The sequence below is a fragment of the Xyrauchen texanus genome, chromosome 17 (assembly GCF_025860055.1).
Source record: "Xyrauchen texanus isolate HMW12.3.18 chromosome 17, RBS_HiC_50CHRs, whole genome shotgun sequence".
Classification (NCBI taxonomy): domain Eukaryota; kingdom Metazoa; phylum Chordata; class Actinopteri; order Cypriniformes; family Catostomidae; genus Xyrauchen; species Xyrauchen texanus.
In genome coordinates, this window is record NC_068292.1 from 22,471,438 (window position 1) to 22,532,385 (window position 60,948).

At 37.3% G+C, this 60,948-nt stretch overlaps 1 protein-coding gene and 1 long non-coding RNA gene across 2 annotated transcripts; one reads left to right on the forward strand and one right to left on the reverse strand.

Annotated features, from left to right (window-relative positions):
* The first annotated feature begins 38,055 nt into the window (after nt 1-38,055).
* LOC127658471 (uncharacterized) lies at nt 38,056-43,813 on the forward strand. The gene is made up of 9 exons (XM_052147794.1): nt 38,056-38,181; nt 38,321-38,644; nt 38,755-39,048; nt 39,606-39,644; nt 40,178-40,279; nt 41,767-41,850; nt 42,136-42,179; nt 42,454-42,470; nt 43,251-43,813. Exons 1-9 carry the CDS (start codon nt 38,121-38,123, stop codon nt 43,270-43,272), a joined length of 987 nt encoding a protein of 328 aa, XP_052003754.1. The 5' UTR covers nt 38,056-38,120; the 3' UTR covers nt 43,273-43,813.
* Nucleotides 43,814-47,804: 3,991 nt separating this feature from the next.
* Nucleotides 47,805-60,563, reverse strand: LOC127658474 (uncharacterized). Its single transcript, XR_007972386.1, has 4 exons — nt 60,508-60,563; nt 55,570-55,660; nt 48,463-48,753; nt 47,805-48,027 (listed from the first exon to the last, which is right to left on the reverse strand). It is a non-coding gene; the product is annotated as an uncharacterized LOC127658474 (long non-coding RNA).
* Between the last annotated feature and the right edge of the window lie 385 nt (nt 60,564-60,948).

Sequence of the window (60,948 nt, forward strand, 5' to 3'; positions counted from 1 at the left end):
CAGTGCAGATTAGATGCTGGTTCACTTGCCGGTATTGTAAGGGCCAGCATGATAAATATATAACGTTATGTATATTAACTGAAAGGTAAACTTCTAAGAACGTGAGGCTGAAACACGGGCTAGTGAGAGATTTCCTGTTTGTCATGATGACGTCTAAAGTCCCCGCCAAAGGATGTAGTCCCTTTTAGCAACTTGTTAGCAATCACCATTTTTAAGACACAATAAAGTTTAAAAAACCACAAGCAGGTTATAACTGGTGTGTTTTAATTCATAGATCAAAACGTGAAAATATTTAGAGGCTTTGTTAACCACAGACCTTATTTCAGGCGATTTAGCAAAAACCCATTCAAAAAACCCATAGACTTTAGGGCGAGGGAACCGGAAGTGCTAAAATGCTAACTCACTTCCGCGTTTTGGCCTACAAAGTGACGTCATAACTTCGGCACTCTATGGCGGCTCGTGGAGCCTCTCAATAGTTCTCGGAAGTAGCAGCAAACACCGTAGAGATGCAGCAGAACAAACCGTTTGCGACGCACTTTTAAAAGGTGAGACGTTTTAAGAATAATATTATCTTATTCTGTATATTATTAGTACATCTAAATAAAAATAACTTGTAAATTAAAACTTTTATAGTTGAGTATTACTCATTAAATTAGGAGATAAGGGATGTTATCGGATAACTAACAGATTAGGCAAGGATTGGAGCTGGATAACGTTAAAATCTTTGCAAATACCTCACACATTTTTTTGTTGTTGTAATTTTTATTTATATTTAGATTGCTCCTGCTGACTTGAGCCAACCATTTTTTTCTCCTCTCCATGTCAGTGGGGAAGCCATACATTCCCACACCTTTCTCTGAGCGATTGGAGCATCCCCATGCAGCACAGCAAACCATGGTGAAGACTATGCAACGACAACATGAAAAAAAGGACACATACAAAATGCTTGGCATGCTATTTAATTTATTAGAAATGTATTCATGAATTGCTGTAAATAGTTATTGCATTTATTTGAATAAAAATACAAAAAAAAAAAAGTAATATCGTAATATGTTATTACAATTTAAAATAACTGTTTTCTATTTTAATGTATTTTAAAATGTAATTTACTCCTGTGATGCCAAGCTGAATTTTCAGCCTCATTACTTTTGAACGGCAGTTTATATACGAGTATGCTTAAGTTGTTTTAAAGCTGAATGTATTGTGTATATGAATAAGTATTGTAAGAATTATACATTAGATATATCATATTTATAATACATAAATAATTATATTACAGAATTGTAAGAATTGTAAACAATAAGCTTCATTTCACTAAATTTTACATTTACGTAACTGCTGCTAATAGTTAATAGTTCATTGACCCATTGTGCGGTGCGAGCTGGAAATCACCTGTCACCAGCCTGTCTCTGTACTATCTGAAAATCATTAGTTACCATGAGATTAGTGAAAACAATGAACATGAGGTAACATAAAAAGGCAACAGAAACCCTAGCCTGAAATAAGTTGAGGCAAATAACGGTAAGCGAACACTAATCCTCAAATATTAGCTGATTTGATCTTTAAAAAAACAACATCGCTGTAACAACATACTCATGCTACATACATATGTCGGTGTGTTACATAAATATATAAAATATATGCATTTATTGACTACTAATTACCAGAAATCGCAGTTCTGTCACTCTACTCTAACAGTTTAGAATGACCGCAAAAGCACTTCCTGGAACTATCTGAAGTCTACGTGAATCACGTGACGATCAAGCATTTAGAACTTCCGTTGTCGCAACTCTCTCTATATGGCTCTGGTCGCTCCAAGCTGAAGTTCTCTCAACTTTGTCACGTCGCTGGACACGCCCACATCTAGCGCCAACGGTCGCGACAGCTCGTGTCGCCGGAAGTCGCTGTGCTCGCATTGAAAATGAATGGTATTGAGTCGCTGTTGCGCGCGATGCCGCTGGCAGTGTGTACGCACCTTTATGTGTATTGCTGTCACATATTCCCTGTTGTCTTTTGTTTTTGTGCTTTTATATTGAAGTTCTTGTTTAGTTCCTGTTTCCTGTTAAGTTTTTGTAGTCCTTTGTAGTTTCATTTTATGATTGGTTTCCCCCTGATTGTTTCTCATTCCCTGATAGTTTCCCTAGGTGTTCCTTGTTTTCCCTTGTGTATTTAAGCCCTTGTTTCCCCCAGTTAATTTGTTTTCTAGGATTGTGGTTTGACTCGAAAATTACATGGAGTACTCACATAAATAAGATAGAAGAGAGATGTAAGAAGATTTTAAATGTAATGAGGTGTGTTTCAGGTCGTGAATGGGGGGGCTGACAGAATGGTGCAGAAAACCATTTATTCTGCAATGATAAGAGCAATAATAGACTATGGATGTATGGCTTTTTGGTCAGCATCTAAATCACAGTTAGGAAAACTAGAGAGAATCCAGTCACAAGCATTAAGAATTTGTTGTGGAGCTTATCCTTCTTCTCCGGTAGCAGCATTAAAGGTGGAGATGGGAGAGATGCCAATCCACTTAAGGAAGCAACTGATATTGACATACTGGGCAAACGTAAAAGGTCAGAAGGATAATCACCCTTCAAAAAAGGTACTAGAGGCATGTTGGGAACATGGGAAAGTGAAAATTAATAGTTTTGGCTGGATTATTAAGGATTTTGTGCAGGATATGAAATTAAACGAGTACAATGTTACCCCAGTGGTAATTTTACAATCAATACCTCTATGGATCTTACCACAGCCAAATGTTGATTTATTCCTATTGGAAGCAAGACAAGATAAGGATCAAAATGCATTAGAGGCAGAATCAACAAGGGAGTATATATGGACTAAGTGTGAAAGTTATATACAGGTTTTTACAGATGCATCTAAAGATCCAGGGAACAGTCAGGTGGGGATAGCATACATCCAGGCACGTGCACACATAGACATCAAAAGGGGCTTGAGCACCTGCCCCTTTTATTCCTGGAGAGAAAGTGCCCTTTTTTCTGGGGTGCTTTTTTTTTTTTTTTTTTTAAATAATATATATTCCTGTTTGCGCAGAATGCGCTCAGCTTCCCTGTCAAGCAAATATATTTATTGAATAGTGTATATAAATGGGCAATTCTTAGACTATGGGCACTTTCATGTCCTTTGATCATATTTTATAAAAAACATTTAATTTTGAAAAATTCACACTTTCATAGTTAACTTTACAATGAAAGTACGTTAGGAACTTTTTATCGGTAGTCTACGATGATTTTTTCACCTTTTTAAACATCATTATAGATGCAAATATTGCTGTTTTGTGCTTGTCCCACACCCAGACTTCTGATCTTCAATAATGAAAAGAAGTGTAAAAAATTATTTATCTATTTTTTAAAATATGACTGAATAAAGTATCAGTAAAATAATCCAAACATAATTGTGGTATTTAAGCTCAGACAACTATTAATGTGATTTTATATACAAAATGTAGTTGTCCCACAGTATTGCCGTCATTTCCACCACAACGCTGTAATGTCCCTTTAAAAGTTTTTTTGAAAGATTGTTTGGGTAGTTTCTATGGAGATGAACAATGACATCACAGCACATGTCTGACATGGAGGAGATTTTGAATTTCTTCACCAAATTGAAGAAGAAAACTCAAGGTAAATATTGCTTGAAATGAAAATATTTTTATTGTATGTCATTTCCAAACATGGCGTAACATCAACTGAGTTTGTAAATAAATAGATTTTTTAACATAAATAGATGTATTTTGCATGCATGCAATGCTAGCTATCAATTCATAGCTAATCTGTAATACTAGCTTGGATTTTTTACAAAATACTGCAGGATTGTCATTTCCACCACCGTCATTTCCAACACATTACCTTCTTGGGTGGAAATGACAAAGGTGAGGTGGAAATGACATTTATGCTTACAAGCTGCAATTCATAGATTGTGTGGCTACATATTTATATTTTATTTATTGAAATTTACAATGCTAATGTATTTATTCAAATATATATTTGTTGAAATGCCTTTTCATCTATTTTTAAGATGCCGTGGAAGTCAATTGCTGAAAGGTCTCAGTCCTATAGGGACAGACTAAAAGAGGACCCTGTCAAATATGAAGAGCGACTGAAGAGAGACAGGGAGAGATACATGAGGAAAAAAGAAAGAGGGGTTGTAAAGCCAATTGCAGATTTGTCAAAGCGAGAACAACGCAAAAGAAGGAGACAATGGAGAACAAATCAAAGGAATTATCGGGAGAAGATGAACAAAGCTCATAAGGTACAGGCCTACCTTTCTACCACTACACCACCAAACTCTCCAGATTTTGTGCAGCCAGAACATGATGTTGATCCACCTGCCACACCACCTTCACCCCAACGTTTAAGTCAGAAACAAAGGGGAAGGAAAAAGGTTCTAAGAAACCGTTCAAAAGTTTATGCAGCATTGTATAAAAGCAATGCTAAGCTTGGGAAGGCTCTGCAGAAGGTCGAGAGGTACCGCAAACGGTATGACCGATTAATGAAGAAAGTGAAGCAGGCTGACTCCCCAAATGCCAAGTCAAAAAAGCAAATGACAACACCACCACACACTCTAAGAAGAACTTTGGTTTTCCATAATGCTCTTCTTGCTGAGCTGAGAGACAGATATGAAAACCAATTTTGGACTTGCATGAGGGTTTTATCGGTCAGTGGTGTGCAGTGGTGTATGATGGAGATGTGTACCCAGGTATTATTCAGGATGTTGAGTTATACAGTGGTGCTCAAGCGAAAACAATGAACGGTATTGGGATCAATCGCTTTTATTGGCCACTGAGAGATGATGTCATCTGGTACCAACCCATGGATATAATAGGCCTCATCCCTGAGCCCGTACCAGTGACAAAACGGCACAAGGAGATTAAGACGGAAGTTTGGAAAGAAATCTGCAAGATTTGGCCTTGAATCACATTGCCACTCTCTCTCTTCTCTCTCTCTCTCTCTCTCTCTCTCTCTCACACACACACTCACTCCCTCTCTCATAAACTGTCTCTCTCTCACACACACACACACACACACTACCTCACTTTCATGCACATTATCTCTCACACACATATCGTCTGGTCACCATAATTGCCCTCTGGACAAACCTCCATGCTTACCTCTCTCTCTCTCTCTCTTTCTCTCTCTCTCTCTCTCAATCTCTCATGCACACACAGCCCTTGTGATCAAGATGCTTTACAGTTCATGTTATGGTATAGTTTAAGGTGTCTTTTAAATGTTCTCTTCAGAACAGTGTTCATCTAAGAGACTGATTAGAATTTTACAATACCAAACTCACTCACACACAGTGTGTGCATGCTCAAGATGCTTTATAGTTCATGTTACAATGCATTGGCATGACTAAAGTTTAGTTTTTTTTTTTTAAGAATTCCAAAATTCAAAACTGTTCATCTAACCAATTAGAATGTTACAATGTTACAATTTTACAATCACAAGTTATGTGTAACTTACATTTTTCATGTGACTATTTGTGGTTAAAGTTGTTTACAGTAAGACTGTAAATGTTCATCTGGTTATGGAACCAAACAGACTAATGAGACTAAAGATTTGTTGGAATTGTCTGCTTCAGAAGGTTTCAAATAAATGTCTTTCTGTTTTTCTACATGGACGTCCATTCATTGTCATTTCCACACCACCCAGTCATTTCCACCACCTTGTATGTTTTTTGAAAATATTTACAAAACTCTAATCACTCATTAAAAACTTCTGCATAGTTTATGGGCTAATGGTCCACTTAATGTAATAACACAAATAGTTATTTTTCTGAAATGTATCTAACCAATCCAATATTATATTTCAGGTTGTGGTGGATGTAAGCTTTGTGTTTGGGCCTCATGACAATTAATTTACTTAATCCACAAATCTATGGTAATTGCAATATAGGTATAAACTGGTAAAACTATGTGTGAAAGTGGTCTTACACTGTTAAGAAATTATGTATATCATAATATTTGTAAATAATAATCAAATATTTACATGTGATGGAAATGACATTTGTTCAGTGCGGATCGGAAAACATGTCAAAAAACACCAATTTGTCTTATAATGTAAGTGTGTTCTCTTATGGATCATTAAACTAGACTAGTCATATTTAACTGTTAGATTGTGAAAATTTTAATTTGAACACTTTTTTCCCCCTCAAGTTCACAAGGCTAAAAGTGCCTGTAGTTGAAGAACCACCCAAATATCGGGTCAGGAGTTCTGAAGCGCTTCTCCCCCCTCCCCCGCGCAGCGGCGCACATCACACACACACACACACACACACACACACACACACACACACACACACACACACACACACACACACACACACACACACACACACACACACACACACACACACGCGCACACGAGGCAGCAGCGGCCCCTCTCAGCAGTGTTTTTCTTGGCTTGTGTTGAGGTGAGTGGCGATGAACAAAAGATTAAACTACCAGTGCCTCGAATTTACTGCTGATTAGCCAAAGACAAATATAGTTAACCTGTGTCTTGCTAGCATGCATGCCTCATGAGCTACTAGCTAATGTAATAAGTTAGCTCCAGTTTAGCTAAGGAAAATATGTCATGGCCATACAGTGCTACTGTACTAAATGGGGACCCTACAGTTGAATACAGTGTGTGTCTAATAACATCATCACAATCGATAAACTGATATGCAAATTAGGCGTCAACTAGTTAAAATGCGCATATTTGCATCTAATTGACGGGGCAATGCTAGTGTTGCCACCTGTCCCGGTTTTACCGGGATTGTCCTTCTTTTTAATAACCTGTCCCGGGAAATTTATCCACTCTCCCGGGACACTAAATGTCCCGGTTTTCGAAAGGCTACGTGAATATGTATATTCAACTATCTATTTTCTCTCCACTTGAAATAGCCTATGCGTTGTGCACAGAGTGGTCCGTGTCTCTTGTGTGTAGAATCCGCTATCATTGGCTCTGGGACGTGTGACGTGACGGGACGTGTTGTCTTCTTGGAAGCTAGCCAGTTACTACTATGAGGTGTGATTTGTGCACTTACTTTGCAAACTAAGCAATCATCGTGTCGATCGTCACGTACATTGCCGTGACCAATGACGTGTGATAACGTACGTGTGGATAAGCGCGTGGATAACGTACGCGTGGATAACGTACGCGTGGATAACGTACGCGTGGATAAGCGCGTGGATAACGTACGCGTGGATAAGCGCGTGGATTAATACTTAGGCAAATATCTATTATCTTCACTATTGTACCTTTTTAATTTGGGATGTAATCATAACACACACGTTTTCATGTTTTTTTGTGGGTTGTACAACAGTGTAGACACTATTAGTAATCAGTATAATTAGTATATTTATATGTAGGCCTACGGAAGATTTATAGTAGAACTGCAAAAACTGTTATCTTACTTAAGGCTGCCAGTTAGTAAAAGGTAAATCAATTAATTCAAATTTGCAGTTGATATTTGACAGATTTTACTGCAGCCTACAGCAATTTTATAAAACTATACATTTAGTAAGGCTAACACTTACCAAAATTGTTCTATTACTTCTTTTCAACTAAAAAATAAGTATACTTTCAGTCTACATTTTATATACTTCTCAAAAATATACTTTATGTACCTCTCAGAAATATACTTAAAATTACATTAGGTATAGGCCCTACTTGATTTATACTGAGAGAAAAGTCCAAGTATATTTGGCCTGCACTTGTACGCAATCTTTTGATCAAGATACTTAAAAGTAGTATTCAAAGCTTGGCTGGTAGTGGGTTAACTCTTTTGATCGAGTTGCCTATTTTATATATTTATATATGTTAACGAAAAACTATGTTAAAAAATTATATATATATATATATATAATTTTTTTACATAGTTTTTCGTATACAGTCTTATAATTTCTATAATTATATATATTTTATAATTATAACTTATAACGTATGAAAATATTGATTAAAATATTGATATAAAACTGTCACAGTGTCTGGTTTGTGTTTCCCCGGGTGTCCACTAGAGGTCTCTTCCCCATACTGTCACCATTCACTCTGGAACTGCATTCCCCACAATCCTTGTCTGTACCAATCACTGTTCATTGCACTCAGCTGTTCCCCGTCATCTTTGTACCCAGCTGTTCCCTGTTATTCATTGTTAGTATCTGTGTATTTATACCCTGTCTGTTCAGTCATTGTCACGGAGTCCTTGTTATATGTCACACCACTTCTGAGTTCTGTTTCTAGCTTGTTTTAGTTCTTGTGTTTGGTTTGATTATTTGGATTTTGACCCCTGCCTGGAAGACTACGATTTTGGATTACCCCATTAAAAACTACTGCTATTGGATTACTGTTTCCTGTGTGTGTTATGTGACAAAAACAGATAATTTTCTAATTCTGCGTTTCTGTGTAGGCTAGTCCATTGCTAGTGTACATAGGAATTTACTTTAATTCTACTTTAATCTTTCCTGCCATTGACTAAATTTTCCAGACGTTTATCCACACGTACGTTATCCAGACGTTTATCCACACGTTTATCCACACGTACGTTATCCAGACGTTTATCCACACGTTTACCCACGCGTACGTTATTCAGACGCAAAGTAAATACAATCCTTTTTCAGCTACGTCGCCGCCACGCCGCCGCGGACTTTGAGCGCAGCTCCAACACGTGACCGTGACGTGTGACGTCTCAAATCTTACATCTGACGCCTGAATACTATGGGATTTTGGCCAGACGGCTCGCGAGCGTATACACGTTAGTTCACCTCTCAGTTTGCTTAGCGATCGCCAAAAAGTGCATAAATCACACCTCATACACTACAGGCGGCAATTTGAGAAGCAGTGTGAAGAAGATTGTACGTCAACGTCGTTCGTTAGCGTTAACATGGGTGGCGAGACGGAAGACGAAGATGACAGTGTGTTCACAAAGACGGACAGGCCAGTAAAAAAGAAAATTAAACGTTCGACATACTTTAATAATGACTGGTTGAAAAATGACAATTACTCCACAACACCAGGCGACCCACTTTATGCTACCTGCTCCGTATGCTCAGTTAAAATTCTGGTTAAACATGAAGGCAAAACTGCTTTGGATGACCATGCTAAAACAAAGAAACATCAGAGTCGCGTTCAAGTAACCAGACAAGCCAAGGCAATTTCATCATTCATGATTACAAAAAACTCAGAGGACAAGATTACTGTCGCCGAATTAACAGCTACCTATCACGGTGTGCGACATGGCCATAGCTACCTGTCAACTGACTGTGGGAACAAGGTCAGTGCAAAAATATTCAGTGACTCTGATATTGCAACTAAGATGTCTTGTGGCAGAACTAAAAGTGAGGCCTTAGTGGAAAATGTGTTGGCACCATTTAGTCAGCAAAGATTAGCTGCAGAGTTGCAGAAAGCGCACTATTTTGCGGTATGTTCTGATGCGTCCAATTCTGGGCACACGAAATTGTTTCCCTACACGGTCCAGTATTTCTGTGCATCCGAGGGAGTGAAGTATGGATTGTTAGACTTTTACGACGACTCCAACGAATCCAGTGAAGCCATATTCAAACAAATAGTGTCTATTACTGAGAACAATGGACTTTCAGTCAGCCAGATCAGTGCCTATGGTGCAGATAACGCATCCGTTAATTATGGTTGGCACAACTCAGTTTTTCAGAAACTCAATGAAGCTAACCCACAAATTGTGAAGGGCAATTGCAAGTGTCACATCATAAACAACACTGTCAAAGTAGCTAATCGTGTCTTTAGTGCTGGAGGGTGTAACGTGGAGGCCTTTGTGCTGAAGGTGTATAGTGAATTCAGTTGTTCTGCTAAAAAGTGGAATTGCTTAAGGACTTCTGTGAATTTACTAATACAAAATACAGGGAGATTCTGAGGCATGTCCCCACACACTGGCTGTCTTTGCTGCCAGCGATACAGAGGATTTTAGAGTGTTGGCCAGCTTTAAAGTCTTATTTTGTATCCCTGGGAAAGGAGGACTGCCCAAGTATCATCTGGACATTTGTGTGTGGTGCAAGTGATGCAGAAAATGTGGACTGTACTGTAGCTGAATGCATCCTGGCATTCATGCACAATGTGATGCAAGAATTTGATTCATCTATTAGGGTGCTTGAGAGTGACAGTGCTACTGTGATTGACGTTTACTCTGTGATGAACCGATTGCACAGTCAGCTTATCGCAAAGCGCACAGACAAATTCTATGGCAGCAAAGCAAAACAAATACTGAGGAGCCTTTTACCCCAGCAACAGGAACAGTTCAGGAGCCTGGTAGACAGATTTTTTGAGAAGGCAGTGCTGTATCTTGAGGATAAATTTGACTTCAATGACCAGGTTCTTGCACACATTGGCTGTCTCAGCCTTCACGGAGGACAATCACTCCAGTGGTCAGAGTTGGAAGTTTTAGTGGAAAAACTGGCCTTGGATGTTGAAGAAGACAAGCTGTATGGTGATGTAATCATTCTGAATGAGGCATTACACACCATTCCAACAGACCTTACCCCAGACAGAAAGTGGGCCTATTTTTTTAGCAAGGCAACTGAATCCACTGAGCTGTTGAAAGTAGTTGCTTTTGTTTTTTCCATACCAGTCAGTAATGCCTATGCAGAAAGAGTGTTCAGTCATATGGAGGATGTTTGGTCTGATAAAAGAAACAGACTGTCATTTGCAATGGTGAAGTCTGAGCTTCAGGTCAGATTGAATTTCAAATTGTCATGCACTGAATTCAAGACATTCATTGAAGAACAGAAACCACTGATAGCTGCAGCAAAGGGAAACGCCAAGTATAGATGGAAGACTACTAGTACATAGTCTTACATAGTCTTAGACTAGGTAAGCTAAGGCCCATTTATGTATGATTTTGTTATTCCAATGTCTGATTGAGACATACTAAATAAAAGTGGCTATAGATGTGGCTAAGGTATGGTAAATGCAAATCTAATGTCATCCCTCTACTTATTTCTTTAGCAAAGCAAAAGCAAGCAGGTAAGCTATAAGTTAAGTAAGATAAGTGAGAATACTTGAGATGTTTAAAATATTCACGACTATGCACAATCTTACTGCACAACGACCAATTGTGTCTTCTGAGTCTAATGTCTAATGGACATTTTCACTTGTGAGCAAAGCTGTGGCCGGGTCATTGATTTGTCCAGGTTTTTTATCAGACATAGGTGGCAACCCTAGGCAATGCAGGTAAATAGGATAAACAAAATAATTAAAGCATATCACCACAGAACGTCCCCAGTTAATGACTTACATACATCAAGAGTCTTTCCCCCTGAAATTTAGAAATCTAAATTTGTGAATTTAGAAGAAATCTACAGATGCAAACAGATGGAGGATAGTAGGTTTAAAACAAACTCCATCTAAATGTGGATTTTGAAGGTTTTATTTGATGATGATACAGTCCTCCCTCAAATGTGAAACTAAGTCCATGTCACCATCAGTTATTGTGTATGTGTGTGTGTGTACATGCATAGCAATGATAATATTATATTTTTTGTATAATATATTATGTACATATTATGTATTTGATTAAAACATTCAGGCAATTCAGTATTCTGATGCTTGGTTGTGTGAAGCTAAAAAGTTATTTTGCTTGTGAAACAAAAAGTATTTAAACAATTAATTTTAATCATGCCTGCAGGCAGCATAATGCCAAAAAAAAAAAAAGAAAGGATACAGAAAAGGAAGGAGAAGGAGCGCCAGGAAACAGTAAAATTAACAAAATAGCAGCAACAGCCCTCTTCAGTTTAGAGTGAATATTTGTGTTGATTTTTGTCAAAGTGTTATGTATTCTGATAACACCAAAATAATTAAAATGATGTAGTGCCTTGTGCAAAAATAAACAAATTATTAGTAAAACATGCCCCTCTGCTTGATGCCGTTATTTAGGTTATTCTAAATATATACTTGAAACTAGTAGCATAGAAAACATGCACATTGTGGCATGGTTTCCTTTGCTGCTCTATACACCTAGTGAATACTAAGGAGACCATGGTTTCTGTGTGAACTGATTATTTTGTAGACATCTTTTGAAAATGAAACAATTGCGTGAGTTTGAGGAAGATAAAATTAATTAACTTTTTTTTAAAAAAAATTTAAAAAGGAAGTCAGAGTTGTTAATATATATATAATTTTTTTGTTTAAAAAAAGTAAAAAAAAAAAAAAAACGTAATTATGAGAAGTGCCCTTTTTTCACTTGAGCCCCTGCCCCTCAAAATGTCTGTGCACGTCCCTGCATACATCATCCCAAGATTGAAAGTGGCAGAAGGAAAAAGGGTATCAGATAAAGTTTCGGTGTTTACAGGAGAATTACTAGCAATATTGCTAGCAATTAACAAAATAAAAGATATGGGATTAAACAAAACTCTCATATGTTCAGACTCAAGCTCTGCCCTGTTATGCCTGGAAGCTCAACAGTCTGAAACTAGACAAGACATATCGATAGAGATTCTTCAGATATTACATATAATGCAGCAGACAAATAAGACAGTTCAGTTTTTATGGGTTCCAGTGCATATTGGAGTATCAGGGAATGAGGAAGCAGATAAATTAGCAAAACAAGTAATGGCAAAGGAAAATATAGATATGCATATAATGTATAGTAAATCAGAAATCAATAATAAAAAAGGAGTTAAATCAAATATGGCAATTGTTTGGGGATAATGAACAAAAGGGTAGACATCTACATTTAATACAACCATTAGTAGGAAGAGGAAGGAATTCAGGCGGGAGGAGGAAAGAATAATGTGTTTTTTCTAGACACAGACTGGGACATACAGGACTTAACTCAACAATGTATATAATAGGAAAACATCTTACAGGATTGTGTGATTGGTGTGGAGTTAGAGAAACAGTCAAACAGATATAAAGAGGAAAGAAATAAACTAGCAGATGAATTACAGAAGAAAGGAGAACAACAATTAACCTTAAAGAAGCTTTTAAATCCAGTAAGAGGGGATTGTCTATTAATACAATTTCTGAATAGAACACGGTTAATTGAAAGAGTATAGCTAGGCCATAATAGTTTTTTTTTTCTCTCTCTCTCTCCCTCCTCCTCTCCATGGACAGCGATGGACTTGGGGCTGAAGTGGAGGAGCTGAACACGCAGCGCCATTGGAAGCACGAGTCCTAAAAGATCTGTGGAGAGAAGAGAAAGAGTCTCTGATCTGTAACCCACAGTAGATGGCGGTAATGCTCTATTTTAGAATGCGAGCTGCCAATAAAAAGAAAGAAGTTAATTTGTCAGTTCATGCATGTTTTGTTATGCTCTGTGCTCGGTTCCCTGTGTTTTTCTTTATTCTGAGTTTTCTTGTTTATTTTAATAAAGCTGCACTTAGATCCTCATTCTTTGCCTGCCTCGTCACAATTACGGTTTGGATAAAAGAGGAAAATAGCACACATCAGTTCTGTATGATTTTATTGCTTTGGCTTCCAGTTATTCTGAGTATATAGCCTATTTTAAGATCTTAATATTAAGTCATGTACTTTCCCCCAGGATTTATAATTGATATGCTGCCATAATATGTTTCTTGTAGAGCCCTTGGATCCACAAACTTGCTGATCACAGTGACAACACTGTGAACACACCTACTGCATAACTCTTTAATACAATCTCCTTTTGCATAATCCGTAATAAGTCAATATTACGCTTGTCCAGCTCAATTCTAAACTAAATATAATAGAATTGAATATTAATATTCAATATTACGCTTTTATATTCCAGAATGTTATATATTCTCAGCTTTGTCCTGTTATTTGGCAGTTGTTTGTGCTCTATTGTAAGTCACTTCTACTTGACACATACAGTAGGTATGTGAGGTATTATTAATGCCTCTTGTAAAATAAATATTTATGTAAACACAGCACAAATAGCTTTTCACCTTTTTTATAGAAACTGCACTGAAATATCTTGAAAATGGTGGTATGACTGAAGTTTTGTTTGCATTGTCACACAATGATAGATCCCCATAGTCCTCCAAGACCTACAGAGGGTGCTGATAGTGATCTATCAGACCATTGGCTGAGGTGTTTGTGTATTTGGATTGAGAGAATAGTCACAAATTGAATACAGTGGTGAATAAATGTATCTGGTCTGTTTATGGTCAAGGAAATGATAAAACAAGATTGTAGCTTGGGCTCTTTCCTCTTTGGCTCTTCTTTTCTCTGGCTCTTCTCCTCTCTCTCTCTCTCTCTCTCTCTCTCTCTCCCTCTCTCTCCCTCTTTGTGCGCAGGCGTGAGTGTCTGTTGAGCGAGTGGAGTGTGAGTGATAGCCGTCTGTGGCTGGTGAGAGTGCTCTATTTTTTCACACTTTCTTTTACTTTGTTCTTTGTGTATGTTTTGAGTTGAGTTTTGTGTATGTTTTTTTTTAGTTATTTAGTTAGATCATTTGGAAAGTCCATAATGAGCTTTGAAGAGTTAACGTGACGTCACGAAGGAAAGATAGAATCTAATGTCAGTATAAAGCAGGGGTCGGGAACATATGGCTCGTGAGCCACTAGTTGCCCCTTTGTTAAAAGTGTTTCGACATTCACCAACACATGATCGTTTAAAGCTTTCTAGAGAGAAGTTTTCTAAAAGAAAGTTTGGGTACGATTGCAAAGCTTGAAGTCAATAAAACAGTTTTGATTTCCTTTCTCTAATTTGTCGTACAGCCTACTCCTGGTGAACAAGGTTTGAAATTAATTTTCATGCGGAGTATTTTGCTGATGTACCAGCCACTGTGGAAGGTGACCTGTAAGACTTCTCAGAGTGATATATTACAAGAAATTAGACACAAAGACACGCATTTGACGAAACGTGATTTATATTTTGAAGAACAGGAAAGAAAAGCAGCTGATGCGTGTCTGATTTGATATGTGTTATGATTGTGGGATGCAGGAGAAGGCAGACGGGAGGTTTGGATCCAAACGCGGGTTTTTATTAACAAGTTTAAACAAACAAAATAAACACAGGAACAAACGAAAAGTCCACAATGGGAAAAAGTCAAATTCAAACACAAAATAACATCAGAAGAACTCAGGTTGAAAAACATCCACGAAGGGCAAAAGAACATCAGGGTGAACATTAACAGCGAACATGAAATGATAACGATTGACCAGACACGATGATGACAAAATAACAATCAGGTGTGGACAATAATGCAGTGCTGGCTGTGAGGGCCGGGAATGATGGGAAATGTAGTTTTTACAAGGACAGTGAAACACGGGGAGGACAACAAGGAAAACGTGACATGGAACTTGATCAGTGACGAGTGAAACGGAAAACACAGGGCAGACAACAAGGCAACATAACGATATGTATGCGCAGTGAACTCTGCTCATGAGTGCAATGAAAGTGCTTCTCCAAGACAGGCACTTGCATAGATTCAGTTTTGGTGAGTAGCTAACTACATGTAGTGACGCTACTAACTTAACTCAATTTTTCAGTATCTTGACAGTAGCTCAGCTGCTTTTATGGTATATGTGGTAATCTGTTGGACATCACTGGACTTCCTGTTGCTGACGGCATGCTGCATGAGTGTTTGTTTGTAGCCTGCACAGGCTGCTTAGCATTGCTTATTCTTATTCTCATACGTTCATTGTTACGTTATATCCTGTCATTTTACCGCATTTCAGGTTTTTCCGCTTTTCTACTGTTTCATCTGCGTGTATTTTACCTGTTGCTGCTAGCGCCTAACTAGAGTCTGTGTTTGTAGCCCCTCGTTTTTTTTTGCATCGCTTATGTATTTGTTTTCAGCCTTCAATCCTTAACATCTGCCATTTTTAAGCACTCATCGGGTTTTCCCTCGCATTATTCTCTTATCACGATTCAACTGCTCGCATATTATACCTGCATCCGCTTTCTATTTTATCGTGATTAAACTGCGTGAATTTTTCAGGGCGCACCCGTTTTTCTCCTGTTATTTCTTCCTGCATTGCATGTCACATGTTTACAATAGCCTCCTCCATCAGCAGTGAGAGATTCACATGTGATAAATGCACTGACGTGCGGTCTGGGTAGGCAAACTAGGCACTGCCTACCCTGCCAAAATTAAAAAATAAAATGTTTATTAAATAATAAACTTGTATTTGTATTTTTACTTTTTATTCTTGTGATTTATATATGCAATATGTGTGTTATTCCAATTGTTTAGACGTTATGATGACAAATGTAGCAGTTACGCATAATCAACTAAAAACAAATGGTAGAATAAGCAGTGCTTTTACGGTCCATTCATTGCAGACGACACGCGGAAAACCCATGTTGCGCATGCGCACTTCGATCCTGTATTCTTTAACATGTACGGCAAAAAGCACAAATCTCCTGTGCCTTTTGACGTAAATATGTTATGCCCGTAATCATCTCCGTTACGTATCAGACATGGACCAATTAAAATCGAGATATTCCTGGACATTTGCGTAGCTAACGTCATTACACCACAGCTAGCGTACATGCCTAATCCCCGCCAAATTCAAAATCAAAATGACAGCACCGGCCGTAATCACGGAATTAAGAATTTTTCCAACTTCCAAGCTCGATTTTAATTCCAAATATGAGTTAATTGCAAGAGGGAGGTCTACGCCAGCCTTAGATGGACTATTACAGCAAAAGGGCCCAAAAATTATCCGATCATTTCAAACTGATTGGTATGTAAGAAAAGATTGGCTATGTGGCTCTGCTAACAATCAGCATCCCTGCCTGCTTTTTTCAACCAGTCAAGACTGTTTGGACTTCAGCGGGATATTGTGATTTGAACAACCTGCCCGCAGCTTTAACCAAGCATGAAAAGTCGTCAGCTCACATCCAGTGTCAAATTACACTGAAAATCTTTGGAAAATCTCGGATCGACCTTGCACTTGACGAGCAAAGGAAGCTGAATATAACCTACCACAATGAAAAGGTAAAGGATTGTTGTATTGTATCTTCTGTTATAAAGATGAAGATTGCACATAAAAAAATAAGCACATAATGTTGTAAAAAATAAACAACTTATGTTCTGTTATATGTTCTGTGTTTTGACTACTGAATTTTGTATAATAATATCTAATGAAGATATATTAACAAAATCGTATATATTACATATAAAACATATATAAAATACATAATAATTTAATTAATAATTTAAACAATAAATCAGGTAATCTGGCTTTCATAACTCAGTGCCTAGCCTCTTTAAGACATCATCGCACATCACTGGATAAATGTAAGGAATTAGTCAGGCTGACGGAGCAGTTTAATGAGTTAGAGACACGCATCCGAATGCTAGTGGAGGTCAGTGAGAAAGAGAATCCGGTAGATACTGTTTCGGATGCGGGCAGTACAGAGAGCAACACACACACTTTGGTTCCGGCTGTAGAGCCCCTGCAGCAGGGCATTTGGGTGACGTCTCAGTGGCATACTCACTCAGCAAAGAGACACTACTCTCCAGTTCCTGTTAGGGTTTCCAATCGATTCTCCCCACTCAGTGATGCACCCACTGGGAATCATGTTGTTATTGGTGATTCTATTGTAAGGAATGTGGAAATAGAGACTCCAGCCACTATTGTTAATTGTATTTTGGGTGCCAGAGCGTCTGACATCAAATCAAATTTACAAGTGGTGGCTAATGCTAAATGTAGATTTTCTAAAATTGTTATCCATGTCTGCACTAATGATCACTAAAGATAATGTTAAAGAGGTGTGTGAATTTGCAAAAACTATGTCAGACACTGTAATATACTCTGGTCCCCTCCCTGCTTATTGTGGTGATGAGGTTTATAGTAGATTAGTGTCACTGAATGGCTGGATGTCTGAGTGGTGTCTGAAGAATAAAATAGGATTTATAGACAATTGGAAGAGTTTTTGGGGTAGACGTGACCTGCTAAAGAGAGACGGACTCCATCCCTCAAGGGAAGGTGCTGCTCTCCTCTCTATTAATTTGGCTCATAGTCTTAATAATGATAGTATTTCACTAACTGGGGCCCAGGTCAGGAATTAGACAAACTGGTCAATCCGAATGTCTGCTAGCTGCCTTGAGACGTCACACAGGTCACATAAACTACAACATATAGAGACAGTATCTCATAGATATCTCAAAGAGACTGTGTCTGTTCCCTGAACTACCAACCACAAAACACTTATTAAATCATTTAGAAAAAATAGGCTAGAGAATTAATTGTTGGTGACTTTAAAATGATACATTGGGATTAGCATTTATCAATATTCTCAACTCTCTTGGAGTCAGACAAAACTCATCACCATAATCATATGCTAGATTTAATTCTGTCATATGGAGTTTATGTTGATAATATAGAAATTCTGCAGCAGAGTGATGACATCTCAGATCATTACCTTGTCTCTTGTATACGGCGATTAGCTAATGTTACTTAATCTACACCACACTATCATTCAGGTAGAAGTATTCTTACAACCACTAAAGATAGCTTCACTAATAATCTTCCAGATCTATCTCATACACTCAATAAACCCCATAGCCCAGAAGAACTTGATGAAATAACAAAAAAGCGAATGTGGAAGAATACAAAATTAGAAGTATTTCGTGGTGCATGGAAGGATAGTGTCTGTAGCTACAGACAGGCACTAAAAGCTGCCAGGTCAGCATATTTTAGCAAATCATAGAAAATAACCACAACAATCCAAGGTGTTTATTCAGTACTGTGGCTAAATTGGTTAGGAATAAAGCCTTAACAGAACCAGATATTACGTCGTAGTACAAGAGTAATGACTTCATAAATCTCTTTACAGATAAAATTGAAATAATACGAAATAAAATTGGAATTATGCAATCATCTGTCATAGCACCTCAGAAAACAGTGTCTAATAATTTTCCTCACATGCAACTTCAATCCTTCACTGTCATAGGTCATGAAGAGCTAACAAAAGTTATCGAAACATCAAAAGTCACAACATGTTTGTTAGATCCGATATCAACTAAGCTCTTAAAAGATGTATCTCCTGTAATTTCAGATTAAATATTATTAACCCCTCGCTATGCTTTTAAAATGGTAGTTATCAAACCGCTTATTAAGAAGCCACAAATTGATCCTGTAGAACTGGCTAATTATAGACCTCCCGTTTATGTCAAATACTAGAAAATTTAGTATTCTCCCAAATATGTTCATTTCTACAGAGAAATAGTATATACGAAGAATTTCAGTCAGGATTTAGGCCTCATCACAGTACAGAGACTGCACTTATCAGAGTTACAAATTATTTGCTCTTATCATCTGATTGCAGCTGCATTTCTCTTCTAGTGCTTTTAGATCTTTGTGCTGCCTTCAACGCGATTGATCACGACATTCTCTTGAATAGGCTAGAGAATTATGTTGGCATTTGTGGAGTTGCATTAGCATGGTTTAGGTCCTATTTAGCAGACCACTACCACTTTGTCTGTGTAAATGAGGAATTGCCAAATCAAACAAAAGTAAAAATATGTTGTTGTTTTTTTACTGTTTTTTTTACACTTATCAGAGTTACAAATTACTTGCTCTTATCATCTGATTGCGGCTGCATTTCTCTTCTAGTGCTTTTAGATCTTTGCGCTGTCTTCAACGCGATAGATCACGACATTCTCTTGAATAGGCTAGAGAATTATGCTGGCCTCTGCTTTTCTCCATGTATATGCTTCCCCTAGGAGATATTATCAGGAATCATGGAATAAGTTTCCACTGCTATGCCGCCGATACACAACTTTATATTTCTTCAAAACCTGATGAGATTTCACAATTCTCCAAATTAGCAGAGAGTATCAATGTAACAATTTCTTGGATGGCCAGAAATTTCCTTCTACTCAATTCTGACAAAACAGAGGTAAAAATGATCGGATGAAAAAACTCTAAAAATAAGCTACTTAAATATAATTTGACTCTCGATGGATGTACTGTTACATCATCTTCAACAGCGAAGAACTTAGGTGTATGTTTGATACCAATCTGTCCTTTGAAAATCTAATTACCAGTGTTTGTAGAACAGCATTCTTCCACCTAAGAAATATTGCTTAATTACGGCACATGCTCTCTGTTGCTGATGCTGAAAAACGAATTCATGCGTTCATGACCTCAAGACTAGATTATTGTAATGCATTATGGGAGGATGTCCAGCAAGATCAATAAATAATCTTCAATTGGTTCAAAATACAGCAGCCAGAGTGCTAACGAGAACCAAGAAATATGACCTTATTAGCCCCATTTTATTATCATTACATTGGCTACCTGTTAAATTTCATATTAATTAAAAAATTCTGTTAACTACGTACAAAGCTTTGAATAGTCTAGCTCCGCAGTACTTAAGTGACCTTCTACCATGCTATATTCCATCACGTTCATTAAGATCGCAAAATTCTGGCCAGATAATAGTTTCTAGAATATCAAAATCCACAAAAGGAGGTAGATCCTTTTCATATTTGGCTCCTAAACTATGGAATTGTCTTCCTAACATTGTTCGAGATGTAGACACACTCCCTCACTTTAAGTATAGACTTAAGACTCATTTATTTAGCCAGGCATACACCTAATTTATCCTCCAACCCACAATTAGGCTGCTTTAGTTTAGTCTGCCGGAACCAGAAACCAGAAACCTTGATCATGATCTATAACTCTGCAATAAATGTAATGGGATATATGCTTATATTATTTTATTTGTTTCCCTGTCTCAACCTCGGGACTCCTATCCTGAGGTCACCAGAACTGGCTGGATCCAGGTTAATTCCTGCTTGTTGTCAGACTCCACTGCTCCGTGTAGCTGTGTGATGATGACTAAATGCAGCTAGTGCCAGCTAAACATCACTTCAATCTATTATGATGGACTTCAGAGCATAGGCATCGATTTATGTTTCTGCCGGTGGGTGCTCTAAACAATTGAATTTGTTTGAATTTGCCTCTACGTTTCTTCATGCTATACAGATTTGGAGTAAGTATTCAAAGCACGCATTTCAGCACCATACGAAAATAACAGCAGCGACCCGACACACTCACACACAAAACAAACATTCACAGGGATTTGATCACAAATGTAACTATCGATACACACCATGAAATGCACGGAAAGTAATAATAAATTCCACCAAAATTATTTTGTAAAAAATGCTCACACATGAACAAAATCGTAGGCCAAGTGTACAATCCAAGACAAATCCGACATCGTGGCTGACACACTACAATAAGGGGCCCACATTAACAAGCCAAACAAGTTATAACATTGTTCCACACACAGTAAAATACATAAAACAAAATTCCATCAACACATACAGTATGCCCACACACAGCTACTAAATATAAAAATTGGATTTGTTGTCACTCACCATTGACGTTACTTTGTTATGAGGAAAGTGTTACTCCTTGCAGCCGTGCGTTTGATGAATTCATCTGCGATTACATCCAGTTTCCTATTCCGTGATATATTCTTATGATAATTCAGTACAGCAACATGGTCAGTCTTGTTTGTCCCATTGTGGGACTGCAGATAGGTTTTAAGTCGCCACAGGCCTAAAAATGACCTTTCTGAACTGCAGGCTGTTACAGGGTCAGTCAGTGTGAGTTTTACTAGTTTGGTGACCTCTGGCATCATGGTTCTCAAGTGCTCTCCTTGATTCCCTTTTATAAAGTCCACAACATCTTGAAAAGTAACTAGGCAGACTCCTCGTCGTTTTGCTATGTCCATGCGCATATCACGATGCAGTGTGAGCCTGGTCTCATCCAAATCATCCCCATGGAACTGCATGATGTTTTTGCAGTCGCTCTTTCCAGTTACAAAATCCTCAACATCTTGCATGTGTTTAAATGCAGAAGAACTAAATCTGCAGTCCAGGGATGCTGATGCTGTATCCATGATCTGGAAATATTGTTGTCAGTACATTGCTTCTGGTGTTTGAAAGCTGTGTGGCGGCGCACCTCCATCTTCGAGTCGGCGGGGTATTTTTCTTGGTCTGGGCACAATTGGGCTCTCCAAGTTCAGGTCATGTGCTGCTGCAGTAGTGTTTTCCCAAAATTCTTTGAATCCTTCTTCACGAAGACACTTTATGTCTTCTCTCAGCATGTCAATCATCTGTCTAGCTTTCTGTAGGTGCAACTGGCTCTTTTGGAGTGCAGCACTGACTGTTTCCATTCAAGAGAAGAATTTCAGCATGAATTTCAGGGAGAATTTCTGCAGATGCAAAAGTAGACCGTTGGCTTTACCGCCTGCATCACCTCTGTCATTTAAACACAGGTCCTCGAAATTCCACTAGCGCGCTATAGTTGGAGACTATGGACTGTAAGGAGGCCGTTGTCATGTTCAGTGCGTCGGGCACTGAAACTATACATAATAATATTTACATTATATTCATGATGTTAACCAGAGGGGAACTGGCCCCCACAGTGAGTTTAGTTTCTCCCAAGGTTATTTTTCTCCATTAACCAACATCTTGTGGAGTTTTGTGTTTCTTGCCACAGTCGCCTTCAGCTTGCTCACTGGGGTTATTAATACAATTATTATTTAATTACTTATTTTTAAACATGATTAACAATCATATTTTATCTAATTACACAATGATGATTCATCAGCATTATAAAGAAAGCTTAAGATTTCTACTTTTAAATAAAACAATTCAAATTTAAAACAAATATTCTCCTGCAATGTAATCTGTATGAAACAAAGCGCTGTGCATTTTTTACAGGCTTAGCTCATTATAGGTAATGTGATCACACCCACCAGCAGAGCGCGCCATTCATACACTAATGTGCTGAGACGATCAAGGCAAATGGTACTTGCCCCCGACAGTGTTCAGAGGTTTCATGTAAACAATTCATTCATTTTACTGCATGTTTGTAATGATACACATGCGATAGTAAGGAGGAGTTATCATTTTCCTCAGAAGAAGAGCGGGACTCCGATGAGCGTTTGTATTTTGAAGAGAGACTTGATCCAGCCGAGGATAACATTTTGGACGAGTAAGTCATTTAGTTTTCATTAGTTGACATGCTATTTTATATAAACATGTACATATTTTACTAGTGGGACTGTTTCCAGACATGACAGCCAGGATTCAGAGTATTGACATTTGAAATATGTCCTAATAAGCAAGTTTTAGTTACATTTAAATGCTGTTTCGGCTAAAGCAGGTATTTAAATTGTATGCTGTATGATATAAATATGATATGTAATATGATATAAAATTATATGAATGTTTAAAATATATTTGATCTAGTGTTTATGCTGCCTCATTATCATCAATGCTTGTGCTTGCAAATATGTGTTCAGGTTAAATGAGTAAAATACACTTTAAATATGCCCATATTACAAAATCTGCATCTTGTAATATTTTCTGAAGGATCATGTGACACTGAAGACTGCAGTAATGATGCTGAAAATTCAGCTTTGATCACAAATTGCATTTTACAATATATTCAAATAGAAAACTGTTCTTTTAAATTGTAAAAATAGTTCAAAATATCAATGTTTTTACTGTCTTTTGGATCAAATAAATGCAGTCTTGGTGAGCTGAAGAGACTTCTTCTAAAACTTTAAAATGGTAGTGTAGGTCTAAAATTAAGAAATCTTTTGCAAAGATATAACTTTTATGTAACTTCTTTTAACTTAAAACTTGATTTTGATCATTAAGTCTCCTCACATTCATTCTCTTTCTGTCACATTCCTCATCGATAGGCCCAGGGGAGGGACTTTGTGTCCTCTGGTGTGAATCACCTCAATATTCATGATCGTTCACGCCTCCTCGAATATTAGCTTTCAACACGAAAAGTGTCTTGCAAAAGTTAAAGTACTATATTGTTTTGTATGAATGAGTGATCAATATGGTTTTCACATCATTTTGTAGCAAAAATTATAGGCTACAAGATCCAGTTCTCAAAAGTCTTGTGGACAGATGTTTAGTATGTGTTATATGGCCTTATTTCAATGACTTAAAACAATTGTTTTTTCAAAAACCACGCATAAACGTTATTTTCACAAAAATACAAACATGTACACAAGTTGCTCACATATTATTGTAGCCCAGTTTGTGCTGAATACAGTGTTATCAGACTTTAGCCATTAATATGTTTTTTAAGCAACTGAAAAAAGCACAAATGTCAAGGCATGTCAAAACTTCTCCAGGGCCCAAAACACCGTCAGACAGCAGAGGGTTAATGCCTGATCTTCTGTAAAGCTGCTTTGAAACGATGTGTGTTGTGAACGGCGCTATACAAATAAAATTTGCTTGACTTTTAAAACAGAGTAGCTTTTCCTGTAGCAAACTACTTTTTCCAGCAAGCAGAGGTGTATAGTAACGAAGTACAAATACTTGTTTAATATTTGTACTTTGAGTATAACTATTTCTTTGGACTTTTACATTCACTTAACTAAATTTTTAAGAGAAAATGTATATTTTTACTCTGTTAAATTTCTTCAGACCCTTACTGAACACCAAAAAAATTAAATAAAAAAATACGTGCAAAAAATGCATGCAGATCAGCTATAGTAATGTGTGATTCGATGAAAGAATCATTTGAGTCGAATCTTTTAAATTTGATTCTATTGAACTGTTCAAATAGATTCAAAAATTTGTCTGAATTATTCGTTTTGAGAATCACGAATTTGAATCAAAATCACAAGCGAAGCGCGCCAGATTACGTGCTCTGTTGTCTGTCTCCACTAGGGAAGACAATAAACTGCTCATGTGAGTTAATATTTTTTTCTTTCCAACTGTAATAGCCAAATAGGAATTAGTTCATCTGAAGAAATAGTTTAATTTAAAAACCGTTAAGTGGTAAAAAAGGGAAACTATTTCTTGAAAATTCATTGGAAATGTATTGGTTTAAAATGCATAATTTAGTAATGTTTAGGTACGATAACATTTCAGTGTTTGAGCTTCCAATCAGATAGTATTACATCATAGGGTATTATGGGATGTAGTTTTTAGTTTGAAGTTAGAGATGTTGGAAGCAACACAGTTTTTTGACCGTGCGTACCATGTCTATGTAATTTTATGTTAAATAAGTAAACATTTAAAAAGAAGACTGTTTGGTTTGTTCGTGTTTCAAATACTGGTTGTATTAAGACTGACTTCAAAAGGTGGCAGAAGAATTAGAAGCAACGAGACGCCACTACACCGACTAATTAAATGTATAAGTTTAGGCTTAAACTTTATGAAAGCGTAAGTGAAATAATGAAGTTATGTGCGATCAGTCTCCTGCCTTTCCAGGAGACCTGTTCATATAAGTCAATATAAGTCAATCACATTCGTTTGCATTTTACATTTAAACAATTTCTGATGTGTATGAATAATTTCCATTGTCAAGAAAATGTCCAACAATATTTATTTAGATATTTTATGAAGATGTGAATGGTATTTGTTGAAGCAAATCTAGTTTTCTTGAGGTTACTCAAGTGTTATATTTGCTTTGTAGCACATTTATGCTACAGTTTGTGGTAACTAGGGTTCCCCGTCTGGCGCTCACTTCGACGTTGTGTCGAAGAAGCGACACCAGGGGTCTCTCTTGAGCGCCGAATATACCTCTGATCTATGAAAAAAGGCCAATGAGAAGTTGGCGGACAGAATTAGCATGTCCCGCCCCCGGACATACGGGTATAAAGGCGGGGAAATACGTCTGTTTCATTCAGAAATTTTCAACTGTTCCTCTACCTCTACGGTGGATCTACAACTCACTTCAGCGGCTTTCTCCTTCTCTGCACGGCAGTGCAGTTTGCCCCTGGGCGCTTCGACAGTGCAAAACTTAAAAGAGTGTTACATAAAAGAGTAATTCCTGGATGCGGTAGAGTGCTGTCCGCTTCAGACGGCCACAGCGCTGTCTCGTGCGCTGTCTCGTGTGTCGCAAGTAGCAGTGTAGCGTGACCAAACTATAACAAATAGCCATCCTTATTGCGTAGAAGCCAAACTTTTCTGCTCATCAGAATCAGGCAGCCTCATTTTCTTCTTTTGTAATGGCAAATCACAAACAAAAATAGTGAATTACTGCCATCTACTGAGAGCTTATTACAGCTCACTTGGATAAAAAGAGATTGTCTGATGTTATGTAAAGCGAGCAACCACAGTTTGTTTAACCTTTTGATACACAATTCCCCCGCACGTGGTAGTGACGTCACTCTGCTTACGTTTAATATATACTTTTCCATCTATAAATGTAATTAATGATAGCAAATTATACATCTTTTCAAAGGTCGAAGAGTTCAACATCTGATCTGTTTCTGATCAATATCAAAACAGGACTTCATACATTTGTTATGAAAACGCGATCGTCCAGTTCGCCACATTTGGGTCAGTTGCCCATGACAAGCGTTCATTGCAAAACATCCAATGGCACTTTTTGTCCATAAAAGTGATAAATCTGAGAAATATTGATTCTCTATTGTTTACATGAGATCTTGTCTGGAAGAATTACCCTTCGTCATCGTTCTTCAACAAACTATGCAATCTGAGCAGCATTCATATTGTAAAACTGTATATGATCTTCTATATTAGAGTCTCATAAACAAAATGAGTCTCCAAATTCTATTTTTAAAAATGTGGCGTAGTTTTATTCATAATAGCCAAGCAGTGCAGTCAGATTTTGTGTCGTCTTGAAAGGCGGAGCCTTAATTTTACTCTGTAGGCTTCCAGCGATTTTCAGCAGGAACCTCAGTTTTTGTTAGATCATCTTCAAATTTGAAGCATAACATCTTTAGACTTGTGGCTTTGAGAACATTGTATTTCTGGGGTGTCTTGGCACATTTATTATTGTTTTTTTTAGATTATGAAAACATGTTCAGCACAAAATATTTCCATTACTATAAACCTCAGCTTCTCTAACTTTTACAAAATAACAACATATATTAGTTCTGAAACTTGGTAAATAAAGCCCAAAGTTTCTTCTTTCAAAAGATACAAAAAAAGGGTCCAGTAAATACAACCATTTAAGTTCAGGTATGTCATTTTCATGGTTTGTGCTCAAAAAGGGGGTGCGTATCAACAGGTTAACTTTACAAGACGCACAGGGGCAGGTTAATCTGAAAATTTTAAAATAACACCATTTTATTCTTCTGAATTCTTTTATTCATCTATATGTTTCAGACACTTTGTTCTTAATAGATCATACAACAACAATAATAAAAAATGTTATTATTGCCTTTTGAGGGATTTTGTTTCTGTTCTAAATATTTTTTATTTCGCTTATCATCTGTGCGTTATTGGGAGCAGCGAGTGAATTATTATTGTAATATTTATAAATATACAGTATATAATATTAAAATAATTACTATCATACAGAACTATTTGATTTCTCCATTTCTTAGCATTTCATTAACTTTTATTTCCTTGTAAAATAAATAAAATGATTGATAAAATAAATAATTTATGGCATGTATTATTATGCAACATCCATCCGTTATTATTATGACCATCCGTCCTGAACAAAGCGAACAAATATTTGTAGAGCAACCTCTGTTTGTGACCTGGATAGCAGGCACTTGCATGTCAATGGCAAAAAAGTCAGAAAATACAATGAGCATGAACCCAGGTGAGGGGAGAAACAAGCCCTGAGTTATTACCCATATTATCTACACTAAATATTATGTGACAAGAACAGAAAATGCCAGCCCAAGCAGAGTTTGTCATAAAACTTTGATCTTTAGGGAAGTAGCCTACACCTGGCCACAGCAGGACTGAAAAGTGTGCAGTATATTATAAAAATAATTTTATAATGATGTCTAATCTTTTTGTCTTCATTTTATACTGTTATATTTTATTTTATGGCCATTATTAACTGTATTAATGTTACTGTTCATTAAATGTATTAAATACTTTTAATATATTTAAACACATTAAATATATTTAATTAATACATTAATTAATAAACGTCATTAGTGTAATTTTTGTTATTAATATTATTGGTTTGATAGTAACATAAAAGAAAACAATATTGCCTTTAAGTAACTTTTAGTGTAGCTAACTACTTTTTCAAAAGAGTAGCTTGACTAGCTTAACTACTTAACATTATAAGTATAGCTTGTTGCTTGTCAAACAACAGTTTCAAAGTAGCTTCCCCAACACTGGGCAAAACTGGTCATCTTATTCTTGTCTGAAAAAAACAAAGTAAATAAAAATACAGAACAGACTGATAGAGATGAGGCGGGGTGCGCAGCAGACAGGTGGCGTATGACCCCGCCTCCAGGACCCCCTCTAGGGCCCCTAAAACCCCTAAGCGTTCCTGAGGTGGTACACACAGGAAGCCAGACGTTTGCTCCGGAGCTGGTAGCAAGACCACTCCGTCCCCCGGTGGAGGGCCGGGAGGAGAATCCTCAGTTCTCCCTTTTTTTTCGCCGCACCCCTCTTCGGGCTGCGGTACCCAAATTGTCAAAGAGCAATTCCCTCACTTCCTGAGTCATCAGACTGGTGCGCGCCGTTCTCATGGCACCCCGGCACCAAAACCTTGGAGTCCCGGCTCCCCAGACACGACCATCTTGCCTCCGGACCCACGACTGCCCAGCCCTGGCAGTCCAGTGCGCGGAGGTAGGTAAGTGCTTTTGAGTTTTTTTTTCAGCACTCAAGCCTCGGGGCACGCCTTTGCCTCCTGACACAAAATTAACTGCACCCCCGCCATGAGGCCCCACCTGGTATGTCTAAACGATTGTCCCATTAGTGCCCCTTGCACAGAGCTTAGACGCATGGCTTTCCAGCCCGTCGCGATGGCTGGCCAGGACCATCCGACTCGGGTACGAGATTCAATTCGCCAGGCTCCCGCCTCGTTGCAGCGGTATTCGCTCCACCAATGGGCGGCACAACCCAGCACCTTACGAGCAGAGATTTCCACTCTGCTACTCAGGGACACGATAGAGCCTGTCCCTCCAGCCGAGATGAAGAAGGGTTTCTACAGCCCTTACTTCATCGTACCCATAAAAGGCGGTAGGTTGCAGCTAATCTTGGACTTGCGAGTTCTCAACCGGACTTTACTCAGACTCCTGTTCAGAATGCTCACGCAGAAGTGAATTCTAACCTGCGTTCGGCATCAAGATTGGTTCGCGCCAGTACACCTGAAGGACGCGTACTTCCATGTCTCCATTCTGCCTCGACACTGAGCCTTCTTACGGTTGGCGTTCGACGGCCAGGCATATCAGTACAAGGTCCTCCCGTTCGACCTGTCCCTGTCCGCTCGCGTCTTCACCAAGGTTGCAGAGGCAGCCCTTGCCCCGCTCCTGGAAGTGGGCATCTGCATACTCAATTACCTCAACGACTGACTCATCCTAGCGCACTCTCGTGAGTTACTATGCACCCACTGGGACCAGGTGCTCACACACCTCAGCCGCTTAGAGCTTAAGGTCAACTGAGAAAGAAGCAAGCTCTCTCCGGTTCAGAGCATCTCTTTTCTCGGTTTGGAATTAGACTCAGTCTCAATGTCAGCATGCCTCAAGCCAGGCACAGCGGTTCCTCTCAAACAGTTCCAGAGGCTCCTGGTGCATATGGCATCCTCGGCCACAGTCGCGCCACTCGGGTTGATGCATATGAGATTGCTCCAGCACTGGCTTCAGACTCCAGTCCTGAGATGGGTATGGTGCCACGGCACATACCGTGTGTTTATCACCCCTTCCTGCCATCAGACTTTCACCCCTTGGACAGACCTCTGTTTTCTGCGGACAGGAGTCCCCCTACAGCAGGTGTCCAGATGTGTCGTGGTTGCCACAGACACCTCTCAACAGGGTTGGTGCGCTGTGTGCCATGGGCAAGCAGCCGCTGGCTCCTGGACAGGGCCCCGCCTGCGTTGGCACATCAACTGCCTCGAGTTGTTGGCTGTACTCCTTGCCCTGTGGAGGTTTCTCCCGCTGATTCAGGGCATCCGTTCAGACAGAACCACCATGGTAGCGTACATAAATCGCCACGGTGGCGTACGCTCCCGTCACATGTCAAAACTCACCCGCAATCTCCTCCTTTGGAGTCAGCCGCAACTCAGGTCGCTGCTCGACCACTCATACCCCTTGCGACCGCAACACAATGGCGGATGCGCTGTCACGACAGGTCACGCTCAGCGGAGAGTGGAGGCTCCACCCCCAGGTGGTCCAGCTGATTTGGGGCCACTTCGTCAGGGCACAGATAGACCTCTTTGCCTCCCAAGACAACTCCCACTGCCTGCTCTGGTACAGCCAGTCCGACAGGAAATGCCCGTCGCTGTGAGCATAAACAAAGACGGGGTAAGCGGGGCAGCCAGCGGGCTAAGCTAAAGCTAAACCCACATCGCCCAACGCTACAGAGCATCTTTCTCGCAAATGTACGGTCTCTGGCAAATAAGATCGACAAACTGTGGCTTCGGATTACTCAGCAAATGTTTTTGGACTGCAACGTTATGGTTTTCACAGAAACTTGGCTTAATAGCACCATTCCAACCAGCACGATTGAGCTAGAGGGGCACAGTGTCCATAGAGCTGACAGAACGGCTGTGGACTCCGGTAAATACAAAGGTGGGGGTGTTTGCATCTATATAAACAGAACGTGGTTCACCGTTGCTGTTATTACAAAATCCCACTGTTCTGCTGATATTGCGCACCTCTTTATCAAGTACAGACCTTTTACCTGCCCGTGAATTTACATCTAACATAATCACTGCAGTATATGTACTCCCAGATGCTAATGCTAAGCTAGCCATGAAGGAACTCTCTTCTGTTGTTAGTAAACTGCAAACAACACATCCTGACTGAGCTTTTGTCTTTGCTGGCAATTTTAATCACGCCAATTTGAGGACAGCACTCCCCAAATTTTATCAAAAAGTTTTTGGCCCTACAAGAGGAGACAACACTCGTGATCATGTATTACATCTCTGATGCCTACAAAGCCACCCCCCTCCCCATGTTGGACAATCCGATCACTTATCCCTGTTCCTATTCCCCAAATACACCCCCATCATCAAACGTGTGAAACCCACAGTGAGGACTGTAAAAGTGTAGCTGGAAGGAGCAGACTCTTCACTACAGCATGAGTTCCAGAACACAGACTGGAATGTGTTTGCTTTTCAGGCCAACCTGGTGTGTTGACATGGTAACCACCCATAAAACAATTAAAACATACCCCTATCAGAAACCCTGGTTGAACAAGTAAGTCCTACTCCTGCTAAAGGCACGGGATGTTGCTTTCAGAACTGGTGACCGGGAAGCCTACACTTTATCCAGGGCCAATCTGAAGAGGGGAATTAAAGCAGCCAAATCCAACTAAAAACTGCGGATTGAGGACAATTTTACGAACAATGACCCCTGATGTATGTGGACAGGCATCCATGACCTCATAAACTACAAACCAGCGAACATTTTATGCTCTCTTTGATCGTGGAAACACAGAACAACCCATAAAAGCTGAGCTCCCACCTGATGATCTGCCACTAACTTTTTCCTCCAGTGATGTGTCCTCCACCCTGAGCAGAGTGAATGCACATAAAGCTGCTGGCACTGTCTTCACCAACATTTTCAACCTCTCCTTGGCCCAGGCCATTGTCCCCACCTGCTTCAGAACAGCCACCATTGTACCAGTACCAAAACATGCTGCTGCAGTGGCCCTCAACGACTTCCGCCCCGTTGCTCTTACTCCTATAATAGAAAAGTGTTTTGAGAGGATGGTCCTCTCCCACCTTAAAACTGCCCCCAACACTGGACCCATATCACTTCGCCTACAAACATAACAGGTCAACTTAGGATGCCATCACCTTAGCACTTCACCCCGCTCTGACTCACTTGGACAAAAATAGCACTTATGTCAGGATGCTATTCATTGATTTCAATTCTGCCTTCAATACTGTGATCCCATCCAAGCTGATCTCCAAGCTCACTGATCTTGTTATCAGCCCCTCCCTCTGCAACTGGACCTTGGACGTTCTCACTAACAGACCACAGTCTGTTAGGATCAGCAACCACAAATCCAGTCTACTTGTGCTCATTAGCTGAAGCAGCCTTTAAAAAATAAACTATATATATATATATATATATATATATATATATATATATATATATATATATATATATATCAAAAACATATTTCAAATCAGCTACTTCTTTATAACAGATCACGCAAAAATATATATATTGTTTGTTTTTTTGCGTGATCTGTCCTAAAGAAGTAGATTTTTATGATACAATAATAGCTGATTTGAAATATGTTGTTTGATTGTAATCTTGACCAACTATTTTTGAGATTCCAATCTTTGTCCATTCAAGTAGATAGGAGCTGTAATATTTATGCCACTTGTATTCATAGAAAGTAGCTGCCTGGGATTGTTCCAAAGATGTCCACTGAGTGGACTGACTTGCATTTAAAGGGACTTAGATAAATTTCACATGTTTCAACACACTCTTACTGCATCATTTATTAGAAGGTAATACTAATACACCTGCACAAGAATCTCTGATCCACTTTTCTGCACATTGTGGTTTAATCTGTCCTGTGCACAGCCACAGAGTAATATTTAACATTTGGTCAATCAAATGTTTCATACAGTACGAAAGGAAACCCCTTTGATTCAGCTGAATGCAGAATGTTTGTGTGATGTGTGCAAGGTACTGCATGTCATTCCTCTCATAGTTTTTCCACATTGTGAAAAACACATTCTGGAGGAGTTTGTGATAAATTTTACATAAGCTATTCAAGTTTCACTGACTGTTTTTATTTGGGAACTCATTTATTCATTCCTTTACTCATTAAATTTTTTTTAATAACCATAAAAACAGAATATTTTTTTATTGTCAATACACAGAATGTTTCAAAGCATTTTGCATATTGTTGAGCTTTGAAAGTGGTGAATGTGAGACCATTTTCCAATTACATACAAGCTTTTTTTATGATTGCGTGATATAAAGTTTTAATAATAGTAATGCACCCTTATACTGCAGAATCTCTCTCACACCTGAAAAAGAAGAAGCTGTTGTAGTTTTTGTTCTTGGTGCAGAAGGCACACCGAAAATGTATTTAAAGCAGATGTGCTGAGTGTGAGAACACATTTATTTTGACCGCACTGCTCAAGCCACAGCTCAGAGCTTTTTTTTACTTTGCCCAGTTTAGACTGAAAATAATTTCATCAGTTTCAACATGATGTCACTTCTCGTTTGGCAAGTTGCTAGATGTCAATTAGTTCAGTTGTTTAGTAATGTTCCAACACTCAAACAGGTATTAAACAATATGAAGTCTACTCAGTTTTCATTTACATTGGAAATGTAATGCAAGTATATTGTTTCATCATTATTCATTTTGACATTATAACTGAAAGATTTATGATCAAGGCAAGGTCAAGTTTATTTATATAGCACCTTAAAAGCACCATGAGTTCTAACCAAGGTGCTGTACAACAGTCATAAAATAACACATCCCCCTACAATAAAACCCATTAAATTAAATAAGAAAATATCAACATACTACAATGCGTCACCAGACAGGAGAAAGAAAATAAAAATATTGAATATTAAATAATAATTGTACTAATGGTGAAAACAAGTTACGAATAAGCCTTAGAAAAAAAGTATGATTTAAGAGATGATTTATATATAGATAGAGTAGGGGATGATCTAATAAAAAGAGGTAGGGTGTTCCAAAGCTTTGGAGCCCGAACTGAAAAGGCCCTATCACCTTTGGTTTTTAAGCGTGACTTTGGAACAATCAATAGCAGCTGAGAGGAGGATCTTAGCATTCTCTGAGAAGAGTAGGGACGAAGAAGATCCGAAATATAAGCAGGAGCAAGTTCATGCAGTGCTTTAAATACAAATACTAAAATCTTAAAATCAACTCTGAATTGAACAGGTAACCAATGAAGTGATGCAAACATAGGCATAATATGCTCCCTCTTTTTTGTCCCAGTCAAAAAATGGGCTGCGGCATTCTGTACCAGCTGTAGACGCGAGAGTGAGGACTGGTTTATTCCGGCATACAGAGCATTACAGTAGTCCAGCCTGGTTGAGATACATGCGTGAATGACGGTCTCCAAATCATTGAAAGTAAGAACTTTTAAGCTTGCGATGCCCCTTTAGCTGAAAAAAACTGGCTCTGACTACATAATTTATTTATTTATCAAATTTTAAATCAGTATCAAAAATAACCGCCAGGTTTCTAACATGATCACACGTATTTTCTTGAAAGGGACCCAGGGAAGGGCTACATTTTTCTAATTGCTGTGGGGGGCCAAACAAAATGACTTCAGTCTTTTTGTGGTTCAACTGGAGGAAATTATCATCAATCCAGCCTTTAATGTCCTTTAAACATGCTGACAAGGTGGAGACTGAATCCGAACCCATTTTAGAGGAAAATAAAGCTGGGTATCGTCAGCATAGTTATGATAGAGACCTTATGATACTCAAAAACATAACGGAGAGGGAGCATGTATAAAGAAAATAAGGTTGGACCCAGAATAGAGCCCTGAGGCACCCCAAAGGTAATGGGAGCTATACTTGATGAAGTCACCGATTTCCACCGAAAAACTCCTATTAGTGAGATAGGAGTGTCTACACTTTAATGCAGCATTACGGATACCGACCTCGAGATTTAACCTATTTAGAAGGAAACGATGATCCACAGTATCAAAGGCTGCACTTAGGTCCAGTAATACCAGAATGGCACAGTTACCAGAATCTACAGATAGTAAAAGGTAATTTACTACTCTTGGAAGAGCAGACTCAGTACTGTGTTTAGCTCTGAAGCCTGACTGAAAAGGATCCAGAATATCATTTGAAAGTAAATAAGGAGATAGCTGGTTTAAAACAACCCTCATCAATACTTTAGACAAAAATGGCAATTTTGAGATGGGTCTATAATTGTTGGGGTTAGAAGGATCAAGATTAGGTTTGAGTAAAGGCTGGACCATATGTTTAAAGCAGGATGGAACAATACTTTTCTGTAAGGATCCATTAATAATAGAGAGCACAGTAGGTGTAACAGAATCCACCTTGAGCAACTTTGTAGGGATAACGTCAAGAGAACAGGTGGTTGATTTCATTCTGGAAATAATGTCCAACAACTCAGAGTGTGTTATAGAGTGAAAATTAGAAAACCAGGAAGGACGAATATTTTATATTGGAAATTCTGGGGTAACTTCGAAGGAATCTTGGATTTAATGCCAGTGATTTTATTTATAAAGAAGCTACAAAACAAAAAAATGATAACTATTCAGTGTTTATTACCCAGCTCACTTTGTCTTCTAACTGTTGCCCTCTGGCCGGCGCTACAGAGCACTGAGCACCAGAACAGCCAGACACAGGAACAGTTTCTTCCCTCAGGCCATCCACCTCATGAACTGATAAAACTGCCCCTAAAAGACTTTCCTTTTGTCAATACAACTATGTGCAATATTCAATCCATCCGTTCCTACTTATATCCATATTTCATTTATGTTCTTTAACATATCCTACCTCTTCTTCAGTACTTTACATCACCTAAACATATCTGTATATAAAATATTCAAACAACATTATTGCTTTATTGTATATTTCTCTTTTTTCATCTGTTATTTATATTTTTTATTTTTATGTCACTATGTGTTTAAATGTTTATGTTTTTATGTATGTATATATGTTTAAATGTATATGTTTTTATGTATGTATATATGGTTTCATTTGTCACCATGACAAATTATTTGTGTGTGTGAACATACTTATCAATAAAGCTCTTTCTGATGCAAATATCGTTTCATCATTATGGATTTTTTACAGTATAACTGAATATCCCAATTTGTGGTTATTTAATTTTTTTATGCACTAATATAGTCATTACTTTATATGAAACATTATTGTCAGCATCTAGATGTAGAAATACAGTTTTAGATTACTGGTGTGTTTGTGTTTGTGGTAATTTTACAATGCTATGTTTTACATTTTATAATTGTGAATTACTTTGGTAAACTCTGTTGTTTTAAATGGACCATTCTACCGAATTGGTGCAAACTCAAATGTGGACATTCTTTTATTTTTTCTTATTTATGTTTTTACCCCAAAACTTTGTCCACATTAATATATTGTACCATATCTAAGGGACAAATATCTAGTAAAAGAACAGTCGGTTTTCATATTATATTTTCAAAATATATGTGTTTTTCTTTTCCCAAAATATGTAACTACCAAATCATAGAAATATACCAAAATAAAAAGGATTATATTGATCTATAAAGATTTTTTTTCCATTCCCACTCGAAATATAATTTTAATGTTTTTTTTAAAACTATTTTTATAGACAAATAATAAAAATTAAAATTAAAACAAATTTCAAAGTTTCTTTTATAAGTTTACAAAATTTTACAGATTTTCTCTGTAAAATACACTTTAATGATACTGATTTGAGAGTTAATGATTCATGAAACTAAATATATATTTAATCAATCATTATCATAAACTTTTAGTTATAACTCAATTTTCCTTTATTTCTGAAGTAACACTGTTTCAGTAGTGACAATTTGACAGTGTCATAAATATTCACTAAAATATTTTGAATAATTATAAAAAGAAAATGATTTATGTTGAAAATATTACAAACACAAACATTTTATGATAATACATAAAAATTGTTTCTATCATCCGTATTTGGAAGGACAAACACAACTTTTGAATTGTCATTGAAGTTAAGGACTCTTACAGCTTGTTTTCCATTCACATGAAAACTCATTTAATATAATAAATCAAGTGTTTTCAGTTTAAAAATAAAAGGCTCAACTATAATATTAGTATTAAACCAAAAATGACTGACAGATTTTTTAAAATAAAGTTTAATTATTTAAAAGTTAAACCAACAATAGAATATGAATAATTTCCTTTAACTTTGAAAGAAATTAAAATTACCTTTAAAAAAAACATAAAATAAAATAGAAAATTACTATGTATTATTTTTACGTTGAAATTTAAGGGTGAAGGTTTGTGACATCCAACTCCTAATAGAAAAACTGTCTAAATTATGATTTTGAATATATTTTGATTATTATTATCTTAATTAATGCCTTGGGGTTTTAATAGATCATAACATTCTCATGACACATCTAATATTGGAATTCATAAATATATTTTTTAATATTTATTTTGATTGTGGGACTGCAGTTTGCACCAATTCAGTAGAATGGCCCATAGAAATAAAGTTGAGTTGAGTAATTCCATATTTGCACAACTTTCTGATGTCAGATGGATGAAAACATTTGAACACATATGCATTATTCCTGGGATTCAATAATATTTCAGTGCTCCAGACTTTTTAAAGTGGTGGTTCAATAAAATAAAACATTGAAAGTTTTTTAGAATTTCAATTAATCCTACTTATAATAATAATAAAAATAATATAAAGGTTAATATGGTTTGGGAGTTGAGAGAAAGGTTTGATCTGAGTAAAATTAACCCAAAAATTAAAATGAATTCTTTTTGGCAGAAGCCAGTGTTTTAATGCAATTAACCATAGTTATACCACATGACCATGGTGTTAATATAGTAACAACTATGTTCAATTTGTGGTTACTATGATTTTATACAAAATACCATGTTAATACTGTTACTGTAGTAAAACCACAGTTTTTTTTTTCTCCCCTTTTTTCTACCGATTGATTGATTAGCCTTTATTGTCTCCTGACGGAGAAATTCATCTTGGGCATTCGAGATAGCAGATGCAACACAATATACATAACACATACATAATTACCTACACATAATTTACCACCTTAAAAAACTAACCCACACACCCTATGTGTTGTTGTTCAATATTTTTATAGAGAGTGGTACAAATGAAAATGTAAACATATTTAGTCTACATTTTGGTAACCTGTACCTTCTACCTGAGGGCATCATCTCATACTCACTGTAGAGGAAAAATCTTCATTTGTGTTCTGATGAAGAAAGACAGACAAACACATCTGGAATGGCATCAGGGTAATTGAATAATGAGAACATTTTACATTTTGGGGTAATCTAACACATTATAATCTATTACATGACCTCATTTATAATCATTCATGAGTTTAATAGCATGGCTGTTAAGAGGTAAGATTCAGGAGAACTTATTTCATTGGTAACATTGTGTGGATCAGACAGCAGAAAAATAAAGCTGACACAGACCTGACATCTTCATCACTTCTGTAACACTGTTGCTCAGGTCAGAGGAAGTTATAAAACCACAGGAAGAGCTGATCATATTTAAATGAAGAACAGTAACTACATCATGAAGAGAAAGACGGACAGAGACTGAAAATGGCTAATAAGTGTCACATATTTCTGCTGGTGCTGAAAATGATCTGCTCACTTCTAAAAGGTAAATGAATCTGTATATGCTCTAAAACATGTTTGTACATGAGATAATGTGAATATGTATCTATTAAAAATGATTTTAATGAAATCAAAATGTCAAAATAGATTACAATATGAACGTCCATCTTTACTGTGTGTTTCAGGTACCAGTGGAGTGAAAGACACTCATGTGATCTTCAGTTCTGGTGAAAATGTCACTCTGCCCTGTAATAATGCCGGTTCTGACTGCAGCACAACTACATGGATCTATAATAATAATAGAAATTCAGAGACAATTGAACTGTTTGCTTATGGGAAGAAGAAGAAGAAGAACATAGAGAGACACGAGAGACTGAGTCTGGGGTCTGACTGCTCTCTGATCATCTATAAAGCCTCAAAAGAAGATTATGGATCTTACACCTGTCGGCAATATATTAATGATCATCATCAAGGAAATGATGCACCTGTTTATCTGCATTTTCTTCATGGTCAGTATTTTTGTTCATTTTATGATTGATTTATACAGGACGCCATTCTCTCTTTACAGTCATTTTACTGAAATCTTTCAATGTCATCTCAGTTTTATTTTCTGTTTCAGTCTCTCCATCATTCACACAGACTGAGATAAGACCAGACAGTTCTGTGTCTCTCTACTGTCAGTTGATTTCATATGATTTGTGTGATGTCCATACTGAGGGAATTCAGCTGTTGTGGGTGAATCAGGCTGGTGTTGATCTGCAGACAGACTCCAGATATCAGATATCATCAGGACACTGTATCAGCACTCTGACTACAAAACTCCTGAATGAAGACAACAACAGAAAGTGGACATGTCAAGTTAAAAATGGAACTAAAGTGGAGACCTCATTCAGCTATTCTGTCAAGTATTCAGGTGAGAAAACAATCTTGTTATCAGTTTTTGAAGTCTCTGTTACACATGCATAACATTAAACTAGGACACATAACATAAACACTAAAATAAGTTACACAAAGTACTTGTCATGAAACAAGTTACTGATCAAAAGTAAATATTTGATTTTCTGCTAAAACACTGAACAGCAACAAAACTACCTCAGTACTTTTAAACCTTTAAACCTGTTTGTCACTAAAAACGTCCCTGATCCATGAGATCATTGAGTGCAATGTCTGAAGTTGAAGGGAGTTTTTACATTTGAGCATTTTCAGGAAGATTAATTATAATAATTATATACAAATAATAATAATCTTTCATAATTTCAATAATTTTAAGAGCTCTGGAAGTGTGCTGAGGCCCCCAAGTGTGTCCTGACCCCTGTTTGAGAACCACTGTTTTTTTATTTCGATATCTTGATACACTTTGTGACCAGAAAAAATGCAAATATTTATGAAATGATTATAATGTAATGAACTATAATGTTCATATTGTAAAATATAGAGCTAACTAACTATTTAACAATGTATCTTCTACAGCTCCAGCTGATACAACACCTGTGCGTTCAGTCACCAACAGTGAGTCATTGTCAAACACACAGTAACTCCTACACAAGATACTGAACTGATGTCACTTTAGTGGTTTGCCGTGTTCTTCTACATACAGAAAATACATGTCCATGTTTTCAAATATATATTTCAAATATAAGTGATTTCTCTATGAAGGAATTAAGAATGAAAATCTACTCAGATTGTTGTGTGCAAAGTAACTCTTTCTTAATGAAAATCAAAGATGTCAGTGATCTGGATTGTTTTGTTCCTGCTCTTACAATGATACAGCGTGCGTGACAATATATCTGATACAGTCTGTTTTCTGATGAAGATCTTCAATACAGTCATGTGACTGTTCTGTTACACTATAGTTGCACTGATACAGAGTCAACAACAGCTGATGAATTAAAGAAGACAATGATAAGAAAAAGAATTGGAAAAGAAATACAAATATGCATTCCTTGATGTTGTTTTCTTGTTTATAAATAGATGTTTTGTATTCAGTTCGATTTTTGTTTTTCTACACATGGTGCACATGAACTAAAATACATCCTCCAAAGTTGCAACTTTTACAACTACGTATAACAAACTATCTTCAGTCTTCACCCCAATCTCTGAAAGGACCTCGACTTCCAAAGCACCAGTACCTCCATCACAACAAGGTACATGTAAATATACTGTATGTAATGGATGATTGTCTCATTTCAGTGGTTTTTGTAGTGTTATAACCAGTAAGAGTACTGAAAAATCATACTCAAGTAGAAGTACTGTTACTTCCCAAAAAATATAGTGTGAGTAAAAATAGCTGTCCTAAAAACTACTCAAGTAAGAGTAGCTCATTTAAAAGTACTCATGAGTAGTGAGTAGTGAGTTGCAAAACCTATGCCCCATTATAATGAACACTGTATGTCAACTAATACATCACTTATCTGTGATAAACAACATGAATCTGATTCCAAAACATAAAAGGGAGACATGACAACAGAAATGAAAAGATTAAAAAGTTATTTTCAATACACCGATCACCATTTTAAAATCACAATGTATGAAACAATTACATTAAATCTCCCTTAATGCCGACAGAGCGTTATTGTTGTGCATAAAACATGTTCAAACAATGCAAGGAATGCAGAAAAATGCTAAATAAGCAGAATCACTTGGTACGTCATGTCCTGCACAATAGAGGAGGTAGAGAAGGCATGAGAGAAGTTGTTTGGTACAGGGTAATGTGCACTTCAAGCCTGACATTTTGATGCAAATATGCTTTTTGTCCCGCTGTTTAAATTCACTTTAGACATAAACGACTGCGTTTACATTAAATCCTCACCAAGATGGCCATTGGCATAAAAGTTGCAATCTTTTATATTTCATCTAGATTCTAGATCAACCAACCAGTGGTGCTCTTGCGATTTATGTAATGAACACCCCTGATATAGAACCCAGGCTAAATATAGAAAACTACTCAAAAGTTGGATTGAGTCTCTTTTTTCCGATCTAGATTATTTTATTGCCCAGCCCTATTGATAACATTGCATTAATCTCTCACAGCAGCCCCATAATCTCAGTGATTGATTTCTTCAAATTAGAGGCAGGATTAATGCTGATATAAATTAAACTCACACGCCACATTCAAGCAATTGACCTTTTTCACTGTGAAAAGCACTTCCAGGTGCGGCCGGTTATGTTCAGCTCTAAAATGTGCTTGAGGCATTCTCCACATCCATAACAGTTGGCGCTAGATCTGCAGGTGCCATTTTGTTTTTAAGTAAATAGCCCAGTAAAAGTACAGTTACAGCACTTTAAATGTATTCAAGAAAAAGCAAAAGTGTACAATTTTTAAACTACTTATAAAAGTATAATTCTTGGGAAAGAGTAGTTAATTACAATAACGTGAGTATTTGTAATTTGTTACTTTACACCCCTGGTTCTCACATACTGGAATTCTCCAAGATCACAACATTCAGAACAGACGGTTTATATAAAACAATTAAAAGTGGACACAGTAGCTCAGATTAGTTTTACACTTCTATGGGGACACTGATCTCATCAGTAATTCACTTTCACTGAATCTATTATTGATCAAAATAATGTAACACATGATCTTCTGTATTATACATCTGAATGTTTCACTCTTTGTTCTCTCTCTTAGTGATTGTGATTGTTGTTGTGATTGCTGCATTAGCTGTTCTCCTTCCTGCTGTTCTTCTATGTGTGATCCTTAAAAAGAGAGCTGGTAAATCTTTATAAAAACCTTCAATTAAAGTTGTCCAGCGTTTCTCATTTTCACATTGTTTTCACATATAATTTTCACATTTCAAATCAGGTTGTATCATGGAAACAGTGAATTATGAAGAAGTTTGAGTTGAAAAAAATGATTTGAAAAGTATAAAAGTAGTCCAGACAGTTTCTGCCCATTCATGATACACGCAAGAACTTTTGTATTTGCAGTTGGAATTGGGACATGTTTTACATTTTTATAATAAAGATTACAAGAGGCCCTTTCACAACTATTTTTCAGGTAATAGACGAGAGATTCACTCCAATTCTACCCCAGGTGCAAATGTAAGTGAATAAAATGATGAAACTTTATTAAGCTCAAATATTAATATTTATAATTTGACAGTTACTGTTGTCATTTTCCTGTGGCTCATATTGTGACACACTTGAGTTTGTCTGCATAATATATTTTCTGACTGTCATATAACACAGTATATAGTTTCTCTCATTTGCATATACAAACTTTAAAAGGAAATGTTTACTGCATGAAGATGGATTTGAGTTTATAAGAGTCATTTGATCGAGACTTTCAAGGTTTTCTTTTTTCTTCCATCTGTAGGAGCAGACCACTGTTGAGTAAGTTACTCTAAAAAAGTAATTAATTACTAACTGCTAATTACATCTTCTACAGTTTAATTAGATTACTGTACTAATTACAATGTCTGAAAAGTAATCACATTACTTATTACTAATGACTGTCTTAAACCCTTTTCAACATCGACCAGATGAAAAATACAATGACATGAAATTGTTCTTTTAATTCTTTCAAATAAATCATATAAAATCAAATAATTTATTTTTATGAACTGGCCAAAGAATATTTGGGGGCAGCATTAAATTAGAAAACATATATTTTAACATTTAGATGTTCAATTTTGATGTTAAATTCACTATTATTTATATAGAATTGTTCTATAGTCTGTACAGTATAACACAATTAATGTAATTAAACTACTGAAAATTAAGAGTAATCCCTTAATTTACTTTTTTTTTTTGATGAAATATTTATTTAATTACAGTAATGAATTAATTAGTAATGTATTACACCCAACAGCAGAGAGATTATGTGACTTATTCACTGGTTACAGTTTCTGGAAAAAAGCAGGTGTCAAAGATCAATGTGAGTAGATACGGCCACATCCGCTGTTCATCCACTGACCTTTCCCATTCAGAGAAAACAGACCTGACCTGCACATTTCCCAAACCAAGTAGAGTTATATCCTGTCTCTACAGAAGTTTTATGCTGAAATGCATTTCTTTTCAATTTGTATCTCAAAAGAATTAATCACTATCAACATGCAGCAACAATATCAGTGATTTGAATCACGTTGTTTGACATCTATGATGTTGTTTCAGGTTCATTCTGATGATAACGTGACTTACGCTTCCATCAGAGGAGCAACAGCTGGACCCCATTGAGGACTGCAGTGAACTTTATAACACAGTGAACAAGATTGTTTGCAAATAAATCAAACAAACATACAAACAGTTAGTAATTACACAAAGCAACACCACATGACTCTAAAATATATCAAATAAAATATACTGGAATATAAACCTGGTAAAATTTATTCCAACCAGTTTAATTCAATGTCATTATAATATTGTATTTCAAATGTTTATCTGGCGTTTTGGTTGATGTCTGGGGAGTTTCAGCATGTTTGTTTCGAGGTGTTTATGTAAATAATGTTTTACTGGCTTTATTATTTTGAATGTATATCAAATTAGCATTTTTTCCCAGTTTGTTATTAAAATACAGATGTCTAAAACAAATATTTACAATGATAATTTAATGATTTAAGGACATTAACAAAGATTTTAGTAACTCTTTGTAATAACGGTCATTAAACTCACACTAATACATTAATATGTAATTATACAGGAATTAATGAAGGACAAATTAGTAGTACTACATTAACACTTTAGCTGGAGGTCTTTTCTTAACCCATATGTAATGAATCAAGTGTTAGCACATACACATTAAGGAATTATTAATGATTTGGACCATTATTTTAAAGTGAGGGTCATGATAACAAATTAGTAATGAATGAAAAAATACTTATATATTTTTTATATAACTTTTTAGTAATAGATACTATAGGTTAATCTTACAAGAAGGGTTTAATTTCATGTGAAGTGCTATGGCGTTAACGCGTAGACAACACGTCAATGTGATTGAGCCATTTGGCCACTTTGAAGGGGTGGGTGTTGTACTTTTCCATTGGCTGCTGAGTAGTAGGGTTAAATCATTTCTGTAAGCATTGCCTGCCACTATTTAACATACTAAGGATCCTCTAATTTCTTGGTCCTTTTCTTGTGTGTAGCCTTTATAAAAATGTAATATTTGGATTGCAGTTAAGACTAAAAATAAATTGTAAAGTTGTAAATTATTTTCATAAAGATAAATTGCCTCCTTTTGCTCCACTACTGCCTCTTTCGATAAAAAAAAAACAAAAAAAAAAAAACACATTTGACACCATTCATCAATCTTTAGTTTTATATCATTACATCAACAATTGTGTGGCTGCAAAGTTACAACAGTGGTACTCACTAAATGTTGGTTTAGGATACGGACCATTGTAATAAATATGTATTTGGAAAACATGAAACTTTACTCTTTGAACATTTTTATTGAATGTAGGTTATGACCAGCAGGGGGGCATACTAGACTAGCCTTTACCCTTAATCCCGATGAAATGGTCAAATAATGACAATGTCCTGATTTTAACCAGCTGCTTGGGGTGGGAAACCATTTTAAGAATGTAATTTCGACTAAGTCTTAATTGATATATCATAAAGCAACAAGAAAGCACAGTGTGAATTCTGCTGAAGCTGCCTACTTAGCCATTTCATAAACCGAAAAGGTTACAATGTTTTTATCTGCATCTGACTCCACATCAAAAACACCCACAGAGCTAGACAATCATGAGAAAGGTTTTTTATTTCGTCAACATAACATTTTAAAGATACCCCATCAATTGCCCATCACCCAGTCATTGGCCCATGGGTTTATAATGCGATCCAATAAAACACCACCAGAAGAACCAGAGATCAAGATTTTCCTGACAAAATCTCAAATATATTATTATTTCCTTCATAAACATAACATTTATTGCAGGGCTATGTTGTGTTCATAGTGTTAGGTCCAGACCCTGTAATTGCCAAGAGTGAAAGAAACCCCTACAGCCATCCCATATGCCGCAGAGTGCTCAGTTGCAGGTTTTAGCAAATTTTCGGATGTGTAAAGAGGACATGGTATGATATAAAATCTGGCATTTCCCCACAATAGCGTATTGCAGCAGTGCATTTCAAGAAAGATGGAGTTGCTTGAGAGGTGAAAGTAGAGAAGACATGGGCTTGAACTCAACCTACTGTTAGGACGTCTGTACGGGTAACTGTTTACATGGTGCAGAAAGGAATTAAATAAATTAAACAAAAATACAAAGAAATATCAGACTGAGATGATTATGACTGCAACAGATAGCAAAGAGAACGTGACAAGCGCTTTGTCTTCTCAGCGTGTTTGATGTAGGCGAGGAGAACCGAGGGATGACCGGTAGGAGTCTCAGAAGGACGATCTCTCCTGTTTGCGGCGTCCATGGAAAGGGTGGATACTCTGATGGGGTCTGGCTGCTGCGGTCTTCTCCGTTTAAACTCTTCCTACACACTGGACATGCTATGTGGCCATAGAACAGAATATAGATTACATTAGCTTTGGGCAGTTCTCTCACAAGAGTTTTAACAAGTGGACTCCTTATTTTAGTCCCATTTCACACGATGCTCAGGCTGTTCTTTGACCATTGTCTGGCAAGTCAAAAATACCTCAGCAAAATCCCCCACTGCTAATGTTCAATGACTGCTATAGTAGGGCAACTTCAGTATGGGTGATCTAATTCTGCATTTAGCATCTAATAATGTATAGTTGATTGTAATTTGACATTCCTTTAAGGCAATTCTAAAAGGTAAAGCTGGCAAAATTCTTTATAAGAGCTTATTGTTCTGTGTCATTAACCTATTTTGAGTCGACCCCACATAAATGTTTCTACCAGGTAGCCAAAGCATGTTCAAAATTCCTTTAGGTCCCAATACCTGAATGAGCACTGTGAATATCATATAAAGTACTAAATGTCATTAAGGATCTGTTTTGGGAGTTTATTTTACAAAAGCTCAACTCTCTTTGTTATGACTCACCATTTCCAGCCATTCTGAATGAAAGAAGTGGTTACAGGGTAGCTGTCTGACTGGCTCTCACACTGCAAAGTTCTCTGTGCACTGGACATTCCATACAGTGTCTACAGGAGAAAAATAAATGTTTATCAATACCCCTGTGGTTAGAAGGGGTGGGGGGGAAATAAGTAAATAAATCAATACTTGGATGCATTGCGATGCGGAAGTGGATGATTCTGACTCTATTCACAAATCGATTTCCTAAAATGTTAATTGGTAACTTAATGTCGACAGAACAAAAGAGGCAGAACTCTGAAGTGCGGCAGTGCAGTGCCAGACAATTGGTGGCGTGCACATAACATAAACCAGTGTTCCCCCTATTTGGCACGTCGCAGCTTCTGAATTTTAACGCAATTATTATCAAAGTGCAACTAACAGACTGTATATAAAAAAAAAGCAACTAATGATTTTCACTCGCACACTGTGCGAGCACGGTAACATTCAACATTTGGCTAGCTCCCTCTCCTCATTCTTCAAAGGACACCTATGTGACAGGCAGCAGAAAATGACTGTGAAAGCAAGAGGAGCAGAGGAAAATATGAGCAATAAGTTGTCAGTGTGGCAGTAAATGTACAGTGTAGGTCAGAGTGTCCCCCAAACATCTCCCCTGGGCTGCAGACTCGGGTCTGAATACTGAAATGGAAAGCTAACAGTACATCTTTGGCTACTAGTTAAAGTTTGTTTATTGTCATTTATCAATATACAGAGTACATAAATTAACGAATTGTTGTTTCTCAAGGTTCATGGTGCTTAAAACAAGATCACAAAACAATCAACTTTCAAGACTCCATACAACACAATAACTACACTAGATGAGACAAGACGAAAAAAAGCAGATCTATTTCTGTAAGGCGGAGTGAACATGGTGTGGTTGGAGCATTGTAAACTGCATAGTTCAACATGTATCTGCATCTACACTAATAATAGCAGCATCAGCAGCAAAAGAAGTCACTAATAATGCTACGTAACATTAGCTACATTTATAGGACGTAAAGTTAATAAGCTCCACTCACTTTTGTCTTGCAGGTGAGTTTCTCCCACCTGCAATCAGACACTTGCTGTCAGTTTAGTCAATTTGTCTTGCAGCCCAGTCACATTTCATACTGACAGATGGGAGAGAAGAGATCTTCTCTATCAGCTGGAGGAGGTCCTGTGTTCTACAACTGACCTAGTAACTACATTGACAAAAACGCACCTGTGAACTGCAAAGAAATTAAAAGGTGGCAGGGACATAAAGTTTGAGTTGAGTTCTATTAAGTTTGGTTTACCAGTGTTATCACGGCATCTAACCCTCCCTTTCCCCAGGGGATTCATTATCCCCTGGATTAGAGTGCAGTCCTGAGAGAGACACAGACACCACAAGTTAATTAGAAATAATGCTTACATGGACACTAGACCTTACACTGTGAAGCTATTATAAAGGTTATCTTCCCTTGATTGTACAACAGTTTCTTGCCAGTCTCTTTGCCGAGACACAGAGAAATATACAACTGTTGATGTCATCACCAAAAATAAGATTGGTTAGGATTTTAAGAGCATAAATGCCACTGTTATTATAAATGGGAGTATGTGAGGGGGAGAAGAGAACCAAGAGGATGGTAAAGACTGAAGATGAACTGGTCAATTACTCACCCCTCCACAGCAGTTGAGCGGTCTGGTCTACTGTTGCCTTTTGGACCGGTATCTCCTCTAGCTGACACAGAGACTAACTGGTCCCTCCGGTGGGAGAGAGATACAAAGAAACAATACAGAGGCATGGACAAAAAAATTTACTGTACCCCATACCTAGCAGTGGCTTGAACAAACTGGTCAAAACACTGTGCTACTTCTGTTATTATCTGAAGCCTGCAAAAAAACAACCAGCCTGCTGAAGCCACAGATTCCGCCATGGATCACTATTCTCCATCTAAAAATGAAACAAGAAGCCGTTATTTGTATTCTGTGTTAAGATTACATTAATAAATTCAGGGTACTATGCTTAAACCTGCCAAAAATATAGGAGTGCAGTCAAAGTGCAATTTTGTACATAATGCAGCATTTTCCACAGAATGACAGTGTAAATGTGGTGCGCGGGCCAGGGCGGGTGGGTGGCAGTCAATATTGACTAGTAGCCATGTACAGTGTGCTAACCTCGGCCATCCAGCTGTAGGCTATTCTTAACATAACTATCCTTATTAACTAGGCTCCGTACATGCTTACTAATAACTTATTTGAAGGTGGGTCTCAGAAATTGACAGCATTGTGTTGGACAGATTTGTGCAGCAGTGTTCATGATACTAACTTTTAACCTATTCTGATAGTTGAGTGTTTAGTCTTACTGCAATGTATCATCCGCATATACCTGATGAGCTTGTGGTTTCCATCTATGTGCCACAGCAAGTTGGATCCTGCAACACTGTAGGTTCTCCGGTGCAGTCGGTGAGACAATGCTCTTTGTGCGGATCCAGCTGGATTCACTCGAATCAAACTCTCTCTCACTCTTCTTCTCTGCACTTGAACACCAATAGCAGCTAATCTGGCAAAAACAGCATTTGCTCCGATCTCTTCATTTTCTCCCACCAACTGCCGGACCACTTCAAGTTCTGCATTAGAAAGACGTTCATACCTCATCAGGTAGGACAAGTTGAAGCGCCTAGAAGAGAAAAGAACTCCATTTCAATCTAAGTTTTCTACATTTTACAGAACATGACCATGTTACACAAACTTCTGATAAATATAACAGCATCAATAATAATAGCAGCTTCAGTAATAACTACACCTTGAAGAAAAGAAAAAAAAAAACTTGAAAATACATGTTTAAAAGTTAAATGTGTTTTTCCTCAATAATAAACTAAGCCAAACTATTGGTTTTGAATGTAAAGAATATGGCCATTGGTTTTCATGCTCAGAATGACCAAGTGTGCCACCCAAATGTAATGTCTGACCTATATGCATTACATTACGATATTGAACTTTAGATTATTCCACTTTACTTTGACCTACAGACACCCACTGCCAGCTTAAAATGTCTGACCAATTCACTGAACATATACTAAAATAGAAAACAAATCTAGTGAATAAATTGAAAACAATATTTTGAATCAAATAATTTAAACATTAGCCTTGTAATTTGAGGAAAATATATTGTGTATGCCTTAATTGTAGTTCATACCTCAATCTTCGTTTAACTGTACTGACTGAGTAGTAGTAGTAGTATGTTTTATTTAATGCCATGTCAGCGATCAAAGCTATTTTCATGGCAAGAATTCAATTACAAAAAACAAATATCATATAAATACAATAAAAACAAAACAAATATAAATAGCAAGTCATATTATACAATATTTCTTTTAAGATTAATATATGATAAGAAATCCAAAACCTTTTCAGGCACAATCTCATTAAATAAGTCCTTTAACGAGGTAACTTCATAAAAGAGCATTCTACTTGTGTTAAGACCAGGACAATCTAGTAAAATATGTTTGACAGATAAGGGAATATTACAGAACACACATAGGGTTGGGTCTTCACCTTTAAGCAAAAGGCATGGGTCAGATTTACGTGACCTATACGGCATCTGGTGTAGACCACTTGATCAAATCTTGTTTTAAAATTGATAAAAAGTCTGTTTGAAATTTCCGGATGAATTACATACAACTTATTGTTCTTGCACATATTCCACTCTTCTTGCCACTTATTTAAAATATATCGGTTAATAATCGGTCTGATATCTGAGGGAGGGATTTGACATTCATTAACTTCCTGATTAAGAGCTTCCTTAGCAGCTGCATCAGCTTGTTCATTTCCTGCAAGACCAACATGTTCTGGAACCCAGCAAAAGATAATGCTGAAAAACTGATTTAGTAGATAATCCACTTTGGTTAAGATGCAGTCCACTAAAGGATGGTCAATTTTTAAAGTGTCCATTGCTTGAAGGCAGGATTTAGAGTCAGTAAAAATTATAAAAAATTTTTGCAGAGAATTTTCAATGTGCTCCAGAGCTAAAAGTAAAGCACGAGCCTCAGCAGAGAAAATTGAGCACTGTTTTGGAATACTGAATTCCATAGCGTTGATTTCCAGTCACCATTGCTGCCGTTACACTGTTTTTCATCTTCGAGCCATCTGTGAATATAGGTACATGGGAGGAATTGGTTTCTTATTTCCAAATATTGCTGTCTATATACATTTGGATGGGTCACTCCTTTCTTCTGATGAGTCAAATCCAAATTGATATTAGGCTTCTTTAGTTTCCAGGGAGATATAGAATTGAATTGTATTTGGGTTAGAATGTTCAAATTTATATTCAAGTTCTCCAAATGAGGTTTAATACTGAATACCAAAGGATCTGATACTTTTAGGTTTGCTCACATACAAAGGAGTAAATTGTGGGTTGAAGATTGAAGAATAAGCGGGGTTGGTTTTATTTGCCTTTATTTTGATAGCATATTGGAGTGAGAGCTTCAATCGTCTGTTTTGAAGTGAAGGTTCATTGGCTTCGATGTACAAGCTTTGTATCGGCGAAGTTCTAAATGCTCCCAAGGCGAGTCGTAAGCCCTGATGATGTACTGAGTCCAACATCCGCTTATATGATTCTCTGGCAGAGTCATAAATTATGCTTCCATAGTCCAGCCGGGAACGAATTAGTGTTCTATAGAGTCTCAAAAGAACCATGTAATCTGCTCCCCATTTTGTTTTTGCCAGTACTTTCATTATATTCATGGCTTTAAGACACCTGTTTTTAAGTGCTTTCAAATGAGGAATGAAAGTCATTTTGTTGTCAAGAAGGAGTCCTAAGAACTTAATTTCTTTAACAACATTAATCGGTTCTCTATTAATGAAGAGTTCTGGGTCAAGATGAAGGGATCAGCTGGATACAGAAGTGGGTACAGACTGTTTTTGATTTAGAGAATTTGAATCCATTTTCAACTGACCACTGATATATTTTGTGAATGCATAACTGCAGTTGTCTTTCAATTGTACTCATGTTCTTCCCTCTATAGCAGATGCAGAGATCGTCCACATATAAGCTGCAGAATATATTAGATCCAATGATACTCTCAATGCTGTTTATTTTAATACTGAAGAGAGTGACAGAAAGAATGCTTCCCTGAGGAACTCCAATTTCTTGTTTGTGAATATCCGACAAGGTGTTTCCTACTTGGACTTTGAAATATCTGCTGGTCAAAAATTGGAAATAAAGATGGGTAATCGTCCTCTAAAACCCATGTGGTAAAGATCTTTCAAAATCCCATACCTCCATGTTGTATCATATGCTTTTTCCAAGTCAAAAAGACGGCAACAACATGTTCTTTTCTAATGAAACCATCTCTAATATAAGTTTCCAGTCGGATTAATTGATCCAAGGTGCACTTTCCACGTCTAAAGCCACATCGATAGTCACTTATTTGTTTCTTCGACTCCAGAGTCCAAACAAGCCGATTATTTACCATTCTCTCCATCGTTTTACAGAGGCAACTGGTAAGAGCGATTGGTCGGTAGTTATTTGGATCTGAATGGTCTTTTCCTGGTTTAGGTATAGGAATTACGGTTGCCTCTTTCCAGGAGGGTGGTATTTGTCCAGAAGACCAGACAGAGTTAAAATTATCTAAAAGAAGAGATAATATGCTTTGGGGTAAGTGCTTTAAGAATTGATAGTGAATTTGGTCTGGCCCTACAGCAGTGTCATGGGAACATTTTAAAGAGTGTATTAATTCATCCATCTTGAAAGGTTGATTATATACTTCTTTGTTATCAGAACAGAAGTTCAATTTTTCCCTTTCCTGCTGTATTCGAATTAACTGGAACTCAGGGAGGCAGTTTTCTATTGACGAATTCTTTTCAAAAGATTCTGCTAATGTGTTTGCTATATCCATTTCCTTTGTCTGGAGAATATCTAGTTTTTTAATATGTTGGATATTAAATCCATTTCCAATGTTCTTCATTTTGCGAATGATGTTCCAGATCCTCTTCATGGGAGTATAGCATGTTAAACTTGATACAAATTGTCTCCAGCTTTGCTATTTTGCTTCATTTAAAATTCTGCGAGCTTGAGCTCTACAAATTTTAAAAGATATAAAATTAGCCGTTGAAGGCTGTTTATTAAAAAGTCTTTCCGCCTTTTTCCGTGCCCCGATAGCTTTTTTACACTGCTTTCGTTAAACCAGGGGTTAGCTTTACAGTGCGATTTAGAGGATGTCTTTGGAATTGTTTCATTTGCAATATCAATTAACTGTTCAGTAAAAGTTTCTATAGAGTTCTGATTGTCTTGAGTTGCTGAAATAAATTTTTCATAACACATAATTTCGAAAGCAGGCCAATTTGCTTTTTTAAGTTGCCATCTTGAAGGTCTTTGTTGGACATCCGATTGAGGGAATGAGGTAATAAGTGGAAAGTGGTCACTCCCACATAAATCGTCCCAGACCCGCCATGTACAATCTAAAAAGATTTCAGCACTGCATATAGTCAAATCAATTGCAGAATATGTGCCATGACCTGGATGAAGGTAGGTTTTGTTCCATCATTTAGTAAACACAAGTCATTTTTTTGTATAAAATCCTCTATTCTCTTTCCTTTAGCATCACATCGATCTTCTCCCCATAAAGGATTATGGCTATTAAAATCACCCATAAGTATAAATGGAGTCGGCAATTGTGCTACGAGTTTGTCCAATTCTTTCAGTGTAATAACTTCGCTGGGAGGTATGTAGATAGAGCATAATGTAATGACTCTATGAAAGGTGATACGTACTGCTACTGCCTGTATTTGGGTATCCAGTACAATGTGACTGTGAATAATATCCTTTTTAACCAAGACAGCTGATCCACCAGAAGGTCTTTGTGCATTTGGTCCATAGACATTAAACAGTCTAAAATTTTTTAACAGTCAGGGGATCATTTGGAGATAAGTGAGTCTCTTGAATACAATAGGCAAGGGGTTCAAAACAGAAGTTAAGCGTTGCAGCTCTGCAAAATTAGCTTTTAGACCCCGACAATTCCACTGGATTAAAAGATCACTCATCTTCAAGTAGGAAGGATAGGTACAAATCCTTTATTCTTACACTTAGGGGAAAGACTACGACTTTGACTAGTCAGTAGGTTCTGACATTCGACATCTTTTGGGTTGTCATGTTTTGAAGTTCTGTTTTTATCTTGGTTTGGTAGTCGAGTTACTGTATTTTGAGGTTTCCTTTTCTCTCTGGGTTCTCTTTGTTCCAACTGGGTATCTTGAGTCGGGTTGGTTTGGATACATACATTCTTGCTTTTTGTGAAGATGAATTCTTAATATTACTAATAACTTGAGGTTTGTCTGTAGAAATCCAAGTCAGTTCCGTCTGAGTACTAATTTCTCGTATATTTGGTTTGACCACAGCAGAGTAGGATCTATTCAGCGTGAAGGCAGGGAGACCTTCAACAAGTTTTCGGGCTTCAGGATAGCTCACTTTCTTTGTGTGTTTAATTTTTTGTATTTCCTTCTCTTTAATCCAAGCAGGGCATTTCTTTGATGAGGCTGCATGGTCACCAAGACAGTTTTTACATTTAGCGGGATTAGTACAGTTTGTTTCATGGTCATCCTTACCACAATTGTGGCAAACAGCCTTATTTTTGCATCCAGCAGAACCATGACCAAATTTCTGACATTTAAAGCATCTCAACGGGTTTGGTATGTAGATATCTGCAGTGACACTTAGGTATCCTATTTGAATTCTCTCTGGCGGGAGAGGTCTGTTAAAAGTCAGAATGTATGTTCCTGTTGGAATTACTTGTCCATCTTTTTTGATACTTATTCTTTTGACATCAATCACACCTAGATGATTCAGTTCTGAGGTTATGTCAGCTTCATCCATGTCTTGCAATTCTCTGGTGCGGATCACTCCTTTGCTGTTATTCAGAGAAGGGTGACAGAATGCTCTCATAGTGACTCCAGCCAGATTTGTTGCTCGTAATAAGTTCTCGGAGTTTGCTTTCGAGCACACTCCACCAAAATTTGTCCCGATCGCAGCTTTTTAATATCCTTGACTGTTCCTGCTATTCCTGTGATTCCTTTCTGAATAGCAAAAGGAGACAGTTTAGTGAGAGGGCTGTCAATTGATAGAGACTCAAGTAAATTAAATCTTTGCCAAATTCCTTCTTTTGAAGAAAAAATGTTAGTGGTTAGTTCGGCTTCCAAGTCTTGTTCCAGTATCCGTTTTTTGGTGTTTTGTTTATTTGCCATGTTTAGAAAGAATAGATTCATCATCTCTGCTCCTCACCCACCTCGGAGTCCTACAAGGGGATGTACAGTGCAGCGGGATTCCACGGATGTACACCAAGGATACAGTTATGATATACTTGAGCATATAAATACAAGATTTATACTACTCAATTGACCCTACGCCAGTGCCTTCTGGAAGAGGTGAAAACTAAATAGTTGGTTGTAATTCTGAACCAAGTCCAGGGCAAATCCTGACAAGCCGATTGATTGGAATGGGCCATTCCAACCCCTCGTCTGAATGAAGTAGGAGCCAAAGTGATGTGTTGGATATATGGCGGCCGCAGCAGGCCACAATCCTCAAGCACCAGGATCTCTTCCTCCACTGACACGAGTCGCAACTCACGGCATACAAGTTGCCCCATTTGTCGCCTCTTACGATCAGCAAGGGGGTGCTAGGGACCTATTCTACCCCGGGTCCCCACGGGGGCTGTACTGACTGATACATCCAGGATTTCAGCAATTTGCGTAGTTACAAATCCACATGAAAGCAGGAATCTCAGGTGTTCTTCAGTGATTAGGTAGCTGGATCGTCCAAAATCACCTGTCCGGACCAATGGGGCTTGATACCCAGAGGTCTCGAATGCTGCCAAAAGATATGAACTAATATGCATGCCTGTCAGCCACTATTCCAAAGATCAAATTAAGACCATCCATGTATTTTATAAGGCTAATTTAAATCGACACAGCAGACAGGATTGAGCACTCTCATGATTAGGGCTATATTTTATTACACTCATACAGGTGAAGTTGTGGAGGTGCAGGGATATTCCTTTTTTATAAAGAGATGTTGATGGCGGCGTATTACCCTGGTGTTTTTAGCCTTTTTAAATATAGTTTACCTTTAAAACACAATTACGGTCTAAACATAGGAATGAAGTAATAAGTTACCACTGATGCAAACCTATCAGTACAGCAAATTCATAATTTGCTACTAAAGGTGCAAAGAAACTTGCATATCATGTACACAGATTAACTATTGAGGGATGATGCCAGCCAACTTTGTTCCCAGAGGGTTTTCCACAGGTGAGCTGGCTGCCTGATTGGCTTACCCTGGTATTCTTACCCTCGAGTGGTTGGATACGACCAGCCATCTTACTTTATTCCCTGAAATCAAACTCCACAACAGTGTAGCCATCCAGGCTGTACACTGCACCCCACCTGTGTTTAGATTAGAAATGGTTATGCTTAGGGAAGAGTTAGAGGTTAGAGTAGCAATTACCTTCTTCTTCTTCTTCTTCTTCTTCTTCTTCTTCTGTTGATGTTTTATGGCTGTTGGCAATCCAACTTAAATGGTGCATTCCTGCCACCTACTGGATTGGAGTGTGGAACGCTAAATGGTTGGAAAGTTGGAGTATATATATATATCTCTTATATTCTATTAATCAATCTTGTATCTTTTAAGAAATTAAATAATTCTTCATAAATTCTTCATTGCTTTGGGCCATTTCCTAGCAAAACCTGAAGAGATACGTCATTTACTCCCAAAGATCTTAAAGCTTGCATTAGATGTAATCTTGCTCTTTCATATGCATCACATTTTATAATTACATGTTCTACAGATTCTTCTAGCCCACATTTATCACATTTACCATTATCATGTTTCCCTATTCAATACAAACACTTATTTAATGCACAATGTCCAATACGCATTCTAGAAATTAAAACGTCCTCCTTCCTGTTTCCAAATTTTCTTCTTTCTAGACCAACTTCTTTTTGAATATGTTGCAAGTGTCTTCCTTTAATTCCACTATCCCATTCTTTCTGCCATATCTTTCTTATTTCATTCGCTATAATTCCTTTAACTTCCGTTTTACTAAATGATAATTGTATGTCAATTTGAGAATGATTCAAAGCCTGTTTAGCCAGCTGGTCTGCCTCCTCGTTTCCTTTAACACCCACATGTGATGGTACCCACAAAAAATGCACATGAAGCCCAGATTGTTGTATTCTAAATAGACTCTGCATCACTTCATATAACAAATCTTGTCTTGCTACTGACATGCCACTTGACAAGCTATTGATAGCTGAAAGTGAATCTGTGCATATCACTGACCTTGCAGGTTGTATTTCCTCAAGCCATTGAAGAGCTAGGAATATTGCTATCAATTCAGAAGTAAATACCGAAATCTGGTTAGTGATCCTCTTTGAAATTTTAATTTTAAAATGAGGTATGTAAACTGCTGCTGCAGTAAATCCAGAATCTGGGTCCTTTGATCCATCTGTATAAATTTGCACTGCATTATAATATGTTTGATCAATATATTCTTGTACTGTTACACTTTCCAACACATTTCTTTCCTTGATATGCTTCTCTTCATACAACTGTCCATTAGAGGCATAGGGAAAAGCCACGGAGGTATTGCTGACATAGCCACAGAAGGGGAAATGTCGAGAACACTAACTCCTATGCTTTGTGCCTCCATATTAGCTGTCCATCCAAAACTTGTTGATTTTTTATATTCGTATTCCCAGCAATTATTCAAGACTTTCTTAACTGGGTGACTATCTGAATGACCTTTTATATTAATCCAATATCTCATCTTTAATTTGAGCCTTCTAATTTCTAGAGGCATTTTGTTCATCTCTACTTGTACTGCTGTTATTGGAGATGATCTTACTATGTTGTTCCACAACATATTCTCATTGCTTGTGACTGCAGTGCCTCAACTTTTAAAAGTAATGTTTTAGAAGCAGAACTGTATCTGTAATACATCCATAATCAATGGCAGCTCTTATTAGTGCACAATAAATACTTTTAAGAGACTGCAGGCATGCCCCCCATTCAATTCCTGCCAAACACCTCATTACATTAATTGCTTTTTTACATTTGTCAATCATTTTCTGAATATGTACTTTAAAATTTAGTTTTGAGTCCATCCACATTCCCAAGAATCTAACTACTGCTGTTTGCTCCAGTTGATGTCCATACAGATTAATATTAATAGTTGGGATAATCCTTCTTTTTGTAAAACAGATTACCTGAGTTTTTGCCACTGAAAAACGAAAACCCCATTCAAAAGCCCAATTCTCTACCTTTCTTACAGCAGTTTGAATACACCTTTTCACGTGCTCAACATTGCGTCCTCTCTTCCACAGTGCCCCATCATCTGCATATAAAGACCTCCCTATCCCTGAATCTATCTGAGAAAAAACGTCATTTATCATTATATTAAACAGAATTGGACTGCTAACACTTCCTTGTGGTGTTCCATTCTCTACTTGATATACCTGAGAAAAATCTGACCCTACCCTCACTTGTATAGTTCTTTTAAACTAAAAATTCATAATCCAGTTATATATTCTACCTTTTATTCCCATTCTATCCAGTTTTATTAAAAGTCCCTCTTTCCACATCATATCGTAAGCTTTTTCTACGTCAAAAAATACTCTTACTAACACTTCCTTGTTTACTTGGGCCTTTCTAATTTCAGCTTCCAGGCATAAAACAGAATCCATTGTGTTTCTCCATTTTCTGAAACCACATTGAAAAGCTGAGAAAAGGTTTCCCTTTTCAACAACATATAACAGTCTGTTCATGACCATACGCTCCATTATTTTACATAAATGTGACGTTAATGCTATGGGCCTGTAATTAGTGGGCTGCCAATGATCCTTCCCTGGCTCCGCTATAGGCACTATGATCTCGTGCTTCCAGTCAGCTGGCAATTTCCCTGACTCCCACACCTTATTAAAAAGACTCAAAATAATATTTAGAGATGTTTCTGATAGGTGTTTGACCATCTCATAACAGATATCATCTCTACCTGGAGAAGTTTGTTTTACCCCGGCAAGCGCTTTCTTTAATTCAAACAAGGTAAACTCTAAATCTAAAGTACTTCCTGATGCTCCTTTTTCCTCCAGAATTTGAGGGTTCTTACTCACGCTCAGATCCCTAAAGCTCCTCATTTCTTCTGTTATATTTGAATTACTATGGATATTATAAAATGTTTCTGCTAACACCTCTGCTTTTCCAATGTCTGATATAACTGATCTGTTGTTGTATTCTAGGACAGGAATGCTACTGTTTCCTTGTTTTCCTCCCATCTTTCTTATCATATTCCATACTTCATTAATTTCAATATCTTCTCCAATCTTATTACAAAATTCCCTCCAATATATTTTCTTAGATGTCCTAATTACTCTTCTTACTATAGCCTGTGCTCTTTTATAATTAATAAAATCATTATAATTGAGAGATCTTCTTACTCTCTTAAGCGCTATATTTCTTTTTTTAATTGCCTCATTGCATTCCTCATTCCACCATGGGACAGCTTTTCTCCTGCATCCTGACCTCTTCTTACCAATTACTTCTTCAGCTGAACTCCGAAGAACTTCACTTACCTTATGATTAAAAACTTCTACATCCTCTATAGAATTACTAATTTCTGCCATTTTGTTTTGACATACTTCCTTATATTTATCCCAGTCAGCTGTTTTAAATTTCCACCTTGGTAACCTTTCCACCACTGTTTGGGCTATGTCCACCCCGATTGTACAACTGATAGGAAAATGATCACTACCTATTGAACCATGATTTAGAACTTTCCAATCACCTTTTCCTGCTAAACGTTCAGAAACGAGGGTCAAGTCTAACATTGAATATTTTCCCTGTGCCAAATAAATTCTTGTAAAACTTCCATCATTAATGCATACTAACCCTCTCCATTCAAGCATGTCTTCTATTATCTGTCCATTATGATCTGTTATTGTACTACCCCATAATGTACTGTGAGCATTAAAGTCACCACACCACACACTTTATACTTTCCATTCCCTTCAATATTTTCTAAAGTATCCTTACTTAACCTGTCACATGGATTATAAAAATTAATTATTTTAATACTCCGTGATCCTTCCCAATTTCCACCACCACTACCTCTTGCTCCCCATCAACCTCAACTATTCTATACCCAATACCTTGTTTAATAAATGTTGCTACCCCACCACCATTTCCTTTATGTCTATCTCTTCTAATAGTATTGTATCCATGCATTAAAAAATGTAATTGTGGTTTTAACCATGTTTCTTGTACGCATATAATGTCAGGATCATTTTCTTGATTAGTTATGAATTTCTTAAATTCTTGTCCGTTAGCAATTAAACTTCTCGCATTCCATTGCAGGATCGTAAAAACCATTATAAACCACCACATGATGCCTGACTATTTACTGTCTGACTGTTTGCTGTTTGCATCTTAAGCCTTTCGTTTATCATGTCAACATTAACATCCACTAATTCCAAGCACTTTTCAGCAGCTCTGATAATAATTTTAATTCTTTCTGTCCTACTTTCGGTTTGAGCTGAACAATTTACCACTTCTGCCAAGAATGCTATGAATGACACTTTATCTGAAATTACTTCTTTCTCTTTACTTTGTTCTTGCAGCTTAACTTTTTGTTGTGGAATTGTTGCCTTAGCTTCTATTACTTTGCTTGTCTGTCTTACCTTCTTTAATGCTTCAGCGTATGATATTCCTTCTTCCACTCTGACATTTTGAACTTTCACTGCATTTTTCCTCACTAAACAACCTCCATACCACACGCTATGATCACCTCCGCAATTACAGCACTTAGGGTTTGTACCTTGCTCACATTTGCCATATTCATGTTCACCTCCACATCTCGCACATCTCTGTTTGCCTCTGCACACAGCTGCTACATGTCCGAATTTTTGACACTTATAACACCTTAAAGGGGGTGGGACGTAAGGTCTAACCATGTAGCTCACAAATCCTACAAATACTCTCTCAGGTAACTTATGCTCATCAAAGTTTAACACCCCTGAGAGACTGTCTGTCTTTACATTATCTCTGACGCACTTCAGTCGTCTGACATCATTTAACGATGCTCCAGTTATATTTCAGTTTTATCCATACATCAGTTGGAATCCCGGTTATCACACCTTTAACCCAGATCTTTTCTTCAGGAATTGAACAAACTACTTTATGCCCAACTAGTGATTTAATTCCCAGGGCCGTTTTTTGTTGTCTACTATCTTTACAGAACAGCAATATTTTACCATCCCTTAAGGTCTTAACACTTTCAATCGTCCCTAATATTTCTTTCAGTGCTTTAGTTAATTTCAAAGGGTTGATGATGTTTACAGATTCTGACATAAACTTCAACAACACCTTATACTCCTCTTTCCTCCTTCTTACCTGTTGATATCCCTTCTCACTATCCGTTTCTGATATTTGCCCCCAACTTTTCTTTCTTTTCCTAGCTTGTACCACCTTCCATTCATTACTTGCATTTCCTTCTTTATCCACATCTGCTATTTCATCCTCCATTTCCGGATCGCTTCTGGAGTCCACGCTACTTCCATCAGCGCTCCAGTCACGCTCCAGCCGTTACCAACCAACCGGCGCGGCGAGTCTTGGGCGGCGTGGGCGTGGTGACAGAGTCTAGATTTATATCGAAAAGAACGAGAGAGAGAGAGAGAGCGAGAGAGAGAGCGAGAGAGAGACTTGACTTTAACAATCCTTTAATTACAAATTTTCGTTAAAATAATTACATAAATACTTAAAACCTACACAAAAAATCCACCATACTTATTTCATAACACAACCACTTAGATATAAATTTGCAGAGAACCATCA

Bases quoted from the DNA above. Each gene is read 5' to 3' on its own strand.
- LOC127658471 (XM_052147794.1), top strand. From the start codon at position 38,121: ATGGCTAATAAGTGTCACATATTTCTGCTGGTGCTGAAAATGATCTGC. The intron at 39,049-39,605 runs GTGAGAAAACAA...TATCTTCTACAG, and splicing joins CTATTCTGTCAAGTATTCAG to CTCCAGCTGATACAACACCT. The intron at 39,645-40,177 runs GTGAGTCATTGT...CATCCTCCAAAG, and splicing joins TGTGCGTTCAGTCACCAACA to TTGCAACTTTTACAACTACG.